At 41.8% G+C, this 72089-nt stretch overlaps 2 protein-coding genes across 2 annotated transcripts; both read left to right on the top strand.

Annotated features, from left to right (window-relative positions):
• Positions 1-4593: 4593 nt before the first annotated feature.
• On the top strand, positions 4594-7485 carry TCF21 (transcription factor 21). Its single transcript, XM_037045711.1, has 2 exons — positions 4594-5290; positions 6966-7485. The coding sequence occupies exons 1-2, from the start codon at positions 4841-4843 to the stop codon at positions 7053-7055; spliced, it is 540 nt and encodes a 179-aa protein (XP_036901606.1). The 5' UTR covers positions 4594-4840; the 3' UTR covers positions 7056-7485.
• Positions 7486-43879: 36394 nt separating this feature from the next.
• On the top strand, positions 43880-71593 carry TBPL1 (TATA-box binding protein like 1). Its single transcript, XM_037045709.1, has 7 exons — positions 43880-44148; positions 64456-64634; positions 66340-66422; positions 66581-66644; positions 68364-68467; positions 68601-68695; positions 70724-71593. Exons 2-7 carry the CDS (start codon positions 64500-64502, stop codon positions 70801-70803), a joined length of 561 nt encoding a protein of 186 aa, XP_036901604.1. The 5' UTR covers positions 43880-44148; positions 64456-64499; the 3' UTR covers positions 70804-71593.
• Positions 71594-72089: the final 496 nt, after the last annotated feature.

Below are 72089 nucleotides of genomic sequence, written 5' to 3'. Positions count from 1 at the left end.
CTGGCTTTACATTAAAAAAGGAGAAAAGTCATCTCTCAAGGAAGTTTTTCTAAAACTTCATTGTTAGGGCGGAAGTCTCAGGCACGCATGTCTGTTAGGATCTTCATATAGCAGTTTTTTCTATAGTTGTGACAACAGAAAGAACAGATTCTACACTAAGCAGGAGAATGAAGAGTTGTTCAGTTCGTTCTCCCTTCTTTCCTAATATTAAGTGGGTCTAACAAAAATATCCTGGTATTAGAAGAATTAGGAGGACACTAAAGAGGATCTGTGAAGCTTTTACCTGTCACTATCTGCTTGAGTTTCCTTCGGTCCACCCGCTCCTTCACGTAAACTTTGTCCTTCACGTGCAGAATTGCCTGCTTTCCAAGTTTTATTTTGGAGCATGTGGGAGTCAAGATTTCCTCTTGCATCTAAAGAACCATGGTGAGTCTTTCTCTAGACTTTTTTGTTGTTCAACAACTTCAAATCTTAGTGTTGTGGCATCTGACCTCCAGTTCATTGAGCTACATGTGCAAAGAAGGGGTTAGAGTACAGTGGACACCAAGAGGACTTCTGGTAACTGAACACATGCGTGACCTGTTGGTCATAAATGATATTGAGCAAAGATTACAGCAGCACCTCACATCAACAGTATGACCCCCCTCAGCACCCATTAGTGCTCTATGCACTTCGGCAGCCAATATAACAGGCTAGAACCGTCATAATTTGGCACAAGTAATGGGGTATAGTGCTCACTTTACAATCAATTTAAAATTTAATAAAATAGAGTCAGATTTCAGTGGGCTTACGAGCAGAAGATGTAAGCCAGTCAGCAGCAAGCCAAAGATGCAGTGATAAGTTAGGTGAGTAGAGAAAAAGGCACCGAGGTGTGCAGGAGGTCAGCACACTGTGGCAGTGGTGCTGATTAGCACCAAATAAAGAGCATGGTACATACCAGGAAGTGTTCTTTGGAAGTGGAGAAAAAAGAGAGAATCAGCAATTTTGCCACTTTGCAAGCCTGTGCACCCCCTGGGCAAATAACAGGAAGCATGAGCAAAAGTTAAAATTTGAATTTAAAGAGCATTTTTCTGCTCTAGGAAAGAGAATGTGACAGTTCACGAAGTCAGTTCAAAACAAGCCTGTGATGTTTTCCTTCTCATAAAAACATAAGGGAAATTATTCCATCAAAGGGCAACTGAATCAAATTTGGGCTTCCTGAAAATATATCAGTTGATAAACCAGGATTTAAGTTCAAGGATACATTCCATGCTTAATCTTCATTTTATAACTTTTGGAGATAAATTTGCCTCTGCACTGAAATCTTGCAGAGATAGCCTTTCTTGAAAAACAAATTGTCGGCAGCGTGCAACAAAGTGGCCAGATCACTCTGGGGCACCAACACTCTCTCGAAAGAAAAGTGGGAACTTTTAATACCTACTGCGGGTTTTCAAATCACTAGTTTTCTATCTGGTGCTTTGCAACAGTAACGTTCAAAGTAGTTTTCTTGTTATTGAAAGAGTTAATGCAGTTTCTCCAAAGTGCTTTTCTTCTCACAGAATATAGTTTATATTTTGGGAGAATTTGGCACAGCTTTAGTTACAGCTTCCCTGATTTTTTTAGTAGAATCCAACAATAAGTCATTTCCCTTCTCCCATTTGTCCCTTAGTGTTTATTAGCCAGCATAGGCACAAAGTGTCAGGAGGAAAAAAAAGTATTACTCATATTAATCTACTTTCTTCAAGACTTCTCAAGATACCTAAATAATAGCTTTCTTCACACCATGCTCCCAAACTGGCAACCATCCATTGGGGTGTTTTCACAAACATCCCAAAGTTCGTATCAACTCAGTTACCCTTCCCATACCAAATGTATCACTGCAGGATGAGTATATTTAATTCTTGCCTATCTAAAATAATAATAATAATAATAATAGCTAGGCAAAAAATCAGTGTGTGGCATAAAGCTGGTTTTGCCTGCGTCCAAAAATTGTTATTTTTAAGTTGCAGACCTTGGGAAAAAATAAACATCAGAAATCTATTCAGTGGTATGTGAAGCTTCGTTGCTACTTTCCCCCAAACAGCCTGACAAGCCTACCAGCTAAGGTGTAGCAGAAAGCCACACCCTCCTCCTTTCTCCAGAAAAGAGTGACTCAAGAAGCAAAATCTCAACAACTTAATGGCCTGGTGTATGGTAAGGCCATTGTTCTGATTCTTAATCATTATCCCATTCTGGAGCCCAAATAAATAAATTATCTATGATTATTTTGCATATATCTCAGTGGCTACCTCCCCACACACATACACACACAGGTTTCACAAAGTATTGGCCAAAGTCCATTTCACATACTTCTTTTAGTCTAAAAATAACTTTAACTTTCATGTTTTACCAAGACTGAGACAAGGGAGGGAAAATCAAAGAAAACTAGCTTGGGACTTAGTAGGGGAAAGTGTAGCGGGCCTGCTGGGTGTTCACTTAATGCTGCTTTGGACCTCAGATTAAATGATTGCGCTTTCTGAGTTCTAGTCCTGGGTCATTGGTGCAGGAGGACAAAGGCAACTTCAACTTGATATTTCTGTCATCCCTGCTGTGGGAAGAGTCTTTTTCCTGGTTTATAACATCAATCACTCTTGCAATAAATCTTTGTGGTGGATATGGTCATTTAAACCTCCACCTGCACAAACAACAGAAAAGAAGAGAGCCCATAAATCTCTATACTGGTGATTAACAAATTTTGAATCCTGGGCAAAGATATTATGGTGGCGAGGGGGGGGTTCACTAATTCATTAATAAAGACTGATTTGCTGACAATCTGTTTAGTTTACAGCATAGGGGGAAAGCAAACAAGACCCTGCTAACAAAACAAAACCTTAGAGGTTAGTGAATTCCCAGCTGAGCCCGGGATTAGAGATATGATATCTTAATGTACAAGAGGGGTGCAGACTCCCGGACAAAGACTCAGATGCCACTCTTACACTTTGCTTCAGCCCCTCTTCTTCGGTGCCTGATTGCAAGTAAAGAAAACCAGGCAAAAAAAAACTAGCAAGAGATCCATGTACTCAGTCTCTTCAATTTCATCTCATCAATTTCACGCCACCCCTTGGTTTCTGGTTCCCTTTGCCTTTCTACTTACTCCCCAGATTGTCTTCTTCTCTAGGAAAGATGGTCCAAGCAGCAGTCAGAAATGGAAAAGAACCTTTCCCAAAGGGATAATGCTATTTAGTGTCTTGGAATGTCAGCTTCATGTGAGGAGCCTGGCAGGCAGAGAGGACGTAACGAGAAGGAAAAGGCAGTAGCGCTGGAAGAAAACTAGAAGTCCCAGGCCAGGTGACATCTGAGAGCAACTAAGATTCTTAAGACAGTATTAAATACATTTGTAGAAAGAAATTTAGCCCTGACTGGTGTAGCTCAGTGGATTGAGCGCGGGCCTATGAACCAGAGGATCTCGGTTCGATTCCCAGTCGGGGCACACGCCTGGGTTGCGGGCCAGTTCCCAGTGGGGGACACACGGGAGGCAGCCATGCCTTGATGTTTCTCTCCCTCTCTCCTTCCCTTCCTCTCTAAAGATAAATAAATAAAATCTTTAAAAAAATACAATTCTTTAAAAAAAGAAAAATTTAGAAACCAGTTTTAATTCCATTAAGAAAAAGATTATCACCTTACAAAATACTTTCCATACATTCATGTTACTCTATCTCATCTCCCCCACTCCCGCTATGCTCAGGATTGTGTGTGGTGTGTGCATGGGGTTGTGTTTGTACACACACGGGCAGTTTCTTCCTGTCTTCAAAGTGACCGGGTGCCGGTGAATTTCTTAGTACTTGGTCTGACAGTACCCTAAAGATTCTATGAAGCACTCATTTTCTTGATGTTCACCAGTTAAGGCCGGAAGACATCTTGGTAAGATTGTAGTCTTATAGGGTGTTGGCAAGAGGTAGTTTATCTCTGCCTGGATTTTGTTTGTTTGCGTGTGTTTGTGTGTGTGTGTGTGTGTGTGTGTGTGTGTGTGTGTGTGTGTGTGAAAGAGAGAGAGAGCATCCATTTGTTGTCCCACTCACTTATTTATGCACTCATTAGTTGATTCTAGTATGTGCCCTGACAGGAGATGGACCCCCAATGTTGGTGTACCTCGATGATGCTCTAACCATCTGAACTACCCAGCCAGGGCTTCTGCCTGGATTTTAATTGATGTTTTCTTGGAGGAAAGGAGGCAAGAGGGGATGCTTTGTGGGTGAAACTCACAGAAAGAAGAAAAGATCTGGTCGTTTTCCTGAAGTTCGCTATATGCAACCATCTAGGACCTCTTAAGAGGGAACGCAGGCCTTAGGAGATGGGAGATGGGCAATGAGCCCCGAGAGGCCTGTCGCTGGGCCCTGCTCCCCCTGGGCCCACCCTGAAGTGGAAGAAGGTGACGGGTATTTAAGCGCTGCGTTTGAACTGATTTACATTACAAGTTGGAAATCAGGGCCAGTGAGGGAGAGCTTCCCTCCGGTTGTGAAAGGGGTCTAAGAGCGTTGCTGGGGCTTGGCAGGCCCCTCCCCTGGGCTGCAAGGATCCGCCTCTCTATTCCCCAGATAAATTCCTAGTGTCCACCAAATTCCTCAGCGCTCTCTCACACTCCTCTACGGCCAGGACTCCGGGGGTGGGGAACAGAGCGTCGGCTTCCTTCCCAAAGAAGCCGTGGAGGGTCCTTCTCACAACTCTGCGAAGGGGAAAGGGGTGTGAGACCCAACCAGAACCCCAACTCCAACTCCCCACGGGAGGTGGCTGCTTCACACTGCACACTAGGGGGGCCCAGTGGTCTCCGGGTCTCTTCCTCCTCGCTCCCTTCCCTCGGTCCCTTTCCTCCTCTCCCGCAATCATGTCCACCGGCTCTCTCAGCGACGTGGAGGACCTCCAAGAAGTGGAGATGCTGGACTGCGACGGGCTGAAAATGGACTCGAACAAGGAGTTTGTGACTTCCAATGAGAGCACCGAGGAGAGCTCCAACTGCGAGACTGGGTCTCCCCAGAAGGGCCGCGGCGGCCTAGGCAAGAGGAGGAAGGCGCCCACCAAGAAAAGCCCCCTGAGCGGGGTCAGCCAGGAGGGGAAGCAGGTCCAGCGCAACGCAGCCAACGCGCGCGAGCGGGCCCGCATGCGGGTGCTGAGCAAGGCCTTCTCCAGGCTCAAGACCACCCTGCCCTGGGTGCCTCCGGACACCAAGCTCTCCAAGCTGGACACGCTCCGGCTGGCGTCCAGCTACATCGCCCACCTGAGGCAGATCCTGGCTAACGACAAATACGAGAACGGTTACATCCACCCGGTCAACCTGGTAAGTCCTCCGAGGGCCCCCGCCCCACGCGGTCCGAGAGTCTGCGCTCCGGGCTGGGACTGCAGCACCGCCGCCACCACCAGCCCAGCGCCTCTAGGGACCCTTGCAGGAGATTCTCGCGCGGCTCCCGCTCTCTGCCTTACAAGCCGCCGGAGCAGGGGTGATTTATGAGATTGTTAGACGTGGCAGCCCACTTAGGAGCGTGCACGTGGACTGAGCTGGCAAAGAGGAGGGTCCCTGGTACCGGAGCCGCGAGGGCCGGAGCGGAGGGACTGGTGCGGGCAGGGAACGCCGAGGAGACGCTGCCCGCCGGGACGGCTTGTTATTAATCCCTTTATTCTTCTTTTAGCTAAAGAGTGGAACTCGATTTTCCCCTCTCATTCTTGTAAGTAAAACCACCCAACTCTTGTTTCTTTCTGAAGCATGTATAAGACCACTAGATGTGGGAACATCACGTCTCCTACAATTGTCAAGTAAGTCCCCAACTACTTGAATGTGCTGTGCTTCTCCCATAAGTTTATTAACATTTTTAAATCCCAGAAGTTCTAGCAAATATCAGCATAATCAGCACATTCTCACGAGTATTGGTGTAACGAGTAATATTGAAAAGGTCACTTTGGTTCAAAATTTAAGAACATTTTATTTTGTACCTTAAAAACTAAGCTGAATGAGCCTAATATTTTTCTCAAATGCATTTTACTGTTTAACAAATATATCTAATTCCACTTCATCTGTAAGTTTTAAAACTTACAGGCTCTAAAGAAAAACAACTTACTAGCGCCTCTGTTTATACATGATAAGAATAAGAGGTTTTCCTCTTAAGAGCGTCTTATCTGCCAGCACTAATGAGAGAGGTTTGAAGATTTGGATTGTCTTCTCACTGAGTTGGAACCAGGAGGTGCAAAGCCACATTTTGCCTCGAAAAATATTTTCCCCTCCAATTAAAAGTTTATTTTTCGCGTGAGATGAGTAAATAGCTGTTTAAAATCCGGAAGTCAAATGAAAGCACTGCCTTCATTTACAACTTGCTGCTGCCTTCATCTTTGAACAAGAAACTTAAGTGGGCTTTATTATACAACATCACGGAGAAGGGAAGAGAAGGTTATGCTTGCTCAGCCCAACAGGAAGACGATCTTAAAATAAATACGCATGTATATTCTTTCATTGATATTCTTTTTTCCCTTAAGAGACAGCAATTAATTTAGAAAAAGGGCTCGTCACAGCCCGCATCTGTGACGGAGGGAACAGAATCGGAAGGGGAAGTAGACGGAGGTAGAAGCCGGAGGTCCAGGAAGCCTGACAGCGGCCTCGCGCTGACCCGGCGCCCAGTCTGCGAGCGCTCCTTCTGGGTTTCCCCGCTCCGTCTCCAGTGCGTTCTGCCAGGGCATGAGCCACTTCGGGCTTTCTGTAGGGCCGCCTCCCTTGGGCTTCGCTGCGAACCCTAGAAGGGATCTCCCCTTTGCTCTGCCCCCCGGAGCGGTGCCTTGGCGCCCATGCTGCTTTTTGCTTTATCCGGCCACGAGGCTCAATGGGACTCCGGGTAAATCGCAGAGATAACCGGTCCGTAGGATTCACTGCCTGCCCCCACGGGGCCCTCTCCTTCCGTCAGTCTGGAAACCCACCCCACCCCTCCTCCGCGGCCACTTACCTCCTTCCACTCTCTTCTCTCCTGCAGACATGGCCCTTTATGGTGGCGGGGAAACCAGAGAGTGACCTGAAAGAAGTGGTGACCGCGAGCCGCTTATGTGGAACCACAGCGTCCTGACCTTGGAGGTGCGAGTCTGGGAAAGGCGTGCTCCCCGGGAAACCAGCCCAGGGAAGGCGACCCCTGCCCTCGCTGCTCTCTGCCTCTGCTTCCCCCTGCAAAGCCCCTCTCTCTGCCCCACCCTGCGAGAACACTTTACAGCGACGAGGAGATTCGTTTCCAAGCCAGAGGAGATCAGTTGTACTTACAAAGATTCCCGTCTATTTAACTTTAATAATTTGTACGTGAATGACTCTGCGAGCCTTGCTGGTCCAAGTGCAATATGTAATTATGAATATATGACTAGATAATAAGAGCGTATCAATCTGTATCTGTTGTACAGTATGTTGTAAAGTGTAGATCATAGAATAGCTGACTTTAATAGTCACGTTTATAAAGTAATTCACTTAAAGATATATATTTTTTCAAACAAGTTTTTGCTACTTTCAAAAATAAATCTTTCTTTATATTGCTAAAGGCCCTGACATTGGTGTGATTTAAAAAAAAATACTTGGAATAGAAAAACAGAAATCTGTGGGGAAGCTTGATAATAAAAAATGTTCTTTTGAACCTCAATCCAAACTCCTAGAGGTTGAAGAGGATTAAATATGATTTGCACTGTGAAGGTACAGATGACAATTCTCACTGAAACGAGGGCAGGGGGGAGGGTGGAAAAAAACCACTTCTGATCTCTCAGGTTTCCAGGTTACTTCTAACACAATTAAAAATAATGTAATTGTAAACAAAGAAAGGGCAGGATTAAAGTTATTAGTAGTAACACAGTTCAAGAGGTAAAAACACCAGAAAAGGAAAAGCCGGTTTTGGGTGTTCCGCAGTGTAGGTAACTGCTAACATGAGCAAGAAGGTGAACTTCGTGTTTCATAACTTTCCACAGGAGGGCATGCAACCCACAGTTACAGAACAATAAAGAAATAATGGGACTACGAAAAATATAAATTCCGTAGTCCCTAGGAAGTATTTCCCGATTTTCAAAGTGCTGCAACAAACATTATGTATTTCTTATTAATTAATTCGTTTTAACAACAGCGCCTGCCTGCCTGCCGTTCGGTTAAGGTTACCCAGTGCATACAGCTCCCCGCCACGACTTCCGGCGGACTGGGTTTTAATTTAAACATCTTCCAGGCTACGGAACAGCTCCTTGGGGAAGATTAAGTTGAGATAAACAGAGAGGCGAGGCCGAGGAGCCTGGGACCTGGTTCCCTTGCTGCCCCAGCGCAGCCCGCGGCGGCCGATGAGCCAGATGCCACCGGGGCTGTTTAATGTTCGGGGTTATGACCGCAGTGTTTACAAGACGTCTTCGGTTATTTATACTGTTATTCCTCGCAGAGGGCCTTGAAACTTCCGCTTCGTTGGCTCTTTCTTTTCGATTTTTTTTCTTTTTTTCGATTCAGTTTGGTACCTGGAGTAGGAGCTTCTCCGCTTCCCTTTTCGCACTTAACCTTCTACTAACCCCAAAGGTGGCTTAGAGGTGGAGCCCTCGGCTTGGCCCTGAAAGAATGAGCTTGTCAAGAAGAGGCAACCGATGCGCCCAGGGGTGTTCTCTGCCAGGGCTCAGTTACCACCGTACGCAGTGCGGGGTTCATTCTCCAGGGGCTGGGAACTGGGTGATTCCTCATCCACTTGCCTGTCAAACGCACCTGGGAGGACTTCTCGGGGCCTCATTCTATCCTACCACTCCCCTACCCCCACACTTGACCTTGAAGAGCCCATTTCAAGCTCTGGCCACCTCCTTATTGCCTGAATTCCCGTGCTCCTACCAGAGGACACTGCCCTCACCTCCACCCATCCAGAGTTCAAGTCAGAGATGAGTCCCAGCAAGATTCAAGTTTCTTGTTGTATTTCAGTTCAGCATATTTTCTGAGTTCCCACTCACATGTTTTGTTTTTCTTTAAAAACAAAAACAAAACAAAACCCAAAGCTCAAAATTCTGAGCATTCAATGCAGGCAGCCACATAGAGAAAAAACTTCATGCTCATTCTCTGACAACCCTAAATTTCAAATGGATTGTTTTTTAAAAGTCCTGGTGCTTCCTACCTGTAACCAGAAACGGTTGTGAATACACAACACGTGGGTTATTCCCTAGTCCTGTGTCCAGCTTTTTCCTGAAAGAGACTGGGTGCTCGGTTTTCTCCCCTCTGTAAAAGGGGGTAAAGGTGATAATGATGCTGGTGATGATGATACTTTTCCTGCTTTGCCTCACAAAGTGTGAGTGGGGCTCAAAAGAGATTATATTTGTGCAATTGATTTCTGAAGGAAGGGATCCATTCAAATATCAGTTAACTTGTATTCAGTGGTGGGTGGTAAGCTGTCTGTGTTGGACACAATGTGAAAGTGTCTCAGGCATGAAGTTCGAAAGTGTGTATGTTTGTAATGTACAGGCAATCATGGTTGTGAGTTTTATTACATAAACCAAAACACCTCCTCAGGATGCTATGTTTAACCTCACAACAATCTCTCTCTCTCCGCCCCCAGCTCCCCCTTTACCCTCCTCCAATGTTCCCTGAATTTGTCCAGAGCTCTTTACAAATGTGACTGTTTCCTAGCAATCGTGATCCAGAAAAATTCAGAGAGCAAAGATCATGCATGAGACCAGCACATAGAAGGGCTACCTGGGTGTCTGACTGCTGGGAAGCCCCACCCACAGGGGCTCAGCTCTGGGACCTGGATGCACTTGAGACTACCTGGCTGTCCACTGAAAGGAGCGGGCAACAAGGTGGGACTTACTGTGCTGTGGCCAACACTAGGCCAAAGAACAGGAAACTGTGACCACCGACACTGCGCCACACAGGCATCCAGCTAAACATCTCTCCTTTCCTATGGCCCTTCTCTTAAAAGAGATCAGCTCTCACACCCACCACAGCCTTCTTCCCCATATCTGTTGTTTTCCTGGAGTCTGTTCCCGAAGGTCTCCACCACGCCCAGCCTACCTGCCACCTGCCCCCCGGGTACTGTGTGTGTCTTGATTTCAATAGAAGGGTAGGCTGCATGAGGCAGAAAGGCGGACCAACCTGCTTTGCCACAAGCCAATACAGTTGGGGTGATGGGTGGGGAGTGTCCTGTCTGTGACCTCCCGGTTATGAAAATTATCTTAAAAGGTGCTTTCAGAAAGAACCAGGAGAACATCTGAAACAGGCCGTAGAAGCCTGGAAGAAGGAAGTGTTTCAAATTAGCGTGTGTCTGGGAGTTCTCAGGAGTGGACAGATATTGCAACTGGACTGTAGCTGGGGAAGTCCCTTCTCTCTCCCTCCCCTTCCCCAATTACTTACTTATATGACTTTCTACAAGTAACTCCTTTGGCCAGCAGGCTTTTCCAGGGTCAAATCACAGACTTTTTTCTGAAAAGAAATGCAGTAAACCAAGTCCAGTGATGGCTGGTTGTAGTCAGTGACAATTGGGAGATGCTGCCCAGACAGACTTTTTTGATGCCTCTCAGAATCACCTGGACAGCTGGTGGCAGTAAATCGTTGGGCTCCATCACCCGACGACTTCCAGATTCAGGAAACCTGGGGTGGGGCCCTAGCATTTGTATTTCTAGCAAGTTCCCAAGCAACACTCCTGGCTTCCGAACCACACACTTGGAGAGTCACTGCTTTGGGATTTGTCTCATTAGAGAAACTAAAAGAGTTACTGCAGACAGAAAGAAAATATTTGGAACTTTTTAAAGAGGCTGCATGTTCTGGACTGCAGTTTCATTTACTTTTCCATTCACTTCACAATGATACAGTGTATTCTTAATGCTTAAATGATAGTGGGGAAATCAAACCACTCATCCTGGGAAAATAAAAGGTGCGTGCGACCCTGGTGTGCGACCTGTGTGCGCTCATCCTGGGCCCTCAAAGACGGAGTTCAGTCCTCAGGTGACGAACTGAAGACTTGAGTGGATTTGGGCCTGGCTGCTGTTGCCTTCGTTTTGATCCCCAAAAGAGAGAAATCAGGACACCTGAGACTCAAGCCTCTTGAGATCCCTCGATTCCTCAGCTATGCAGAGGGTCCCTGGGTACCGGCCAGCAAAGATTTCCCTTCACTCCAGTGGGAGGTGTTTCGTTTTGTTCGGGATCTTACACTCCCAGCACCTTGGAAGTCCGACAACGGTTGGGGTACAGGGGTGCCGGAGCGAGGGCTAGCGTGGAATGAGCGCAGGGTGGAGAGGGTGGACGGGGAGGGACTCCTGCCCACAGGCAGAGTAGGGGAGGCCTCTCCGTGGCTTTTTTGCGCAGCCCCCATCCCGCCCTCTCCTGCCCCCCCCCCCCCAAGAGTTTAGGGAAGCTGGCGGGAGGAAAAGGAGGAGGGCTCGGAGTTCCGAGCCTCCGCACCCACTGCCTCTACGGTCGCCGCCCCTCTCCGGGCGCTTGTGCGGCTGCGCCACCGCCCAGCGCTCTCGGAGGTGGCCCAGGGGAGGTTGTAGGGTTACGACCCCTCACCGCTAGGAAGGGGGGGGCGCATATCTGATGCAGTTGGTCGGCCCAACTTCCTTTCTTAGCTTTTCATCCTTCCCTCCCAATACGTCCTTGGAAACTCGGGCGGTGCCTGTGGCGTGTCCGAGAGCCCTTCTGCCTGCCTTCCTCCAGGGGTCTTCCTCCACGCGCTTTTGATCCTTAGACCCGGGCGGGCTCCGCTGGTGCACCCTCTAGCCGGTTCACGGAAGCAAAACCGCCGGGGGACTGGGCTTGAGATCCCCTCCCCGGGCAGAGGGAGGAGGAAGGCGTGGAGCAAGAAGGCAGAGAGAAGAGCCGTGCAGAATGCGACCAGACTCCTGGAGAGCGGCATCACCTCGTGTCCGTACGCACCTCCCGTCGCAGCGCCGGACACCTCGGTCCCTGCCGAGTCACTAACTCAGACTCTGGTGAAGAAAGGCGATAAGATAGAGGCAGTGGGAGCTGAGAACCGGCAGTGGGGCTGTTGCTATGCTGGAACTGACACTGAACCTCTCATGTTGAAGCTCAGGTGCACATTTTAGTGTTTTTGGAAAAAAGAATACAGCAAGTACTCAATAAAAATAAGGTTTTAAAAAACAGTAAACCAAGCAGACATGATGGGACTAGATGGCATCAGCTGGAAGTGGGATGGTTGCCTTACCCGCCCCGCCCCCCATACTCAAGCGAACATTGCTCATCCCCTTTTCCGCTGAGGCTGGCATTGTTAGTTTTGATTTTGTATGGCCCTCAGATCAGACTCATTCAATTAAAAAGGTGGTTTGAAGAGAGAAAATAGTCTGAAACTCTACAAGCATAAAATGTTCACAGGTATTTATTTAAAAATTAATCTAGTTGGTGATAAGGAAGTAGTTTGTTGCCTTTTACAGAAGTAGTTTATATCGACATCTAGTGAATGGTAGGTGGAAAGAGCTTTTGACTGAGTTTTTTGAAAGGTCACGTATCTTGACCTTTCAGGACCTTGGTTCTCCCATCTATAAAATGGGTATACTGGCTACTTCAGTAAAATAATGTACTTGGGCAATGCCTGGTACATGATAGGCATTAGTGTATTATGGTTTCTTTCCCTCTTCTCCACTTGTTCTAGTCATTAAATTACCACAGTGCCTGAAAGAGTTGGCATGCATTTTTTCCAGATAGTTGTCTCATCAATAGTTGTCTCATCAATTATTACCTTCTCGCAATTATCCAGTAGAGTCAGGCATCTCCAGAGTGATTAAAATGGGTTGTGAGAACTTACCACCTTATCTGCAGGGGATCCTGCTCCTCATCATGTTTTTAGCACTTACCGCCTTCTCAGTAACAGGTCGTTATTATTTTCTTTTATTTGTGTACTGAGTTGGCATCTTTTTCCTTTTGCTCCATGAGGACAAGGACCTTGTCTGGCCAGTTACCCTTCATTTCCCCAGCACCTGCACAGGGACGGGCACGAGGCAAGTTCTCGAAGAGAAATGAACGCATGAAGCGCAATAGCCAGCTTCTTAGAGACCCTTCTGTCTGCGGGGTAAGTTTATGTTGCTTTGCTGTAACCATCGGCAGGGTCAAATATGTGACCCGATTTGATACAATAATGTGGCGATGGACACAGTCTGTAATAAGTAAGTCTGTAGTTGAAAAAAACACCATCAATTCTGTTGAAGGGAAGGAAACCTAAAACACTGAATCTCACCACATGTGGCCTCTGTGCTAGCACTGCATCCCAGGAGGGGGGCTCACAGTAACCAGTGTCCTTCAAAACAGTGCGTCCTCCCCTTCAGCGTTCTTACCGTTCCTGGGGGCAGCCATCTTTAACCTTTTCTGTGTGGTTCCTGGGGTCATTCACTAATGCATCTCATCAGAATGACTTATCTTCCTCTGCACTGTATGGGAATGCAGCATCCTCTGCTGCCCTCCAGTCTCTTACTTTCAGGCATTCGCCGCCCACTCAGTATCTCCATCTACCTTTCTTAACAAGCATTCTTCCTCTGCCCACCAGGACTCGTAAGAAATTCAAGATATCTCTAAACCCAGGGGAATTTTTCAAACCGGCAGGGGTCATTTGGCTACACAAAACAAAAATCCCTTCAAATTGCCTCAGATAAAAAGGGGAATACAGCGTTTCAACATAGTCCAAGGAGTCTGACATCTCCAGGCAGAAAACGTCACTGGGAAAAGCCTGCTGGGAAACTGAAAGTTGGGAGTGAAACTCCCTCCCTCTCGAGGGCTTTCTGGGCCCGTATCTCTAACAGTCTTCCGCATTTTGTCCTCTGTAATCTGATTTTCTATGTTGGCTTGCTTTCTGCTGCTGAACTTTTTATTTCATGTTGGGTTGGTTTTGTTAGGTTGCTGATTGTGGCCCCAATTCTGTAAGGACTCTCGGCTGCAGACTCCACTATCCAAAATTTTAGTCTCAGCATCTGAATTGGAATTCTCAAGACAAGACCAGTCTAAACTTGGTGTGGGAGGCTCTGATTAAATTCTCCAGGTAAGTGGTATGTATGCCTCTTGTTCTATCAGCTATAGTTGGTTGGGAATGTCTGGGGCAGAATTATTTGAGATGGAGACTCTGCATGTGACCAGAATTCCAAATCCATTTACTACTAATGTAATCCATTGTAATCAGGGCTGGGCTGTCTGCCTATGGGCCACCTGGTTTTATTCTGCCACACCAATGGTGAGCAACATGTGTTTGAGTAAAGGTCATGTTCAGAGGTGTTGTTGTGTCTATGATGGGGGACAGGGTCAAGATAACAACAACAAAATATATATTCATATAACCTAAGTGAACTACTTGATGAAACGGAACAATTTTATTGAGAAAAATCACCACCAATTTTCAGCCAATAAAATGAAATTATTGGGTATATTTAAGAACTACCAGCATAGATTCAGCTCATTTAATTTTCTTCTCTATTTGCACTATACAGAGCACATTCATATTTCATCTCCAAAACAACCCTTGTCGGGAGCTACAATCATCCTGACTTCTCATATAGGGTGACTGAAACTCTTGGAGAGCAAGTAAGTAAATCTTGAAAAGTTATGTAGTGAGTAAGTAGCAGAAATATGAGTACAGAATTATCACATTTTATTAAAACTGAAATGGGCTCCTGCCTTGAACATAGGGGAATCCTCAGGATAAAAGAAATTAAAGATTATTATAATTTTTAAAAGGAAAGAAATGCTTCCCCCAAGAGGATAACATGATGCTTTTTTCAAATGGATTTTTTTATTTTATACTATTTAAAGATCTCTTTTAGACTTATTTTACCTTCTACCACCATTAAAGATACAAAAAAAGAAATGATAAACAAAATAAGTTAGTTAAAATATTCCACAAACTGTTTTATATTCAGAGTTCCATCTATTCCAAGTTATTTATTCACTCTGTAATTAAACTCTGGTGATTTTCGACCATGAAGCAGCAGTTAGTTTTTGACATATAATAAACCATCCATGAATCTAATGGCTTAAAACAATAAACATTTGTTATTGCGCGCGTGCGAGTCTGAGGTCAGCTGGGCAGTTCTGCTGACGTGGGACACACTCTGCTGTTCTCGCTGGACTCAGTTGGGTATCTGTGGTTGGCTGGTGACTTGTCTGAGTGTTAGCTACTCAAGGATGGCCTCACTCACGTGTCTGGTGGCTGGATGGCTACTGACTAGTGTGACGAGGATGACTGACCCGCAAGTTTCTCCTCACACAGTCGGCTGGCTTGTACTTGTTCTCAGGGAGACTGAGGAGGGACCAGAGGTCCACAAGGCCTCTTAGACCTAGATTCAGAACTGGCATGGTATCATTTCAGCTGTGTTCTGTCGACTAAAGCCAGCCACATGGGCTTCCCATATTGGAAGAATGGGAAAATAGATTTTACCTCTTGATGGGAGAATCTGCAAAGTCATAAAGCGTGGACATGGAGAAAGGTAGAGATTCAGGGCCATATTTGTAATTAATAAACCATATTAAGGTTCCCCTCAGATTTCTTCGTATTGAGAATCTAGCCTTTCTGAATCATTTTTTCACTTCGAATTGCCAATATCTAGTGATTTACTACCCAAATTTGTTCTCTGGCTTATTGAGAACATTTCTTAGAAGAGTTCTCCTCCATTGTCATTGGTACTATTTTCCAAGCCACTGCTGCCTGTTCTACAAAGTTCAATGCTTCCCTTTCTTCATTTGGTTAGAAGTGAACAACATCAAAAAAATACCAATGTAAATTACTCACCCCCCACCTTTCACCTTTTCTTAGAAATTTGGAAGCTTTTCTAACTCCAGTTCTTTTGCTTGGCATGTGTAGTGGGCTGAATGGTGGACTCAGAGATATCAGATCTTAATCCCTGAAAACTGTAAATGTTTCCTTACTTGGAAAAATGGCCCTTGCTGGTGTGTTTATATTAAGGATGTTGAGATGGAGAGATTATCCTTGGTTACTTGTGTAGGCCTTAAATGCCATTACACGTCCTTATAAGAGAAAGGGAGAGAGACATCCAGTACACCAAAGAGGAAAAGGTGATGTGAAAACAGGGGTAGAGATTGGGAGATGCAGCCACCAGAGGCTGGAAGAAGTGAGTAATGGTCTCTCCTCCAGAACTTCCGAAAGGAGGGGGGCCATGCCTCCACCTTGATTTTGATCCAGTGAAAGTGGTGTCGAAATTCTGGTCAACCAAGAAAAAAATAGATTTCTGTTTTACCAGGGTGCCAAGTTTGTGGTCATTCATTGTGACCATCACAGGAACCTGATACAGCATGTGAGAGGCAGTCGTTTCCACATATCTCAATAACCAAATGCAACAGGGTCATCCATGCGCGTTTTCCTTCCTCTCCTAAGTTCTGTAAAGCATCTGGATATCACTTTGTAAGAAAATGCAGAGCTATAGATATTTCTTCAGGGACAAGTGTCTTTGTTCCTGCACCCTGCTTTCCCATTTCCATGCCTTTTTGTGTATAGCAGAATGACACTTCATATTTGTTATTTATATAACAAAACAACATTTTCCAATACTGAATCAGTATACTCTTTTCAAAGATATGTTTAGTGGCAATTAAATCCAGCATGGGTAATACCAACAATATAGGTAATTCAAAGAAAGAGGCCAATGTTGAGATGCATCCCAGGTTTAGAATGTGTGAATGTGGAAAATAACGCATCTCCATGTGATAATATGCAACAGTCCATTTCATCCCATGTGCCGTCACCGAGTATACACTGAATGTAGGCCCTTGTGTTCTGGAAAGGAATGAATAAGAAGATATCCTCCTGACCTTCGGCTTGGGTCTTCCTCTCCGGCAGTTGCAGAATTTCTTCTATACAAGGGCCTAGAAAGGTAGAGCAACCTTGTATTCTGAAAAGCACCAAGCATGCCAGTTTCCAGGAAAATGGGCTACCAGGACATGCTGGTTGCCCTGCCACACTCCAGCCACTAGGCACCGGCACCTCAGCCCGCCGTTCCTGAAGCTAGTCCAATACAGCATGCTCCTAGCTGCCCCAGACTGACTCATCTCCCAGGAGTGGGCAAATATGTGGAAAAGTGATTACAGAGGTTCCTTTCTACATCTAAGGAGATTGTCCTGGAGGTTTTTATTTTCCTAAGGCTAACACAGAATCTCAGGCCTTTTGGAGATGGGCTAAATATGGTGGGCTGTCATTTTGCTAGACTGATGTAGCCAGCCATTTTACAAACATGTGCTCTCAGTCCTTAAAAACATTAGAATATGATAGGTACAGAAGAAAAAATGACCTTTGCCACTGAAAAATCAACACCAAAACTATAAATGATGGAGCATCAGTCAGCCAGGCCCCGTGATAACTGAGCTTAACTTTTCATTTCTCACCTGCAGAGTGTTCTGGGTCATCTCAGGGGCCTTCCCCCCAAACAACTGATCAACTTCCCAGGTCTTTTTACCTCCAGGATCTAACATGTGCTTTTTCTTCTTTTTGGAATCTTATAAATCAACTCACAAGTAAGACACTGCTGAAGTTCACTGTCTTTCTCAATATTTCCTATCAGGTATATTCTAACTTATTAGAATGAGGGTTTTTAAAGTGATGTTTTCAAAAGCTCTTTGACAGGCCTGGGTTTCGGAGGCTCTGCCACAAGTTGTTCTGACCCTGAGCTAATCATTTAACCTTTCTGCGCCTTGGTTTCCTGGCCAGTAAGGAGATTTCTAAAGTTCCTTCTAGCACCAAAAAGAAAAGGAAAGGAAAGGAAAAGAGCCTGGACTCTAGAGAAAACTCCCTGTGGCTTTTGAGCAGGACTGCTGGTAGTTGGCCCAATAAATGCCCACCCAGGGTTGTCTGGATGTGGCTGGAAGTCCCAGAAACTGTTGGTAGCATGACAAGTTCAGGGACCTCTGCTAGCCTGTCAGAACCAAAGAGAACATGAGAGTTCTTCTAAGACTCTCTTTCATTGGAATGATGGTCTTTTCTACAAGTTACACAGCATTTAGAGAAAATTCCAAAATAAATGATATGTTCATATGTGTTTAGTTACTATTCTGACCCTGATCCAGGGCCCATGTCCACCAGCGGCTGGATGAGAACACACAGGAGGCCGGCCCAAGCACATGGCATTCTTGGAAGACTTACTAAATAAACCTTCAAGAGGTATGATATTTTATCACATTTTGTTTATTCCACCCACAGTCTAAATAATCATTCTACAATTTTCAATATTCAGATTGTGCTTGACTTTGTGCTATTTCACTTGAGACGGAGATGCCCCCCTTGAATCTTTGCCTGCATCTTCTAGAAGCAGAATTCCAGGCCAATGGGTGGCACTGATTTTAGCTTCTTCGAACATGCTGCCCAATGGCTTCTCATCTTATGCCCCACCAGCAAGTTCCCAGATCACTACTTGAGTGTAACTGTAAGTTTTCAATGTAACTGCTTTTTCTCTTACTCACATATGGAAGTCTGACTATTGAGCAGGTGAAGAGAGTAAGATGTTGAAATGAGTGAATTTCTCTCTTCTCCATTGATTCATATTATCACCCCTTTTGGATCAAACTACGATAGCTTTTACAATAATATTTGTTCATGTGCAAGGGCTGAAGGAGAACATGAAAAAACAAAAACTATTATAACTTTACAGCTGTTGAGAGAAGGAGTAAACTTGTTTGCAAAATTTCGCCTTTACGTTCCATCTGTAGGAACCTTTAAAAACAAAATCCTACCCTTTATCACTCACAGGGAAGGCTTTTATCCCCAAATGAGAAACGTCAACAATGAATTGTTGCCAAATTAAGACAAATTCTCTTAACTTTTTTTCTGACATAAAAATAATCTCTGGAGGTGGAAAGTGAAGGTTTACTTCCAGAGATAGTAACACAACAAAATACAGTCAATATTGTATATGTGGTTTATAGCTTACTTTTTGTCACTTAATCTTATAAGTAAGCTTTTTGCCATGTCATATAAGCTTTTGAAATACAATTTTTTAAAGATTGGTCAATTTTTCACTTCATGCATAGTTCATTTTTTAATTTAAGTTGTTCATAATTTTCCTGTGATAAATAATACTACATTGAGCATTCTTATATATCCTGACATGTTTGATTATCTCCCAGATCATTTTTAGGATAGACATCTAGAAGTTATTCTTTATAAATATTGTATAATTGTTTTACAGGAAGATTATACTCAAGCTCTCACCAGCAGTGTGTGGGGAGCACTGGGGGGGGGGGCGGTGTGGGCAGGGCGGGCTGGGGTTGGTAGTAATAGACAGATAACTGTACTTGAACAACAATTAAAATAAATTAAATTTTTTTTCAAAAAGGCCATTTGAATGAATCCTTATGAACACTGAATATTATTCTTATAAATCTTTATTAAAGACATCTTGTTATTTTTCCAGATTAATCTCAAACCAGGTTTTGGTCACTTTCCTTATTTATTTACACAGTTTTCATTGAGCGACAGTGAGAGTTTCTGTCCCCTGGGATTGTTTAAGGGTTGTTCTGAGAGGCAAGTTATTTTCCTTTGTAGCATTTGGGCTGGGGAGCTGCTGGGCTACGTAGTCCACTGGAGTTAGGCATCTCTCCAGGTTCCCCAAATGGTCCATCACCTTGCTTCCCAATCAACTTCACTGTTATGAAATAATGAGGTATATGTAGAACAGATACCCAGTTGTTCTCCTTGGTTTGCATGGGACTCAGAAGTCCCGTAATGAATAACTTGAACTTTCTTTACAGTTGAAGTTGAGAGATGTATAGACCTGATGATCTGCGGGTCTCCAAAGTCATCTGGGGTGGAGGGAAGACTGGGAACGTTAAAAGAAAATGATCACCGTCAGTGAGAAAGAGTGGAGTGGAGTGGGCTGAACTGTGCAGCAACAGGGCATGGACACTGAAACGATCATCTGCTCTATGGAGAATGAGGGACTGGACCCAACCACCTTCTAAACTAGCCACCAAGGCCTGAGGGAACAGTACCCTAGGAGAGCAAATTACTTCACTGTGAGAACCCTGAGAATTCTGTTTTTAAGAGCAAGTCACCCGAAGTAGGAGATTTCCTACAGTTGGTGTGAAAAAAAAACACAACCCACTAGAAAACTGCCCAAGATCAACAGAAGCCCGTGGGAGGAGAAGGAGTCGCTGTCTCAAAGGTGTTTCAAGTAGGAGAGTGACAGCTGTCCACTGATCAGGAAGGAGGGAGGAGCCAACACTAGCTTGAGGGCCCAGCAGCCACAGCCCTGGTTACCTGGAGAGGACAGTCCCCATGCTTCAACCCAGCTCCTGCCCTGCCCAGCCAGTCCTCCAGAGATTCTGGCACCAATCATGGTCCTAGACAGGGTCATACCCTAGGAATTCACTGAGCCGGTGACCACAGCTTGCTAATCGAGACACTGGGGGCTCCGAGCACTGCGGTATGTGGGGTACAAACATGAAATACTGATTCTCAAGAGGGAAGCCTTTTTCACCTGTATGAAAGTTATGGACATATCTTTATCCAGCTGGAACTACATCAGTATTTCTAAAGGAAACTTCTTTATTTCCTAAATTAAAAAAGGTGTTGATTAGCCCTGGCTGGTGTAGCTCAGTGGATTGAGTGCGGGCCTGCGAACCACACGATCGCGGTTCAATTCCCAGTCAGGGCACATGCCTGAGTTGCAGGCCAGTTCCTGGCAGGGGATGAATGAGAGGCAACATACATTGATATTTCTCTCTCTCTCTCTCTCTCCTTCCCTTCCCCTCTAAGATTAAAGATAAATAAATAAAATCTTTAAAAAAAAAGGTGTTGATGCTTATAAATTCCATCTTCATATATACCAGTTTATGATCACTGTTAATAATGAAGAACAGATCATTCCAAACAGCTTTCTTTGCTTAGAGAAAATATACACATATTGTACATACACATGCATGTATAGATACATACTGTGCTACGCGGAATCTCCTTTTCCTAGTGGGGAACAGATCCCTAATGATATCTCAGGCAGATACAGCATTGCCAATGCTTTGTTATTAGGAGACGAATTCATTACTGTCCAGTTTACAACTCAAACCTCATAGCTGATGTAAAGCTCACCTCCCCCACTAGCCGTGGCCCACAGCTTCAGGGACCTGCCATGGGTTTGCTCTATGTGTCCTCTGCCAAGTCACTGACACGGGTTGGAGTGACAGGAAGAGGTCTGGATTATCTACTCCTCCACCTTATTCAAGAACGTATTTCTCTGGTGCTCGAGCTTGAAAGGGAGGATGAGAGAGGATGCTTCTCTATTAACTGCCCCCTGTTGTGGTCTTCTATTTGTTGTTGCTTCTCACTTGCCCTGCCTGGCTCGCCTCTATGTTTGGCAAGGGCCCAAGTATGTCCTCTCACGTGGGCTCAAGAGTAGGTTCTTCTGCAGGCTCTTTTCTGGAGGGGGATGCATGGGGGGTGGGGGGAGAGGATGATGTGAAGCTACCCTTCTGCACAGTGGCCTGCAGTGCAGTTTGTGTCTATATCTATCTTCAAGTCTAACTTTCCCAACCCCTTCGGTCTCTGCCTCTTGCCACTGACATCCCCTCACTCTGTGGTCTGCTCTCATCTGTCTGCCTTCTGCCTCCAATTCTGTTTTTCCATGTTCACACAGGTACATGGGCAAATTGATGAATCAACTGCTTAAGCTAAAAATCCTCAAAATTCCTCTAGGGAACAAGATGCAATTCTCATCGTTTCTAAGGCACTCTCAATGTCTGTAAGCAGTTACTCCAACCCCTCTCTCCCTTACCTGATTTTCTGTGGGAAGTCAGTGGAAAATACGCAGAGCACTCGCATAAGCCAAAAGTATCTGACTCCAAAGACTCTTCCTTGCCCTACCACAATGTCCAGGTCTTCTGTGAATAGGACTGTGAGGGAGCGCTGTGGTGAGAGTTGGAGTTGGGGGAAGGCAGGATTCTCTGGGATAATGATTGGAGACAGCGGAGCTAATCCAGCCAATTATTCATAAGCCCTAATAGAAATGTCATTCTCCAAACATTTAAGCTTCCTGGAGGATGTCACTAGAATATAGTTAATGCCCCTTTGTTCACACGTATTGCCTGAATGCCTAATTCTAAGCAACAGGAAAAGCCTCACTCAACAATGTTATACTTAAAAAATAGAATATATTATAAAAGTTATTTTTTCAGCTTGCTTTTAAAAAAATCATGGCTACATATAATTTCAGTACTTGCCAGGGATTGTCTTGTCTGGCCAGTACTTGCCAGACCATTTCGGGAGGTAGGTCACAGAAGGATGAATAGGTGGAGCACGGAGGATTTTTAGGGTGGTGAAAACACTCTGTATGGTGCTACAATGATGGATACATGTCATTGCACATTTCTCCAAACCCTCAGAGTGTGTAACACCAAGAAGAAACTCTAATGTTAACTATGGACTCTGGATGGTTAAGATGTAGGTTCACCACTTATATCACTCTGGTGTCAGGCATTGATAATGGATGTGCAAAGTGCGGGGAGAGGGTACGTAGGAACTCTGTGCTTTCCTCTCAGTTTAGATTCCCACAAATTTATAACTGCTCTAAAACAACAAAACATTTAAAGACAGTATAATCAATAGATGCCAATACTAAGGCAACAGAGATGTTAGAAATACTGCTTCAACAAGTACTTGCAAACGTACTTGAAACAAATGTCAAAATATAAAGCCTCAGAAAATAAATAGAAAGTCTCAGCCAAGGATTATAAGGAGAAGGAAAAAATAAGAGGAAGAAGGAGAGCAATAAAAGAAAGAGAAGGAAGGCATAAAAAAACTAAATCAAAATTTTAGAACTAAAAAATGCAATAACCAAAATAACAAGCTCCATGGATAGACCCAATGGCAGAATGAAGGGCACAAAGGAAACAATTGGTGAACTGAAATACAGGACAATAGAAATTACTTAAACTGAACAACAAAAAAGAAAATACACTGAAAAAAATGTATTAGATGCTTTGGTCCTTTGGGAATATAACAAAAAGATGTGATATTTGTATAATCAGAGTCCTGGAAGGAAATAAAAAAGAGAACAGGACTGGAAAAGTACTAAAGATATAATCACTTAAAATTTCTCAAATTTGGCAAGAGAACTTAAACCTACAGATTCAGGAAGGTATGTGAACTGCAAACAGAAAAAGGAAAGAAAAGAAATCCAGAACAAGGTTTGACTAGGGACAAAACACCAAAAGTTTTCAAAACATAAAACAAAAAAAGAAGTCTTGAAAGCAGCCAGAGAAATGTGGTACCTTAGCAATATGGATAAAACAGTATGAATGGCTGTGGATTTCTCATCAGAAACAATAGAGGTCAAATAGAGGCAACCTAGTATTTTTTAGGTTCTGATAGGTAAAATTGCCAAGGCAGAATGCCTTACCCAGAAAAAAAAATTCTTTCAGGAATAAAGGAACCTCAGATGAAGGAAAACTAAGAGAATTTGTCATAATCAGACTTACCTAAAAATGGCTAAAGAAACTTTCTAAACAGAAAAAAATGATAAAAGAGGGAACCCTGGAACATCAAGGAGAAAGTGAAAACAAAGGAAGTAAAAATGTCAGTAAATACAATAGACTTTCATTCTCCTTTTGAGTTTTCTAAATGATGTTTGACAGTTGAAGCAAAAATTACTAAAACGTTGTCAGATGTGGTTTGAACTGGTAAATGATGGCACACGTAGACTGTGATGTGTTATGTATATATAAGGTAATGCATAGGAAACCACTGATATCTCTATACAAAAAAATGCACTGAAAACACTGTAGGTAATAAAAGTCTAAAAATTTGCAAGCATCCCACAGGAAGGCATAAGAAAAAAATAAAAACAGAGTGAACAAACAAAAACTAAAATAGCAGACTTATAAGTCCTAACATATTAATAATTGTATCAAGTGTAAATGCTCTAAATATACCAATGAAAAGATAGAGGTGGCCACAGTGAACTTAAGAATGTAACCCAACTATAAGTTGTCTACATAAATCCACTTCAAAATTATAACAACGATAGATAGGTTAAAAGTAAAAGAATGAGAAAGGATAAATTATGCAAACTAACCAGGAGTGACTACATTAATAACATAAAAATAGATTTCAGAGCATGAAAAATTATCAGAGATGGACATTAATATAATGATAAAGAAATCCATCAAGAGAATATAAAAATCTCCCTGGCTGGTGTAGCCCAGTGGATTGAGCACAGGCTTTGAACCAAAGGGTCGCCAGTTCAATTCCCAGTCAGGGCACATGCCTGGGTTGCAGGCCAGGTCCCCAGTGGGGGCCACATAAGAGGCAACCACACATTGATGTTTCTCTCTTTCTTCCTCCCTTCGCCTCTTTCTAAAACTAAATAAATAAATAATTAAAATAAAATAAAATTGTTTAAAAATAAGAGAATATAAAAATCTTAAATGTGTATATACCAAACAGCTGAAGCAAAAATTGATAGAACGAAAAGGGAAAATTCACAATGATAGAATATTTGACACCACTTACTCGACATTTCTAGAGCAACTAGACACAAAATAAGTAAGGATATACCATAATTTCCAACATGTTATCAAGAAAGCTTTACTCTCTATAGGATTATCATTAAGATATTATCTAAAATTTTTCCATTACATTTATAGCTCTTTATGTTAAAATGTTGGTTCCACCTGGCTGGTGTAGCTCAGTGGATCGAGCGTGGGCCTGTGAAGCAAAGGGTCACCGGTTTGATTCCCAGTCAGGGCCCATGCCTGGGTTGCAGGCCAGGTCCCCAGCAGGGGATACGTGAGAGGCAACCACACATTGATGTTTCTCTCCCACTTTCTCCTTCCCCTCCCCTCTCTCTGAAAATAAATAAATAAAATATTTTAAAAAAATATTGGTTCCACTTGGAATTTATTTCTAAATATTCTATAAAGAAAAGATTTAACTGCCCTGGCTGGTGTAGCTCAGTGGATTGAGCATGGGCCTGAGAACCAAAGGATCATGGTTCGATTCCCAGTCAGGGCACACGCCTGGGTTGCAGGCCAGTTCCCAGTATGGAACACATGAGAGGCAACCATACCTCGATATTTCTCCCATCTCTCCTTCCCTTTCCCTCTAAAGATAAATAAATAAATAAATATATTTTTTTAAAGATTTAACTTATTTTTTCTAAGTGGATATTTGTCCCAAATTATTTATTAAGTAATTATTCCTAAAATATTATTAGTATTGCTTAGTACTTTAATTGAAATGTCTTTTTTTATTACATACACAATCCCCATGTACTTGTACCTGTTTCTGGACTGTCTATCACTTGTTTCACAGAGTGGGATGGTTTCTATCTAGTAATGTATTCATATCCAACTTCTTATTCATGACAATGTGTTCTCCTTTTCCCCCCATTTCAGCTGACTGTTAAAGCAAATTTGTGTTACTTAAATGACAACACAAAGTATGTATTAAATGTAAATTTAAGTTGAGATAATTGGTAGATGTGGAGAATAGCCAAAAGCATACACAATCCATCCTAACGGTCAAATACTCTAAAACCTGCCCTTGTTTACACAGGGGAGCAGCAAAGAGTGAGCTGTGGACCCATCAGTTTGTCCGTCGATAGGACTTTATTTACTCAACTGTGCTCGTTACATACAAAATATGCAAAATGGTGTTTTGTCTGTTGCTACTGTGTTTATTGTAAGGGTGTTGTTGAGAACCTAACAAGGTATGCTTGCCAATTTCACTAACGTTCTAGAAAGCCAGACATGGTTGTGCTTCTCCTGCCAACTGGTTTGTTTCTCATCTTGATACCTTGTGAAGGAGGTAATGTGTCCCTTTGCACAGATGCTTGAGAGACCATAAGCAAATCATAAAGAGAAAGCTCATAGCAAATACTCAGAGTCACGTAGCCAGTTCGGTGTACTGGCTCCACCACAGGACTCATCTTAGCTTTTCCACTTCCATTATCCATATTTTATATTCTCCTTTTACTGAGTTTTCAGTTTTTTAAAGATTTTATTTCCTTATTTTTAGGCAGAAGGGAAGAGGGGGAGAAAGAGAAAGAAACATCAATGTGTGGCTGCCTCTCATATGCCCCTTGCTGGGGTTCTGGCCTGCACCCAAGGCATGTGCCCTCATTGGAAATTGAACCAAGGACCCTTTGGTTTTCAGGCCTGCGCTCAATCCACTAAGCCACACAGACCAGGGCATATTTTTCATTTTTATCTTGCCTTGTACTATCTATATGCAGCAGGCAGAACAATGACCTCCCAAAGATGTCCATCTTCGAATCCCTGGGACCTATGAATACATTATGTTACGTCATGTGATGGTCTTTCTGGAATGTGAACTTGGCTAGCCTAAAGTCCCCAGTTATTCAATCAGTTACTAATATAGATGTTGCCGTCAAGGTATTTTATGGATATAATTAAAATCCATATTCAGTTAACTGTAAGTAAAACAAGATTGTGTGGATAAACTGGATGGGTCTCATCCAATCACTTAAAAGGCCTTAAAAGCAGAGCTGAAGTTTTTTAAATGAAGAAAAAATTCCACCAGTGTACAGAAGATACAGTCTGTGTCCAAGAGCAGACATAGACATAAGGAATGCCTTATCCTCTGTCACGGGATTCCACACAGTATTGCCTCTGACTGAGAAACTCACTGCACAGCTAACGAAGTGCATCAGCGGGCCTGTGTTCACAGACATCACTGGTCTTACCATATTTCTCACCACCCTGAAGCAGCCAGTTGGATGCAATGGTGGAACCATGTTTGGAAGAGTCAGTTACCATACTCACCAAGTGGCAAGCCTTGGCAGGCTAGGGAAATGTTTTCCGAGAGGCTGTCTACGTTCTAAAACAGCATTCACTGCATGCCGTGCATCCAACAGCCAGGATCTGCAGGTCCAGGAATCAGAGGCTGGAAATGGGAATGGTCCCACATAGAATTACTCCTCGTGATTCACCATCAAAATGTTGCTACCGGTCCACATGACCTTAAACTTTGTTGGTCCAGAGGTCTTAGTCCCAAAGGGAGGAATGATTCCACCTGGAGACACAACCATGAAACTGGAAGTTGTGACTGTCATCCAGCCACTGTGGGGTCCCTGTGCCTCTGAATCAACAGACAAAGAAATGGTTACTCTATTGGCTGGAGTGATTTTTCCTGGTTAATAAGAAAAGTGGGTTGCTACTACACAATGGAATTTTAAAAGGATATACAAGAGATACTCTAGGGCATCCGTTAGTACATTCAAGTCTCCTTATTTGTGCTAGTTATGTCCTATAAAGCCATTGTAAACACTGAGCTAAGAAATATTGAACCACTGCTCCTAGGGGAGAAGGTATCGTATGTAGTATGGGGCTAAGGTATGAGCTCCATCCTACATTAATCCCAAGGCAGAAAGAAGCAGCCTGCCACCTCACGGGGTTGTAGAGATTCCCTGGAGCTACTTCCAGAGCTTTGTGTGTTCTTTGGGGATGGAGGGGAGGCTCCCTCCTGTGGTCATGGAGGTTAACTTCTTTTGTGGTACAGCCAGGACTGGGATGTTGTGCTGGGAGCTGTATACACAGAGCTTGCCCCCCATAGGAGAGAAAATGCCAGACATGAAGTCATCATAAGCCTGGTCCAAGCAGACCACCTGGAGAGGCAGAGGGACCCAAGGAGTCAAGTAAAATCCACAGAAAGCGTCAAGGGGCCTCCAGAAGTGGAGATGCACCTGCCTGGGACAAAGGACAGGGTCCGTAAGAGAAAACTTGGCTCCAAATATCTGCCACATTGAGAGCACATTAGAATGGTACCCTCTTTTTAAAGATATTTTATGAGTCTCTGAACCCACTCCTTCCTGTTTCAAATTTTGGGAGTCAGAAACTGGCAGTGCTACAGACAGAGGAAGAGGAAAGGGAGGAGGGAGAGTGAGAGGAGGCCAACTGTAGTTTCCTTTTCCACTGCTGGCTTCAGGTAGGTCTGCTCTGGGTAGCTAAAGTTCAACAGATAATATGGCTCAGGATTTCTATTAATGGGTTGGTTGGACGTTCAAATTCCTGAATTGTGATTCCATGACATTTAGAACTGTGTACTATCTAAGAACTAGCAAAAAAGTTATAAGACTTGCCAAATTTTCATTCAGAAGAATAAGAAAGAGCTCCCCCACTGAACACTTTTAAAAGAGCAATAGGAGAATAGATAAATAAATAAGTAAATAAGTGTTTGGAAAACATCAGCATATCTGTTACATTTATTATAAGGACTTCCTTTTCCTCACAGTGTATTCCAGCTACGTTGAAAAATTAACACTAACTCTTTCTCCCTGAGACCCATTGTTTCTCTGCCGTACGGAAATGGAGAGCCTAGCCTAGACCCAACAAGATTTCCTCTCTTACTATCTACTAAATCGTGCGTTCTTCCTTTACAAAGTTTTTATACATCTCTTCCTTCCTTTCCATTTCCCCTACCTTCCATTGCTCTATCATAGGCCCAGATTGCCTCATATCTTGGTTAATATAATAGTTTCTTTATGTCAATAGACATTAATGTCTTTCATTCAGTCTCAGAATCGCGTTCCAATGGAATCAATACTACATTGAAACCAACTCTTCCTGGAAATACAGTATCTCCCCCAATTTCCTTGCCTGGCTTGCAAGGCAGTTCATCATCTGACTTGACCTTCATCCCCGCTCAATCCTCCATCTTCCCTACCTGATGTATTGGTTCCAGAGCTTCTGCCTCTTCTTTCTGTCTGAAATATCTCACGATTGTGGCTGCATTTCGGTTCTGTGAAGTCCTATCCTTCCTTCCAAATCCAACTCAAATGCCACCTCCTCCAGGAAGCCTTTCCCAAACACCTCAGCTTGAAAATATTAGCTGCAGTGTAAGGGAGATTGTAAAATGGCACAAAACCGCCTAGTTAAGTCAAATACAACATTTGCAGGTTCCCACCAATACGGATTTGACTGTTGAGTAAAGTGAGCCAAGAATGGATTGACAAAAGGGACACGAGCGAAATAAAGGAGCAAAATCTCTATTCTATATTCATAATTTCCCAGTAAAATAGGTGGGACAGAAGAAATTTTGTCATCAGAAAGGTACTTTTTTAAAATAAAATAGTTTGGTTTTCATGGACGCTGGATGAAGGACCCAGCTTAACAGTCCACGTCCAATTACAGGGCGGAAACGATATGGTAATCTGGACAAGGAAAGGTTAATTTAAAAAGTTACTAACTACAGCAGAGAGAGGTTAACTACAAAGGAGAACCCTGGGGCTGAGGGAGCTTACCCCCAGAGGGAGCAAACTTGGAAGAGAAGCCCCCATACAAAGCTAGGATCCAGGCCTTACTGGAGAAGTCCACTGGACAGAGAAGATCCCTAGGTTGTTCTGGGCCAGGCTGGTCCACAGTGGGTCTCCGCAAAGGCTGGCACGCAAGGAATTGGAGAGGGGACTAGCATACAGGGAACACTCTTCTGAGATCCAGGCAAGCAGAGACCGGCAAACTGGGAACCCTGGCTAGGAATTTCGCAAGGCAAAGCCATCCACAAGACGTACCGCCAGAGATCTCGTGTTTTATCAGCCTGCAGACCCTGCTGGCTGCCACCCGAGCTATAGTGCAGCCTGGCCCGCAGAAGCTGGCCCTCGGAAAGACACTGCCGGGAGGAGCGGCACGGGCTAACCAGAAAGAGTAGCCCTTTCCTCTTATGGTGTTCCTCCAGCGCCCTCTACTGACAAAGCAGAACACCGTGCCAGCTGCAAAGAACGGCTTAGAAAAGGGAACTCAGGGCAGTGGATTTGCAGCTGAGAGCAATACTTCCTGTGTTTTTATTGTCTTATTCAGCAGACTAAATTCATTTGTAAGTCAACTTCCTAGGTACCTAAATCCCAGGATTTCTCTAGACACCTCCAACATCAAAGAATCCAAGGGGAACAAAAAACTTTATTGACACTTGCTCTAAAATCAATATTTACATATATTATTCCCCTGATGTAAGATAAAGTAATATGCACTACATTAGATATTAAGCAATATGTAAATGCATGATACTTCTTTTTATTTTAACATATGAGGAAACTGAGGCTTAAGAACACACAGTGGTATAAAAATCTGAACCTGGGAAAATAAGTGTTATGTTCACCTGACCTTCTTGCCAAAAGACTAATGTGTGTGTGTGAAGTGTGCTAGGAAATTTCAGGTTCTAGGCTTCACTCAAACACGGTGCCTCAACAAGAGCCCATGAGAAATCCTGCAGGCAGTCAGCTGCTGCCGTATGGATGGCACGTTTAGATGAATGCCTTTGAAATGCAACAGAAGTTACAATTTCCTCTGTGACATCTGGTAGCTTCACTGTGAGCACACCTAAAGTCTAGTTGCACACGTATCTCCACTTCAGGGGAAATTCTCTCAGTCGACTGAGAGAATGTATGGAGCCCTGAGCTAGTGCTAGGCATTGTGCTAAGGGCTCTACATGCCTTTTTCTGTGGAGTCCTGCCCACAACCCAGGGGCAGGTGTTACTAGCCCATTTTTCAGATGAAGAAACTGAAGACTGGAGAGAGAGGTTAAATACCTTGACCAAAGTCATCGCCTAAGTGGTGGCACTGAAATTTGAATCTAAATCGGTCTGATTCAGAGCTCAAATTCATGACCACACCCACCATGAGGACATCCAGACGCCATCTGTTGTAGCCCTTCTTTCTTTCAAGTGTCCTAGAATTTTAAGTTTTAAAAATATAAAATGAAGTTAATATACTTCTCAGATTGCTTTGCCTAGTAAATGAGATTGCTCCTTTGAATTATTAGGCTCCTTGAAGAATGTTAAACTGTCAAACATGGTGCAGCTTATTTTTAATCCTAAGAGATTAACAGGGGAAGCATTACGGACACAGCACCCCTTGCCCATTCTCACTAAGTCCAGGTGTGGTACCACAGACCTGGGGGAACCTGATGTGAGCAAGTTGCAATCGTCTCGGATGAGGATGGTGGCTAATATAGTAAATATTTTTGGAGGATTTAATTTTCATGGTCTTGCTTCTTACCCTTAGTGTGCTGGCTGGAAGCATGACATCCACAGAGGGAGGTCTCTCTGGAACCCAAGGAGTGTGTCGCCTTGAGCATCCCCTATGTTTAACTAAAAATAGATCTCTGCGTGTATTTCTTCGAGACTCGAACTAGAGCAGAACTTACATAACTATGAAAAGAAAACCTCCTTACTATTTAAACATTTGCTTCACTTACCACTCATTAAATTCTGTTTCATGTCATTTCTAGAATATGACTATCACACCAGAGGTATCTATCTAATTGTGAAAGCAGGGACAAAGAGAATTTTAAGAATTTAATATTATATAATGTATTGCTTTACTTAATTCTGTTTTCTAAAATAAAAATGTGTGCATCTAGACCTATTTTTAAGATTATATTCCGAAGGGCGGTTTACAGACTGCTCAATCCTGGACGTCTGCCAGTTTTATCCCCCTGAAAGGAGAGGCAGCTCCAGGGCTGGGTTTGAAGGCTGTGCGGGGACCTCCTGGCGTCGTCTACAGAGGGTACCACTATTGACAATGACACGAGTTGGTGATCGCTGTTCTAATTCATGGAGAATCACCTTGCATGCCTTCCCCAGTTCTCACACTTCTTTGTGTAATCCCCTCCTTTCCGTTCCTTTATCACGCCACAGGGTGGCAGCCTTGCCTCTCGGTTCCCCTTCTGTCTTTTCAGGGCAGAGATTCTCCTTAGTGCCAGGGGTTGGGTTTCAAAAGAAACCTGCGGAGGCAGAATCACCGTCTGGAGGAAACTAGCAGGAAAAGGAGTGCGGGCCTTTGTCTCCTTATTTAGAAAACTGATTTGATCTCCAAAGTCCTTCCTAGCTCCAACTTACGATTCTGAAACAGACTTGACACTGAACCCGAATGTACTAAAACTGGGGGAAGAGGGTAGCAGGACAAAGCCTTGAGGAGCAAGCTGAACAAGTGCAGGCGGAGGAGGGAAGTAGTGAGGAGGGGCTAGAAGTGAGGTTTCCCGGCATTTTCCAAGCGAAAGGCGGGACAGCAAACCCAGCACCTCCGGAAGGGCCGAGGGTCTCCAGGACAGTTAATTAAGGAAGATGGTGGCGGAAGTTATAAATGGGCAAGAAAAGACTTGTGATCAGCGTTTAATTGCCATAACCTAGAAAATGTGCTAAAATCAATCCTTATACATAAAGTTACCATCTCAGAGGAAAACTAGAAAAAAACATCTAATGAATGTAGCTCTAACAGCTGTCTGGAGGAGAGATGCAAAACCACACAATCCAATCCAGGCATGGTTTCAGTAAGGGGAAAAAACAATACCTGATCTTTTCTTTAGAGGATATTGTAACTCCTCTAAAGAAAAAATAATTTAACAGAGCCAGCAGCCGGCCACCTGCTTTTATCTTCAGTGTCTGAAAAAGAAGACACAGAGAATCCAAAATGTGTTCTCCAACACTGTTCAGGAGACACTGTTCAACACTGTCTTGATCATATCGCATGTATATTTGGTCTATTTGAAGTGAATGCACTTTTAAGTAAGAAATCTTAGTTTGATAACACTTGTCACTTAAAGTATATAAGGATTTTTTTCAAACAAATTCTCTGATCACCTGCTATCTCTGTTATAGAAGAAATATCTTATTTTAAATATTTATTTGGAAACCATGTAACAAAGGGCTTCAAAGTACAAGCTTTGAAATCAGATGAAGCCAACTGAAACCATCCCGCCACTGGAGCCAGCTACGCAGACCCACCATTTTCCTCATTATTGCAGAGATACACCAACACACCTCCGGGTTGCTTCTGAGGGTTAGCGGGTGTAATGAATGTAACAAGTTGAGCAGTTTCCGGCACATGCTAGATGCCCCACAAATGGCCAATAATTCTCACCCCTCTACCTCATCCCTAGGGATCCACTGATCGGGTTTCTATCACTGTACATCCGTTGTATTGCCTGGAATTTCATATAAATAAAATCCTACAGTATGCCCTCAGTTTTGCCTTTTTCCCTGTAGCGTAACTATGCGATGATTCATCGGCGTTGTTATTGCCCATGTCAACAGTCCGTTCCTTTTCATTTTTGAGTACTGCGTTTTATGGAGGTACCACCCTCTGTTTACCCTTCCTTCTGTTGGTGGGCATTTATTTGCCTTGCTTCTTGTTTTGGGCTGTTAGAAGCAAAGCTGCCATGAACATATGTGTTCAAGTCTCTGTATAAACATACACTTTCCTATCAGCAGTAGAAGGGCTGAATCACAGAGATTAAACTTTTAACGTACTGCCAAATGTTTTTCTGAAGTGGATTTACCCATTTTTCTCTCTGCTCTACTTTCTGGACGCTGATTAAATATACACTCATCCTTTCTCCTGTGTTATTTATGTCTCTTACCCTCTCTTCCATATTTTCTTTTTGTATCTGTTTCATTTTTAAAATAATTTTCAGGCTTATGGTTTACCAATTCCTTTTTCAGCCATGTCTACTCTGCTGTTAAAGCCATCAATGAAAATAATTTATTATGTTTTTCATTTCTAGACATTCCATCTTGTCCTTTTTAACATCTGCTATGTAGTTTCTTTTCCTATAGATATTTCAAATGTATCTTTTATTTGATTAAATCGCAAGCACACTCGTTTTGTTACCTGTACAGTAACTTTCTGAATTCAGATATTAAGTACCTGCAGCTCTGTTTCTGTTCTGTTGGTTCTTGCTCATGTTGCCACCTTTCCTTACGTGTCTGTTTAAGTCTATATATGCACTGGTAATAGTATTTGAAAACTTATTTTGTAGAAATAATTCGAAACCTGATAGAAATCTGTCTCCTTTCTGACTTCTGTGCTTCTTCTAGGCAACCTAGAGACACTATTACTCTGAAATCATTTTGATATAAATTCGGAGCTTAAAGTTCCCTAGACTACTGAGGTGATGGAAATAACCACAGGAGAACTTGTTTAGTTCAGGTGCATTCTTGCCCTCAGGATAGAGTCCTCTGTGTCCCCCCACAGTGTCAGGAGACTCTTCTCTTCAACCTACTACTACTCTGTGCAGCCCCTGGGCTGTTGCTGCACGTTTCCCCTAGCGAGGACGTCCAAAGGCAAAGTTCCCGTTCTCAAGGTTGGCCACTGCTCACAGAGCAAAAACACCTTCTAACACTCACTTACCTGTCTTGGTCCCTCTTTGTTGTTAAATTTGATCCTATCGTTTCTTATTCTCTTTTCTGTATTTGCTTTGTAGAAAGGATTTCTTTTTCTAGATTTTTTTTCTCCCAGAATTTTTAGTTTTCAGCGAGAGAATTGGCCAATTACCAGATCCCAATGTCTACATTTTTCTTCCTGAGTCCTTTTTCCTGTTATTTTTAAAATAAGCTCTGCATTTATTCGAAATGTTCAAACTCATTGACACAAAGTTGCCCGTAGTGTTCTCTTTTTATTTTTTTTTTTTGGTCTTTGCCATATCTGAAATTAAAAGTGCCTTTTTCATTCCTGAGTATTTATATTTGGGCTTTATCTCTTGTTTTTCTGGTCAGAGTCCTGCAAGGGTTATCTACTCTTTTGAAAAATCAATAGAATCCTCTTATTTTCTCTGTGCTTTCTATTTCATTAATTCTTGTCTTTATGTTCATCATTTATTTTTCTACTTTCTTGGAATTTCTCCTGATATTCTTTCTCTAGCCTCACAAATTGGATGACCTTATGAATTTTCAGGGTTTTTTTCTTTAAAGTAAATATAAAGCTTATCAATTGTGTTAGTTAAATCTTCTGTATCTACACTAATTTTTATTTGCTTTATCTACCAATAATTCAGAAGATTTATTGGGATGTCTATTCTGATAATAATATGGTCAATGTCTTATATATTAATTTTTGCTTTTATTTTCCTGATGTTAATACAGCTACTAGAGTTGATGTTAATATTCTCTGGAAACTTTTGAACTTTCTTTACGTTCATGCTTTCTGTTCTTTAAATATAAGAAATCTTTTGGAGATAATTTATGTTTTATTTGTTTATTCTTCTAATTTATCAGAATAATCTTTTTTGAAAACTAGTGAACTCAATATATTTATACACAGAGTAAAGTTAAATTATTTTTTAATATTTATTTATTTATCTTCAGAGGGGAAGGGAAGGATAGAGGAAGAGAAACATCAATGTATGGTTGCTTCTCATGCATCCCCTGCTGGGAACTGGCCCCTGCCAGGATCTGGCCTGCAACCCAGGCCTGTGCCCTGACTGGGAATCGAACCGTGATCATCTGGTTCCGCAGGCCCGTGCTCAATCCACTGAGCTACACCAGCCAGGGCCAAATTATTTTTAATCATTATTATAGGTTCTGGGGGATTTTTTTGCATAGGGACTTAATCTATTTACATATATTATGTTTACTTGAAATTTAGAAGTTGTTTCCACTATCTTACTTTGTGCTTTTTATTGTTGTTCTGCTTTTTCTGTTCATTTTCCCTTTCTTAGCTTTCTTTACATTTGTTTATTTGTTTTCTTATTTAATTTATGCCTTCTGCCAGGTGGGAATTTATATGCTCTTTTATATTCTCTTCATAATTGTAGTAGTCTTTTAGTACTCTTATCTAACAACTTAGCAAGATCTAAAATTAATCGCCTTAACTCTTTCAAACAATACAAGTCTAAGAACACTCTTTTTGCATCACCTGCCTCCCCTCTCCCCAACTTAACTGAGTTGCCAGGTATACATGATAAAACTGAATAAGGTCCCTGCCACTAAAGAATGCGATATGCTTTCAAAATAATTTTTATTGTATAAATTTCCCCAAAATATTATAAATCTTAGCCATGAATTGACTTATTTATCAAATGACTGGTTGAACTTTTGTTTTAAGAAGGTAACCTAAAAAACACACATTTCTTTAACTTTTCAAAATTCAATTAACAGAAGACATGCAAACATAAAAATTAATTCACTGCAGCACTAACAACAAATTAGGGTGCTACCAGCGTACCATAACAGTGGAGAATTTCTGAACCACAAAACCTAGATGTCCTCTACAGTGTTAATTCTGAGGAAGGTAGTGGGACGCACAAGCCAGAGGATTAAAAGAAAACTGCATTTTGTGTTGCCCGAGGTCCTGCAGAAAGTGTGCTCATGCATTATTTGTGTAGGAAAAACTTACACTGTACAGATAGAGATGATATGGCCTAACGGATCTGAGGACTTTTGAAACCCATGTATGTGACAAATCATAAGGTCTGTTCCAAAATGGGACTAAAATAAGAGACAGTAGAGATCTTTAACCTGTGTGGGATTTATTTTTGTTCTGAAATGAAGATCTGAATATGTATATATGTATATTTCTCAAGTGGATAGCAAACCATCTCAATACCATGTACTGATTGATTACCCTCTTCCAACAGAGTTGAAATGCCACCTTTATCATTGACTGGATTCTTTTAACTACAAGGTCTATATTTTCTGTTCTTTTCCACTCATATTTTTGTCTATTTCTCCCTAATTCTATACTGTATTAATTATTACTGATTTTTAATGATTATATGTGGCAGTTTAATATTCTTCTTTTGCAAAATTGTCTTTGTTTGTGCTTGCATTTTCTTTCTCAGATGAAATTTAGAATCAGATTAGTTTCATTAAAATTTCCATTAGCTACTGATTGGTTAACATTTTCTGAGAACTGACTTATATATACACCGCTGATCCTTTCCTCCAAGCAGTTCTGCACCTGCTTCTCTTTCCTCTCCATCTCCTGTTTCTGCGGTTATCTCTTGGTGAGTATCGTCCTCTCCCCTCACAGACCAGGATCAAGTCACACCTTCCCAGCCTCACTAACAGAGAGGGAAATTGTTTTTCTGAGATGCAAGTCACTGAATCCAGGGGTGGGACACTCTTTGAGCTGCTTGGTCACACACCTTCTTCCCAACCAACCACAGGAGCCAAGGAAGTGGAGGTAGTGAGTCCAATCGGAAGAGACATACCACACAGTAATTTGAGCAGAGACTGTACAATATAAATTTTTAAAAGCATAACAGGGGATTGGAATATTGAGGGATTGGCTAGAAAGAAACAAAGAAAACTCCTAAAAATCTAGAAATGGTACATATTATAAGGAGCGGCCGGGGAGATCCCACCCCTCTAACATGGCTGAGCTCCAGACCTTGTTGGAGAGGTCACGGCCAGCACTCTAAGTAATAATGAATGTGCATGACATTTGACAGAATTCACTGGGAACCTGTCCTCTGGGTGTGGGGAAAGCAGTTAACAGGGTGGTGTCTCACTGGAGGCACACTCCTGCAAATGGGAAGGCTTGGGGGATGGGCTGCGGGAGTGTTGCCAGAGGCAGACATTTGAGTAGCTGCTCGTGCTGCTCATTGCTCGCCATTGTAGGAGTTCCATGTGTTACAGGAAACTGCCTGACTGCTGAGTCTCCCTGTGTACCTTTCTACAACAAAACAATGCTGTATCTCTACATTGTAAGATGTGCTTATCATCTTACAAGTGAAGCTCTCACCTTTTCCCCAAAACAAAGAGATACAGAGTCCCAGGAATCATTGTATCCATTGCTGGCTATATTCATTAATCCTCAAATTCAGTTGCAGTTCTAAATATTCTGTTGCCTAAAGATTAATTGTAAAGTTAACTTCTGTAGTGCATTGCACTGTGACCTCAGAGTACATGTCTAAGTCCTAGCCCCCAGTATGTGTGAATGTGACCTTATTGGGAAATAGGGTCTTTGCAGATGTTATTAAATTAAGGATCTTGGGATAAGATGACCTTGGATTTAAAGTAAGCCCTTAATCAACATCTGGTGTCCTTTTATGAGAAAGAAGATAGGAATTTGCAAGACAGAGACACACAGAGAAGATGACATGAGGATGGAGGAAGAGATTGGGATGATGTGTTGTAAGCCAAGGAATGCCAAAGATTACTAGGAGCCAGCAGAAACTATGTGAAAGACACGGAACACATTCTCCCCCAGAGATCCCCAAAGCAGCCAATGCTGGCAACACCTTGATTTCTGAGGCCTGGCTTGCAGAACTGTGAGAGAACACATTTCTGTTATTTCAAGCCACCCAGTTTATGGTTCTTTGTTACAGCAGCTCAAACAAGCTAATAGAATTTTCAACAACTTGCATGTAAAATAAAAATGGGAGGAGAGAAAGGAAGAAAATCATATAAACCAAGAGAAAATATGCACCGATGCTAAAGTTCCCATTTTTGTGATTAATATTAATAATCAAAACTGTAATTAACATCTATGGTTTTCCTGTTCCTCTACCCAATCTGCACTCCCCCACCCTCAGCCAGATCCTCAGCTTGCTGCTTTCATTAGTGGAGTGACCCACACCTTCATTTCCAAAGGGTCTGAGTCCTCAAGCCCCCTACATTTTATTTCTGGTTACTGTAATTTTTCATCAAGAGGATCCCCAGGGAATCTCCTAGGTTCTGGTCTGTTCTCCTTTCCTGCACGTGTACAAGCAAGCCAATTTCCCTGTCAGTTACACCATTGGAGTACAGCAGTTCACTAAAAGTTTACACCTTTGGGTGGGGGTTTTATCTGTTGTTATTAATGTAGTAAGTATGAGAGAGTTGAAACTTGCTATACTTTGCTTGTGTGTAATTTTCTGAATACTTTCACTTGTATAAATAAATACATTTATGGTTCCTTCATTAATTTGTATGAGTTACTTATGCAATAAATACTTGTAGAAGAAAAAATAGCTCCAGCCAGTAGATTACCCCTTGTTTTTGCTTTTTGTTTCATGGGTGTAAGGAGCCCCAAATGGCCAAGTGGTGGCCTCATCTTCCCATTTAGTGAGACCATCCTTGCGTCTCCTGAGAAAGCAGCATTCTCTCCATGAGGACTGCAGTTTCCATGGCGGCAGCCATCCAGGTTTCCAGGTAAGGAAGGAAAAGTTCTGAAAGTGGATTATTAAGTGAAATTGTGAGAAGAGCCACTCCCACGGCCAGACCTTGATCCAAATGTATTCTGGCTATGGAAGGAGAGTCCCACATAATAGTCTCTGATCAAAATATATCCTATAAGAAAGAAACCTATGTTTCCAGGTCATGGCCTCCAAACGGGGCCATAACTGAGTCTTCAGTAAGTCATTTCACTGTTCGGTTAAGCCAGCTGCTTCCAAGTGATGTTGTGTGTGGTAAGATCAGCTAATTCCATGGACATAAACTCACCGCCGCCCTCCTTTTGCTGTGAAGTGAGTTCCGTGATCAGGTGCAGTGTGTGTGGAATCCCCGGTGGTGGATAAACCACATTCTGTGAGATCACAGATAGTGAGTGGGTGCTGGCAGAAACATGAACGGCAAAGGCTGACCCATTTCCAGAATATGTGATTATTTTAATGAGGATGAATCTTTGCCCCCCCCCCCAGTGATGAAAGAGGCTCCTCACTTTGGGGAAAGGGCCATGTCAGGGATTCCACGCTGTTCTCTGCCCTAGACAAGTCAGGCCTTTGGCAATAGTGTCAGCAAAGTGAGCCTTGGGAAGGAGAAATCCAGGCTGCTGAGTGAATTCCTAGTGGGCATCTCTACTAGCATGGTCACTTTCTTCATGGGACCGCTGAACAAGAACTGGGGGGTCTGGGGGAAGAGGCCGGCTGACATCCACAGAGTATGCCATTTTGTCTGCCCGAGCATTAACGTCCTCTTCTGCACTGGATACCTTTAGTTTACATTCAAATAGGTCAGAATTACCTTCACAGTTTGTGCTCATTCAGACAAATCCACCTGTCCATATACCTCTTCCTCACACTTTCTCATCACCAATCTTCCAATCCTGTTCCTTCCAAGTCCCTGTCCATCTAGAAAAACCATTAGCAACTGTCCCCTCTGGTCATCTCCCACTCTGGACACGGTAGACAAAGAAACATACTATTTGAATCATGCCCCCTTGGAAGAGGTTTCTTCACCCCAAATGGGGCTGGGGAAGCCACCTGTGCTGCAGGAGGTGGAATCTAAAGAAGCCCTTCAAGCTCCAGGAGCCTGAAACCGAGAGGCAAAACTCCACCTGACATTAATGTCTCTCTAGTACTTTTAACTGATAAAGTTTAACATTGTGATACCAGCTAAAGAGGCATATTTAAAGGGTCAAGATTCGCCTTCACAGAGCAGGCATAAAGAGTGAGTTTGGGATTCGCAGCAGTAATTCCATTCCAGTGCAAGTGCTATATGGTTGTCCCAGCTTAGCTCAGAAACACACCGCTCTGTCCGTCACTTCCCGTTTGGACCCACATGATATTGGAGGTAGGCAAAGAGGAGAAGTATTTCCCCTAAAAAAGAGGGAAGATTACTCTTCCCAAAAGAAAAGCTCTAGGGTAATAATACAATAAATATTCCCTACACATCACTCTTCTGCTGTTCAGGATGTGTGTGCTTGCCATTATCTACAGTTTCTCTTAACACAAAGCAATCTCACATATATAATTAAACTGTACTCAATCCATACCCAGTAGGAAGAAAAACTCAATGTCACATCCAGCCCAAATCCAGATCTTTGAGTGTAGTCACTCTCAACTAGGTCCAGATATAGCTAAATAATGACTAATGAGATTTTCTCCAATGCACAAATATGTAATGGGGGGTGAAATAATGAAAACTAATGAGAAAGGGCAAAAAGAGGTTCAGTGTGCAATGCTTGTGAGCATACACCATACCCTGTTGGACAAGAGTAATAAGGTAAGGACATCTATTCTCCAGCAGAAAAATGAGGTTTTTGGTCAAAAAGTGCCAAGACTTTTTTTTCCCTCAAAGACCCTGCCATAGAGGAGCAGTGAGGACTCTCCTGGGACTGCCCTGACCACTGCATTCAACTTTCTACAGATACAGAGTCTGGGATATTGTCTTTAAGACATCAGCAGATGCCTTTTGCCAGGCTGAGGACTCTGACAATACCTTAAAACTTATGCTTGGCTGCCAGGCAATGTCATTTAGGGAAAATCAATTAGCTTGTTATCAGAAATCTCACAGTGACATAAGCTTTGAATTTGGACTCTGCCCTTCTAATTTCTATCTCTTAAAACTGGCCCGGCAACCCTGTCGATCTCCCTAGATCTTGGTGCACGATCGTTGCCATAGACTTTATCTGAGAACAAAGGGAGGGAACAGAATGGGGTCACTGAGGCGGTTACAGCATCAGACTCCATGCCGTAAGCCATATGGCAATCAACCAATCAACTGGCATACGGGTGAGGGGCCACGGAAGAAGCTATTTGAGGAGTCCTGAGGAATGAGGCATTCCTGACTCTGCTTTCTCTGCTGGATCTTCACATTCCTAGTGCACTAACTTTATGTGGGGCAGAAATTTCAACTGACAGAGTAGATACCCATCCGATCCCTATCAATCAGTATTGGATAACCAAACCACTGGCAGGAAAGACTCCTGACAATGTTGTGTGAATACCACCACACCATTGTCTATCTCTCTCATAAAGGCCACGATGAACAAGTTTGTCCCTCTCCTAGCACTGAGAGGCAAACAATAGCTAACATATTCCAACAGACTGATTTTTTTTTAAAAAAACCAAGTTCACTAAAGCCAGAGCCTTTGTGGGCATAACTATCTGTGGTGAAGGATCGATTTTTTGTTTTTAGTTACCAACCAAACAGACATAAGTGAAAGCATATGAAACTTCATGCTTAGTAATCACAGCAATACCAAATTATTAAAGGTTTTGGAACGTCTGTCTCAACTTCTATACCTATTTTCTTGCTGATTGATACACATTTAAGACTGGCATTGGTCTCAACACCACATTTTAAGTAGCACTGATCTAACTGATGAAGCTCACTATTTGCCCAGACCATGTCAATTTTTTGCATTGAGAGTCGTGATTCAAAACATCGCTGTATATTTTAATCTTACCTGGAACCTGAATAATGGAACACGTTGTGCCTGCAGTGGAGCCCGTGGCCGTTATCTCACTCTTACTTCTTTCATTGTGAATTCCTTGGTCAGAGAGAGGGTGTATGGGCTAATGTATAAGCATTCCATACGTCTATGGAGGATGGTGCTTTCCGCAAAACCAAATCCAATTCTAAAACAACTTCAGTGAGACAAATTGTCAACTTATCTATGAGTTCAAAGTAATTGACTTGCTTGACGCCAGGTAACTTGCTGGTCCTCTGGAGGGAGAGTGCCTCATAAAAACCTGAAACTGGGTCACTGCTGCTGTAGAATTGATTTTTCAGCAGCAGCAGCAGTAATCACCGGAACAGAGCCTTCGCCCTGACGTTCCTCGGTAAATCAGACCATGTTACCATACAGCGCCCAGCCCTTCAGCCCCCTAGCACTTAGAACAAAATCCAAACGCCCTGTTATGGTCTACGAAGCACTGAAGGCTCAAGACCATAGCTTCTCCCCAACTTCATCTCATGTTGTTCTCCTTGCTCTGATCACGATGCCCGGTCTACGATAAAACTACATACAGCACAGCAAATTCTTAGCGTACCCTGCTCCCTTTGGCTGGAATGCTGAGCACAGCCCTCCCCCTCCCACCCCTTCTGGGAGAAATGTTGCCTCCTAAAAGTTGTCTCCCCACTACCACACAGACATTACTTTCTAACCCAGCCTCTTGTACATTTTCTTCACTCTCCCTAAAATAAATTGTAATTTTTTATTTGAAAAATAATTTAGTACAGAAATGGAAACAAAATATATGTTCCATAATTCTATAGCGCTTTTCACTGCTACTTTTTCTGAACAGAGTGGAAAGCAAAACATCAAGAAGCATTCTCCGAGACTCCGCAAGTAATGAAATGTCCAAATAGTTTTTGTATACCCAAGTGTTCCAGAAGTCAGCCTCTGTCTTCTCTTTTTCAAAATGAAAGTGGCATTATCATTTTTCATTTATGATTCCCATCAATTCCAGGCCAGGAACCCATGCGGCCGCCTTGTGGCCTTTTATTAAATCAGAGCTGCCCATCGACTTCATCCAGGGACAGAGACTTTTGACCGCCGAGCTCTGCAGCACAGGCCCGCGCCGGCCGGCCGCGGGGAAGCTCTGGGTTCTGCGTTGCCCGCTGCTCCCGGGCTGGTAGTCGAGTCTCGCTCCTGCAGGCAGCTCTGAGGGGTCCCCGGGGTGCACCCTGACCGCTGTGCGGCCGTTCGAACTGGCATGTATGCTCCCCGGGCTCCCTGGGTCGTTTCTGGGCTCCTTGTGCGCAGAGCCGTGGGAGGGGTCTCAGTCCCCGGGCGCGCAGCTTCCGTGTGAGCGCCCTTCCGTGGCGCCAGTGAGCCCTGACTGCCGCTTCTCCCGCCCAGCACCCCAGTCCCAGCCTGCAGCCGCCCCTCCCCACCGCCCTCCTTTCCGCATCTGGTCAGGGGGCGTCTAAGCCTCCCAAGAGCCTCCCGACCGACCCCCGAGGCGCAGTCCTGACCGCAAATCCAGATTAAGTAAGGAAATCTCGAAGAGATGGGCAACAGAAGTGTGACCTAAGATCCCTGTTTATCTCTCTCCATCCACCCATGATTAACCAACCCCTGTGCTCTAACTGAAGACTAGGATTAGAATTCTTCAACGAAAGCTTTACCGCGACGTCGTCATTGAACGCGTTTAACTGAAAAAGCAAAGTAGGACAGAAAATGCCTTAGAAAATAAATTTAGTTGCTAAGGTCTAGCTTTGCTAATTATGACAAACGGCGGGGCTTCTCTATAAATTGAGGTAACGAGAAAGTTCCAAGGTTTCGACAAAAATAAATTATGGCCATTTATATTATACTTTACGCTAGGAATTACGTACTCATAATAAGGTATCGGCTAAAAAAGTGCATAGCACACAGGGGTTTTTTTCAAAATCTTTTTCGCCGGCTCAAGCAAAAGTCTATAGCCCCAGTACCGCTTTCGCAGCCCTCCCCCCGTTAACCGTCCCGTCAATCTCTCGGGCCCGAGGGGCCTGAGTTCGTGACTAGGAAGGAGAAAGCGGAAGTGGGGAAAGTTACGAGAGCAGTGAGAAACGGAAGTGAGTGGCTGGCGAGGCACTCAATGAGCTGATGCTCTAGCCTCCGCGCGCAGTCTCTATGCTCCCCCGCGTCTAGTCTATTTATTGTCGCGGGGAAGCAGCAGTTGCCTGTACCCGGAACAACAAAGCGCGGAAGACGGAGCCCGAGCCTCGGGGGCTCCTAGCAACGGGCCGGGGCGGGAGTTCCATGGAGACTGGGGAGCGCGCCCGCCTCATCATCATCCTTGTCCTCCAGCTTCTCTTTCGCGTCCGACGCAACCGGCATCAACGCTGCAGCCGCGTCCTCTGCCGCCGCCCCCTCTTCCCACGGTAACCCCTTAGGCGACCCTGGGCAGGGTGGGAGCGCGGGCGAGTAGGCGGCCTGAGTGCCGGGTGCGGGGCGTCTGGGCGCTGGGCGGGCGTGTGCAGAGCAGCGGCTGTGCTGCGGCTGGGTTGTGCGGGGGCAGATGAGTGGAGGAGAGGTGCTCAGGTTGGGGAAATTGGTCTGCGAGCCTAGGGAGGGTCCAGTTCTTGGAACTGGGTGGCATTTGGGGATCTGGTTAGGGATAACGAGGTGGGGGTGGGGCGTCACTGCCTGGGAGCGTTATCCAACGGGGGTATAGGATAAAAAAAGAGGGGTTTTGTTTTTCATGTTAGCGGCCACTGGGAAAGACGGGAGAAGGGAGCTGCCCCGTCTGTCTCTGTAGATCCCTTACCCAAGAGAAGAGGGATCGCGCAGAGATGCTAGGGGTCTCGTTGTTTCCCCTAAAACTTGAGCAGCCTCTGCCGGAACGGGAGGGCTTCCAAATATCACGTTCGCTGAAAGTCCCTGTCTTCTTATTTTTTATTAACCAAGAATATGAAGAAGGATCTAGAAACTAAGGAAGATAAAATGAATTGTGGGTGGGACTGAGCAGGGGCAAGAGTACGGAGAAGAGCTTAACGATATTAGCCAGTAAGCATCCTAAAAGTAAATTTAATTCGGAATGATGGTTTTTAAAACTCTATTCTGCAGAGATATGCATCTGCGAGCTGGAACTGCGAGCTGTGTCAGTATGCTCTTTGCAGTGAGGTTCAAACTGCAGCCACATCTGTGAGCTCTCTGGCTGCATCTGTCACCTGTAGTTCCAAGGCGACACTGGCAGTTAACCAGCATGGGCTTGTGTATTTAGGGTTGAGAACGGTACCTTAAAATTGGTTCAAGTAAAGGAAACGGGCTTGGTGTGATTTTTGAGTGAAGAAACAATGGCAGATTCCCTAGGGAAATTGAAAAGAAAGAAATACAAGGAGAAGGTTCAGCTATAATCTGCAGTCTCTTTGAAAGTTTTTGAAAATGCCAGTTCATTCAGATGGAGAAGAGGCTTTTATCACTATCTTGTTCAAAGAATTACTCAGTTCTATATGTCCAATTAAATACTTACCAGTTTATGATACCTCTTTAAGCTTTACATCACTAACTACTTAAAGCTTTTATACTTTTCAAAACTATTCTAGGTCAGTATATGAGGCTTTCCTGTGGCAGGCATGCTGAAAAGGCCACAAAAACGTACTGCAATAATGCCATTTTGTGTTCAGTGGAAACAGCTTTTTATATAAACTTGATGATTACAGATGAAAATAAGACTGATAAATCACAGAGGCAATTATGTCAGGCACCGCTTCTATGTGTCCCCTTTTTTTGCTAAGCCTGGCTTCTCTTAAATAGAAAGATGTCATCCTTATTCCCAGCCTTCTCTTTTTGTACTCTCTGCCCTCAAAAATCAGGCTCAGAAACTATAATGATCTACTGTGTGTTCTTGAATTTTTATGATGCTAGAGTACAGTTTTTAACTCAGGCTTTTTCATGGGAGATTCAGTGTCTCTTGTTAAAGGAATTTCATGTGCAAAGAGGTGGGCAGTTTCTTTTTAAAAAGATGGGAAGTATAAAACACTGGGAAGTTTAAAATTGCATTTTAATACTATAAGAAGAAAACCCCAATGTTGCTATCTAGGTTAATGAAGGAAGGATATAGCTGTTCTGTGAAGGACATGCTAGCAGATGGCCACACTTGAGGCTGTTGGATGTTGAGCCCCAGGATTTTCGTGGTGCATATGAGACACAGTGAATTTAATCCTCAGTGTCAAGGCTACCATCATGCTCCGTTCACCTAGACCTTATTTGCTGTCGCCTCTATTCCTCCCATGTTTGTGCGGAGGGGGTGGAGGGCTAGGAGTCAAGCTGTACCTTCCCTCTTCATTAACAATCCATCCAATTTCTGCTCTCCCTGCTGTCTGCCACAACATTCCCAACATTTCGTGTGACTTATTTCCTCTCCTTACTTAATCGTGTCCTAATCAAAAATGACTTTTTATGCTAGTTTTATTGTTTTTGTTTCTTAGGGAGTTTTCATTGTGTGTGCTGGGCCTGTATTTCCCTTTCCTTAACATTACTTTGTCTGTCTGTTGCATTTTCTCTCTGTCCCCCTCCCCTTCATTTGGAGAATCAGAGTGGTCATGTCAGGTATTCTGTGTTCGTTCTGAGTGACTTGGTTGTACATTACAACAGGTAAGAGCCCTATGCTGATTGAAATAGGCACGTAAGAACATTTGAACTTGTAGAATAGAAAGTACTTTAGAAGTTCAGAAGTAACACTGCCATTGTAGACCCAGTCACGTTTTTAAAGATAACAGAGTCCTAGAGCCTGCTATGGGTTTTTAATTGAACCTTAGACTTGCATAATTTTTAGTCTAAAAAACTTTTAACATTAGCCTTTTCTGATCATTTTGCCAGATTTAGGGGAACAAGTGAAGTGATTCTCACACATTTTTCTTCATCTGGGGAATTTTTGTGGATGTATACAAATACAGAATTTGTTATAAAGTAGAATGAATACGTATGAAATACACAGCTGAGTGTTTTTGTAGAGTGTCATTTCTTACGGGCATGCACATTATTTATAAATCAGCAAATATGGTATAATACAGTTGAGTGGGGGCATCAGTGCTGTTTTTAGGTGAAGGAGACCTGTAATAACCTGGGGATTTCCTTCTGTTGCATCATAGACCTTGTGATGAAATTATTATCGCTATGAAAAATAAAGTTCACATTGATTTTAGAAGAGTGTATAGTAAAATATTTCCACAATGTCTCTTAGTCAAAACACTACAGTCAAAACCTGTAGTGTTTTGAAAATTTAACTGTATTGTGACATTTGAATTACAAATAAAGGTTGCCTACAATTGACGCCCGTATATGTTGTACCTTTTATATGCCTAATACCACGTGAGGTGTGCCAAGACTGGATGAGAAATGGTTTTCCTCTGGTGCTTTTTGTGTGTGTACTTGCAGATAGCAGAGAAACGACATACATGGATACCAAAATATGACAGGCACAAATTTGACTTGCAAGTCCTTTCTTACATATTGCTTGGTGCTGTGGCTCCTGGTATGTGGATTTCCTTGTGTCTGGTGCCTGCTGAGCTAGAAGGCTCTTGAGGTTCTGGACTGGGCGTCACTCCTGAGCTGTGTGTTCATGTCGTGTGTGTGTTTGTGTGTGTGTGTACTTCAAAGATTAATGTTAATAGAAGGATACATGTTTTTATTTTACTTCAGGGAGTTAATCTAGTGGATGAGGGGAAATTTTAGGCATCTAATCTACTAGTGTCTAGTATTTTATTCCTACAATTTCAACTTTTTATACTGGCTGCTAGTTATAAGCAGCAAAAGTTTCCTAAATGTGGTTAGGGCATTTTTTTAACCAATTCAAACAATAAAAATCGTGGCTTACCGTGAAGACGCAGTGTTTGCTCTTGTCACGTGACTCCCAGTTTGGGAAATTTCAGAAGGGCAAATGTGTACATGTATCTGACATCCTTCGGCCACACAGATGCGATCAACCTTTAATGGTAGAAGAGGGATGGTGTGTGCGAGTGAGTGTGAAAAAGCAAGATTCCAGAAGTGTGTCATTAGTCAAGGAATCGGATCACGTCAGAAATTGTACAAACCTGGTTTTATCTTGGGGCTAAAGGATGATAAAATGTAGAATTTGCTTCCAATACCTAGTTTTACACTGGAAGCGTGCTCCTGGGGATCGTATAAAAGGTTTTAAGAAAACACACTAAGGTGAATTCTGGGACAGTCCAAATCAGCCTTCATGTGGGAGTTAATAATGAAACTAAAATTTCACCAAAAGAAAAAAAAAATGGAGCACAAAGGTTTGCGTGGCCCCCGGGCCATGCAGTACTCATCCATCAAGAACGTGAAAATCACCCTGTATGTTGAAAGGCCAGAGTGTTCTCAGGACGTGTGTGGATGAAATCAGGACCTTGTGTGTAGCACCTTTTACATCTGTCTGGAGACGCTGGTCCGTAACATGCTTTTGTTTCTTAATTCACAACTTTAGAAGAAATAATGTTTCAAATTAATTAAATGCTGTTAAACTTCCTCCTTCTGATAAATTAGAAGTATTTTCACTGAGACAGAATGGTTTTGATGGAGATTAATTACCCCTTCTTAGGATTCGGGTTAGCATAGGGTGGAAGAGCACGGACTCTGTATGCATCCTGCCCGTGCTCACTCAGTACGGTGGCTGGGCTGCTTCCTGCGGCCGTGAGCAAGCACTGGGTGTGAAGCCCTGAGGACAGTGCTCAGCAGAGTTAGATGGAAGACTGTTGGGTGGTGCTAGTAGCAGTGGTACTTGGTAGTGCAGTGTAGGTGCACTTGAACCATTAGACCACTTGAATGCTTTGTTTCTTTCATTTGGAGGCTTTTTGTTAAAGCATTGAAATTCTTTGTGATCACTGACTATTGGACTCATCTCACGCTGTGAAGTTTGGAAGGGGGAGAAGCACTTTTGTTTTAATTTTGAATTGTCACAAAGGCATCTGGTTATCACTTATGGCAGATGGACTAAGTAAAAAGAGACATCTCCGTTTCTTGGAAAGGGAAGGCCAACAAAGCCTTGTCTGGCACTGTGTTGAAGCCATTGAAATGCTATTTCCCTGTGGACTTGACCGCTTGTTTAGCTGTATGGTACTTCTGAATAAATGCAACAGACTCCAATGGTTTCATTTAGCAGAATTAGTCTTTCTTTAGAAGGCAGTACTTTTTTTACTTGTATAACCTTAAATGATGGTGAACTTGAAACTTACTGGTATCATTGTGAAGCCATTTAACTTGAGTTTTCTGTGTCACTATAAATGTTCTAGATAGTAGCTACCTTGTAATTTTACCAGTAGCTGACACTGCTTCTGTGCTCCGGCAATTCAAGTGGCTCTAGAATGACCGTAAAATTGCAGAATCACTTGTTTATGGTAAAAGGCGAACACCAAATACTGAGGCTACCTAGTCAGGGGAGTAACTTGATGATTATAGCTTTTTTAGGTACTACTGAAGGGGCTAACTTTAAAGTCAAGCCCAAATGTTATAGTTTAGTTTTAACATCTACATTTGAAACTGCTGACTAGAAAATAAATATTTATGCTTAAACACTGAATTGGAAACTGTTTTTCCTATTTGGCTCCTATCCAAGCTTTCGTGTTTTTTTTTGTTGTTGAAATATTTTTATTAAATACGTATTGGGTTGTCCAAAAAGTTTGGAAAACTTTAATATTGAAGATGGAAGAAAATAAGTGACATTTTCAGCACACTATGCTTTATTACTTCAAGAAAGGCAAAAACACAACTGAAACACACACACAGAAAAGATTTGTGCAGTGTCTGCGAAGGCGCTGTGGCCGGTGAAACATGTCAGATGTGGTTTGTGAAGTTTCATGCTGGAGGATGCTCCGCAGTTGGTAGGCCAGTCGAGTCGATAGCAATCAAATTAAGACAATAGCTGAGAACAATCGACATTATACCATGTGGGAAACAGTGAACATATTCAAAATATCCAAATCAATAAAGTTATTGGTGAATATTGAAAAATGCGTCTTTTATTTTATGGAAAAAACTTAAATGGGTTTATTGGCCAATCCAATAGAAGTTTATGTAAAATATATTATTAAGAGTATATTTTGCTTTAAATGTACAGGAGTGAAGTTTTATAATTCCTCTTTTGTGTTAATGCTGTTTTTGTTTTAGTTGGTTTTTATACCCCTTGCAAAAGAAGATTGGCAAATATGCCTGTGTTTAGGGGAGTGGGTTTTATTTTTCTGTTTAAAGAGAGTAAAGTCTAGTTGATACTGCTGATTTGAATAGCTACAATGACCAGAGTAGATTTAGTATTGATATAATGTTGTTAATATTATCCATAATTATCATGGATTCTGGATCTAAAAAAGACTGAGATAAGCAAGGAAATGCCCGTGGCTATTTCTCTCTCCCGCTCGCTCTTTCGCACACACAGCGTGTTAGGGGTTTTTTAGGAAAACATGATACCGTTGTCCATAATGAAGCCTGCTTGTTTTGAGATAAAGAGCTAACACATTGTTGATGTTTCCCTTGGTTCCTTCCAACAAAGGGAACAGATGTCACTGTCCTTGAGATATGAAGCTAATAAAGCAGATGTGTAACCTAAAAGAGCAAACATGAATGAAGAGGCATATTTGGTTTTTGAGTGTGCTCAACATTTATAGAAGCTGTTGCTTACACCAACTCAGCTAAGATTTGTGGTGAACCTGAAACTTTTGTGAAACAAGAATTAGCTTACTTTTCTTAGTTTACCAGAGACTTTTATTGAGCCACAAAGCCTTTTTTTTTAACCTGCTTATGGCCACAATGACCTTCTTGGGTTATTCGTGTGCATGTGCAACCTAGTGAGCACCCTGTGTTTGCTCATGGGTTGACCACACCCCCAGTGTCTCCACTGGCAGCAGGTTGGGTGGTTGTAGGAGGCATAGCCACGTTGAGGACACAGTCCCCAGTTCATCATCATTAGACCATCCTCGACACAAACTCCGTGTGTACATCTCAGAGACACATTAGATTTCTTAACTCAATTCTGTGTTCTTTTTTGGTGGGGGGGGGGCCTGAGGGTAAGGGATGTGACATATCTTAATAGTTCACAACTGATAAAAAACTATATTAATAATACTTTTATTTTCTTAGCAGGGTATGCTATTGTAAATCTTTAGGTCAGTATAGCACAGAAGACTCTTAGTTGGCCACTAACCCTGAAAATTCTGTTTCAATGCATAGTGTAAATTTACTTGGATAATTGTTAATTCGTATGTACATTAAGAATATGTGCCTTTTAATTTACTCTTTCTGGGCTTTTTGTTTGGGGCCTGTTAAATTGGAAGATTTTCGGAGTCTTAAATTATATTCGTAACTTAATGTGTCTTGGGTTGCATCCTCACCCTCACTCTGTAAAGAAAGGAAAAGTGGCTTAATCAGCAAACCCTGTTTCATGGGTGGTTGCTGGGCCTGAAGCGACTGTCAGGGTAGCTGGTCTATAAGCAGCTGTCACGGAATGAACTTAGCGTGTGGATGAATTAGGGCCTTGGGGTGAAGGGGAGATCAAAACTCTTAGGGGAGGGAAAAGGAAGTGTATGTATCAGGAGTGCTGAGGGCCTGTAGATGTGTTCTAATTAAAGTAATTCTTTCCTTACACCAGAGATGTATTATGTTTCTGTATTTGTGGAAGCTCCTGGAACACAGCTGCCCTTCAGGATTGGGGGGTCTGAACTAAGATAACATGTTATGTGCAGGAGCACTGAGTGCAGCATAACAAAGGGAAATGAGGAAGGAACCAGGGCACTGTTGGAGCACGTGAGTGCTTTGGGCTCCTGAGATTCTTACTGTCACAGGGAAAGATGTCTATTCTCCACACTTTTTCCACCTTCATAGTTCTTTCTTTTAATTGTTCTTAAAGTATTCATTGAATTCACAATTATTGATTTGGTGACCAAGTGCCAGTTACCCAAACTTTAAAAGACACATCTACAGGAAACAGTTCTCTTCGAGGACCATGGCGCCCTCAGTCTAACAGGCAGTCGTGGTACAACAGTACCTTTGTATCTGCCGTGCCCTCCACCTGGGTCTTTCCTCCCAGTCTTTTGTGTGGCTGGCTCCTTATTCTTCAAGATCTTGTGTTAAGAATTTCTCATTTTTTGAGGAAATTAAGAGGTCTTCCTACATCATTCCTCCTATAGTTTCTCTTGAGTCATCTTATTTCCTTTATAACATCCAGCATGTTCTCTATTTAAATTTGTGTCTCCATTTGTTGTCTGTTTCTTCCACTGGAATACAGCTACCACGAGGGTTCCTTACTTTACTGTTTTGTTCTGAGCTTAGTTCCCAGTGTCTAGCCATAGTGCTGGCTTCACATGAGTTGCATGCTGAATGAATTCAGTTAGGAGTAATAGTTGAAGGAATGGGGAAGGGCATCCTAAATCAGGAAAGGTCTGCTATTGAATACAAGAGGATTGGTAAGAAGTTGAGACTGCTAAAATGTATTGGAAGTAGAAGAGGTTACAAAAAGTACCTTATTTTCAGACTATAAGATGCATCCCCCAGTTTGGAAGGAAATGGGGGTGCGTCTTATAGTCCGAATGCAGCTTGCCTGGCTGTGGGGGGAGCAGTGGAGCAGGGTCGCTGCTGCATTTTCCTCCCAAATTGGGGGTGGGGTGCATCTTATAGTCCAAAAATATGTACATAATACATAAAATACGGTACATTGGAAAGGCGAAGCCTGCCATTCCAAGCAAAACAAGTTAGATTCTACTTTGTCCGTATAAGAGAGCCAAGACGTGTTTCTCTTAAGCGGTGTGCGGCACTGTTAGGAAAATAGTTCTGGTTGCCTATTTGGTAGATGGACCAGATTGTGGAGATTGCAGGGAGAGCGTTCCATTGGAAGGCTGTAGCCGCAGTGACATGTGAAAGCCTAAAATAAAACATTGGTGCTTTGGATGCAGAAAAGAAGCTAGATCGTTAGATCGGAAGTTAACTGGTTATAGGAGACGAGAGGAAGAATGACTGAAATTTCTGATTCGTGTGTGTGGGTGTTGGATGGTGGCTCCATTAACTCAAATTAAGACAGCGAGTATTTTTGAGGGGATTAGTTAATTTTGGATGTGTTGGTTTAATTTAATGAATATGCCAAACAGGAATAGGGTTTCAGATCTCTGATAGGTCAGGATTGATTGTAGGAGCCACAAACTTATGTATAGCAATTGAAGCCGGAAAGCTTAATGAAGAAAGGGATTTAAGGCCGTGATCTTCAGATGCAGGGATCTTAAACTCATTTGAGAAAATGAAGAAAACAATGGCCTCCTCGGTATACACCCGAATTTGTGTATACGTATATAATTGCAGAGGGTTCCTCAGCTGTGGAACCTGCCATTGTGCTGAACCAGGCCTGTCATGGAATTCAGTTAAGAACTTCTGACTTAAGGAGCAGATGGAAAAGCATTTGAGATGGGAGGAGAACCAGGAAAGGTGCCTCAGAAGCCAGAGGGAGGCTTTTGAGAATTGGGTTCCCAGTGCTGTGTGCCCTAGAGAGGCCCAGAGAGGGAGTTTCAGCCGCGACACTGGATTCAGCAAGGAGCCGTTCATTCAATACGCTGTACACCCTGTGGAGGCAGAAGGCAGGTTGTGATGACTTGGCGCATGAATCCCAAACAATGTGTGGTAACCAGAGTACAGAAATCTTGATGTGCTCCGTGCCCAACAGTCTGATACGAGAATATAGCCCCTTTAAAGGACCTACGTACTGAAAGGGAGATTCCATTATTTTGATGACCTATTGTGGCACAGTGTTTCAGCCCAGTGGTTCTTATTAACCAGGGCCCATTAGAAACAACTTGGAAATTTTTAAAAATGAGGACCCTACAACGGTTAGTCTTTGGGGGTTGAGCCTCAGAGGTTTCTGTCTGTTTTGTCGTCATCCAGTTCAGAACCAATGTTCCCGTCGTAACACTTCCTTATTACTCTTGTTGTGTGTTCTATGTCAGAATCCTTTCGTTTGCTTGTATGTTATTTAGTTACTCAGTTTACTGTTGTAATTAAAGCCTTGCCCTTTAATTTTTCTCATACACCTTAGTTTCCGGTTTTAAAAAATGTATGGCTTTCCTCTGATCTTCAGGCAAGTTCTTCGTGTCATTTATCATTTTTTGAGTGACACAGCCCTCAATCAGTTAAAATCTTACCAGTTCTGAGTGAAACCAGAAATTCTTAATCATGCTTCTATGTGGAAAGGTATTTATTGTGTAATCCTGTTCGCTTTTATGTTATATTTTTTTACTAAATAGTAAAAACTTTTTACCTAGAATGGTGTGAGCTCTGTGCACTGTAATTCTAAGATGCATTTCATAGCCTTGCCTCCCCTTTCCTCACATGGCAGTCACGCATGACGCAGACCCCTGGCAGCTTTCTGCATTGGCAGGCACTTTACATGAAGGGTAATCCTATGAAAGCAGTAGAAAGGAGACTATCAAAATAGGAAATTTTGCCTGTTGTGTTTTCACCGTGCCCTGCTTTCTTTCGATGCAATTCTTGATGCGCAGTCAGCAGTTCGGGTTTGAACCCTGCGTTCACACTCGTGAAATAAGCCAGAATAAAGGGAAGTCTGAACTTTGTACATGCCAGCCGTGACACCAGACAGAAGCGGAGAGAGGGTTTATTTGGTTTGCTAGCTGCCTGGTGAATTAACATTTATACCTGCAAAGAAAATAATAACCTTTACAAAATTATGCTGTTTCTTTAGCATCAGGGTCATGGCTAAGTTAGTTTCATGAATTGTAGGTACATTATTGATAACTTCGGGCAGATTTCAGGGTTCTCTCTAGAAGAAGAGGAACTCCCTAGCTTTTTTAAGTAATCACCCATAATGTGAGAAAATGGGGACACATGGAAGAAACTGATGTCTTATATTTGAAATGAAATGAACATGGTAAATTTACATGTTAAATGAAAAGAACGTGATAAACAAGTTCATTACATTTTAAAACCCAAACCAACAACTATTTGTTTTTGTTTGAAATGGTTTTGTTGTTACTGGGGACTTTTTAAAAATTCACTGTTAAATTTAGTTTGAATAACTGGAAATCCTTTTTATTTTTGAACATTTCTCTAACTGTGGATGAAGGAAGAAAGGAGAATGATAACAGTAACAGTGGGAATCGTTAAATTTGAATGCTTTGTACCATGTGTAAGTACTGAGCTCCATGCTTTGCACAAAATTTTGATTTTCACAACTCTCTGTGGTAGGTAGTGTTATTTGCCTTATTTTACCTGTGAGGACATTGAGGCACAGACGTGTTAAGTAACTTACTCAAGGTCACATGACTGATAAATGGTGGAGTTTAGATTTGACCCAAGTAAGCTTCCCCAGAGTCTGAGTTCTTGAACCTGTGTATGTGTGTGTGTGTGCGTGTGTGTGCACGTTGCTTTCTCAGCTCAGGCTGACAGTTAAGCTTTACAGCCACTGTATTGAATGTGTTTAGTACCTTGGGAACTATGCCAAGGCTAGGGCACAGAAATCAGTAATTTTCACTAAAGATTTTACTTATTTATTTTTAGAGAGAAGGGGGAAGGGAAGGAGAAGGAGAGGGAGAGAAACATCAATGTATGGTTGCCTCTCACATGCCCCCAACTGGAGACCTGGCCTGCAACCCAGGCACGTGCCCTAGACTGGGAATCAAACCAGCGACCATTTGGTTCGCAGGCCCGCATTCTATCCACTGAGCTACGCCAGCCAGGGCAGAAATCAGTCATTTTTGATCATGCATCTGAGAAGCTTATTGTCTCCCAAGAAAACATATATAAGTAAGAAATTTCACGAGGCTGCAGAAAAATGCAGTGATAGTGGTGTATGCATAGTAACGTGGTAATAGAACTCAGAGCAGGGCTGCTCTGTCTCAGTCTTGGGGATCAGGTGTCTTAGTCCCTTTGATTTCTTATTTTACCCATAGTGATTTTAGTTGCCTTCCATACTAGGCTTCCCAAATGTTCGCCTCCAGTCTGGACCTTGTCCTGTCCTGAGCAGTGGACTCTTATCTGATTTCTGTGTCTCCTCTTGGATGCCTCACAGGCTTCCTCAAGCCAGCCTGTCTGAAACAGGTCGCTAACCCCTCCTCCTTTTACTGTCTCCCTTGCAAACCTGCGCTCCCCTCCCCCTGTGTTTCTGTTTTGGTAAATAGTATCTCAGGCCGCAAACCTGGAGTCTTCCTTTGTCCCCCTCTCCCTCCTCCCCGGATCAGTCACAAAGCTCTGTTCACTCGTCTCCTCTCTACTTCTTCCCACCTTCCTTCGCCCTGTCCTTGCCCCACCGCTGCCATCTCTCCCCGGCGTGGCTGCACTGAGGACCCTGACTGAGTTTCCTGCTCATTCCTGCTTTCCAGCCCATTCTCCTATTCCAGAAGTGATAGGGGGTTTTTTGTTGTTGTTTTTTTAATTGTTCAAGTACAGTTTTCTGCCTTTTACCCCCATCCCAGCCCACCCCCTGTCCTCCCTCCCTCCCATTTCCAGCCCCCCCCCTTGTTATTGTCCATGTGTCCTTTCGAGAGAAGCGATAGGTTTTTTAAAAACAAGTACATCGTGTCATCTTTTGCTTCTGTTTTAGCTCACTGTGCTCTCAAGATAAATATGGAAAGTTTTAACATGGCCTATAAGGTACGATTTGACCCTTGCCCGCATCTCCAGCCTGGTGTGCCCACCTCCCGCTCACCCTTCACACCCCAGCCGTGCTGGCCCTCCTGCGGGCCCCAGCAGCCCAACTCCCCTCCAGGCTGAGACACTGGCTGTTCCTTCTGCCGGGTCATGTTTACTGCTGAATCCCCATCCCCTCTCATGAGACTGAATGCTTGGATTGCCAGTCCATTGTTAGAGAATTGATTGGATGAAGGTGGTGCTGAGCTATAGAACAAACAGGAGGAGCCACAGTGGGGATGGATCATTTTTAGCAGAAGAAATAGCATAAGCAGGCAAAACATTAATATCCTTTACATGTAAGAGCCTATGTAAATTAGTAAGAAATCTCAGAAGGAAAATGACAAAGGACATGAGACAGTTAACACAATAAATACCAGTTAGTAGTATTTGAAAAGTTCGCCCTCTTTAGCATGCAAGAAAAGTCAGGTCAGCATTGCTGTTTTTCATTTATATCAGGTTGTCAAAGATTTGTACAAAGGTCCTTGTTGACCAGATGTGACAGTATATTCATATGACCACAGTCTTGTTTGTATGCACAGATGAATGTATGGATTCAGTAGCCTCAAAACGTATTGGTATAAGCATAGAAAAAATTTAGTGATTGTCACTGTGTCAGGGTTATGGGTGAATTTCTTCCTTTGAGTATTTCTTATATAATCACAAAATGACACGTTCACCTTTTGTAAAAGCCATACAGTAAGACATCAATTTGAGATACTAAATTTATACAAAAGTTTGCTTTCCCATAAGGAATTGACATGCTAAAATTCACGTCTCTGAGTTTGAATCTTCAAATTTGAGACTATATTCTGTAAGTGGACTTTTTGACTTGTTATCTGTAATTAGATGTTAATTTAATATTAATGTTAGCACTGACTCATACATTATTTTAATAGGGCATATTTAATTTGTGAGGTGCTCATTAATCCCTCAAGACAGCCATGTGGTGTGTACATAAAGGGCGGGGTTTGCACCCGACCATAAGGGTGCGAATGGCTCAGAGCTGTCACGTGTCTTTCCTGAGAATCCACGTCTTGGACGCCCAAATTTTCTTCCCTTCCCTTCCTTTCCCTTTCCTTCGGAATTGTAGTACATCCCGAAATAGTGAGATTCTTTTTTTTTTAAATTGATTGATTTTTAGAGAATGAGAAACATCAATCTGCTGTTCCACTTATTTACACGTTCATTGGCTGATTCTTGTATGTGCCCTGACCCGGGATTAAACTTCAACCTTGGCCTGTTAGGATGACACTCCGACCAACCGAGCTACCTGGCCAGGGCCATAAAATTCTTAGGTAGGCTACTGCTTGAACATTTTAATATGGGGTGGGTATTAGATTATATGTTCTTAAATTGCCAAACATTTTTTTTTGTAGCTGGAACTTTCATGAGAGTCTCAACCACTGACTTATTTTTTCTTAAACAGTCGTTCAGAAAACCAGCATCATTTAAATTTTTCTTCACTACTTTTTAGGTACCATTACAAATATTTTTATAGACTGAAGCATAAAATGCACTCCTCTTTACTATTTTTTAAGTAAAAATAGTAACTGCGGGTTGCTGGCGACCCACAGTTATTATTAACTAATTTCCAATAAAACTTTTTGTAGTTTTTTAATACAGGTTTTTTAAAATTATAACAATTTATTTTGGTGCAAGTTATTCACATGAATGCTATCCACTTACCAGTCTTCAGGATTAGTATTTAGATTGAGCAGAGGTATAGTAGTTGGAGACATGCAGTAAACATAATTTAACTTTCTGTTTAACTTAATATAGTGATTTTTTGGTACATCAAAATCTTTTGCTTTTACTTAAACATCTGTTAAGTCTTAAATTGTATGTTGGTATGATATGTGATCCTTCCCTTGGGAAATACGAGGATTTTTGTGACCAGGCATATTATTAATAACTTTTTCTCCATGTGGTTAGAATACAAAAATGCCAGCCTGGTTCCTAGAGTATAAGCCTGGTTCCTAGAGTATAAGCCTGCAGGCCATGCCCGAGAATAGGTCCCAGGGCAGAATCCCACCCTGCCCACCAGGGAGAGAGGGGGCGGTTCTGCTCATTGTCTGTGCCCTGGGTTAGCCCTCAGTGCATCTGATTTGCCTGTTCCACTGTCCCTGGGACATCGAGAAGTGGGACGTTCAGAATTGGGGTGTTAATTTAACTAAACTAACATGCTAGCTCTAGAATTGAAATAGAAATTTAGTATATAATTCCTCAATTTGTCTATAGTGTGTCTTCATCTAAGAGTTAGAATCAGGAATTTGGGAATTAGGTGGGATCTTAGAAACCATCTGGTCTCATCTCCTACCCAACTGAAGACTTGTTCTGTAACTTTCTTAGCTGTTGATTAATTATCTAGCCTTCCCTGTCCTTTTGTTTTTCTTTTTCTTCTTTTTTTTCATATACTTCTGGGGATCCCACTACTTTGCAAGTATTTGTTTTTTGATGTGGCTTCATGAAATCTACTTCTGTGTGATCTCTGAAAATAAAAAAATTTCCCCTTTTTCCCAGATACTTGAGAACAACTGCTGTTTTTCCTTTCTTGTGCTAAGTGTCCTGAGACTTTTCTTAAACAACTGTTTTTATATCCCATGTCACTCTGCTTTCCTCTAAACATTGGTACCCTCTTTAAAAATAAGGGCAGGATGTTCTAGATGTTTCAAGAGGCTGTTTCTTCCTTTTGCCTGGATATTCCCATCTGACCTTGAGTTTGTTTTTTTGTTTGTTTGTTTGTTTGTTTTGTTTTGTTTTCTTAAAAGTAATATAATTAAAACTTCATGTTTTAATGTGACCTATTGTGAAGAAAAATCTTTGTCTTAAACAGCTTTTTATTTGGTAAAATTGTGGAAATTTTCAGACAGATATGTAGGGAGAGGAGTGTAACGAATATTCGTGTTATCTGTCTCCTCCATTTAACTGTCATTAAGCATTGAAGCAGTAACAGGGCATTTTTTGTTATAAAATACAATTACACCTTAACTAGGCAAATCTGTCCTGAATAATTGGTTATCTCAAGTTTGTGTGTTTGCTGTGGTAAGATTCCAGATTCTAAGGGAGTCACCTGAAGCTGTATCCAAATCTATTTGTTACTAAGGTCAGATTGTGAGAAAAATAACTGTATTTTAAAGTAAGTTACAGACATGACATTCCCCCTTGAATTATGTCTGAAAAATAAGCGTATTTGTCTCCATAACCACTCTGTCTCTAGCAGAAATAACAGGAATTCCCTAATACCTTTTATCATTCAGGATCCGTATCCCTTAGAGCTGTTCACTTCAAACTGGGGTTCTGATGAAGGACCATGATATACAGAAGTTCTGGTCATTTTAATAAAAATGTGAACTTTACATTAATCAATGTTAAATTTTATTTTATTTATATTGACTTATTAGGCCCAGGAAACAGCAAACTTTTTCTTAAAAGTCCAGATAGTAAGTAGTTTAGGCTGTGGGTCATTTGGTCTCTGTCAGGGCTGCTCAGCTGTGCGAGCATTCTTACATAGACCTGGGAACGCGGTGATTTCACTAAAACCTTTGGACAGAACAGGAGTTCGCCCTTTGGCTGTGGTGTGCTGGCTCCTGTCTGACCTATTAAGGTCTTGGTTTTCTCTGTCTGTTAGTGTGACTTTTCTCAAGCTTTGTATCAATTCGTTACATACTATTTAGTTACAGTATTCAACCATGTGAATCTACCAGACAGTAATGGCTGCCTTTTGACAAACATGTTGTATGGTATGTACTTGACTTAGATGATTAAATTGAATCCTTAGAGGCGCCCTGGGAGGTACAGTGATACTATTACCAATTTCCAGAAAAGTAAGGTATATTCTATACTATTAGGCAGGTGTGAAAGAACGCCCTCTGTCTAAAGGCTGACCTTTGGTTGTCTCTGTCTTGGCCACAGGCCAAGAGACTGTTGAGAGACTGTTGAGAGACTGTCAAGTGTGGCAGTGGGTCAGAATCAGTGTGCAAACGTCGGTTTCCTAGTCTGCTATTTGGGGAGCTTCGTAAAGAGTCGGTTTAAATGGCATGTCTTACTTTTAGAAAAGAATGATCCCTGGGAGGCCATGTGGGTTCACGTTGTGTTTGCAAATTGGTCTCTTCCCAGTCGGTCCCTTCCACCACCTGAGTCATGGATGGTAATGTTGTGAAACCTTTTAGGCCCCTCCCTCAGTATCTTCATATGCAATTTGAATACACTTTAGCTGGAGTCATCTTTTCTGTGTTCTAAGGTTTATTTGGGGGTGTTTTTTGCCTTTTGTTAGATTTTGGAGTAACTTTTGCTTTTTTTTTTGAGATTGATTATTGTGGCCTTTCAGTTTAATATCCTGGTGTGGAAATTTTTAAATGTGGTAGCCTTGGGTGCAATTTGTCTTAAAAGCCGGGAGGTGGCAGTGTTTTCCAGGTGATGCTTTAAGGTTGCAGGTTGCTGAAGTAATGTTTTTAAGTATCACTAAAGAACACAGTATGTTCTTGTATGTAAAATCATGGATCGAGGAAGAAGTTTGCTTCAACTTCTACACTGTATTTTAAAAGGAATTAGAAATGTTACATTTCCTGAAGTTAGGAAGGTGCAATTTTAAATTTTGCTTTTTATTATCAGAAGGATATATTTAAACTCACACTAGGTATTTACTTCAGAAACTGGAAAAAACACCTGATTAAACCACATCTTAATATTAGGCCCTGGGCAGTGGGAAAGTAACTGATAATTTAAATTTAAGTCAAAATGGAACTAAATTTATTTTTCTTTCAGTAAACCTAGTATTTGTTGGTTTTTTTTTTTAAGAGAAAAATCTAGACTACAAAACAAGAGAAGAAAAAAAGGTTTAAGTCACTCAGATGCCAACTCTGAAAAGAATAATTGTTAACATCTTGGCTGTATAAGTATGTAAACCAAAATGAACTCTAATCAAACATAATTTTTTTCCACATTTTGGACCTCTGTCCACATTCATGTAGTTTTATAATTTGTAAAATCTATTTAGTAACCTGTTATATAAAACTGCTATACCTTTATTTAACCAGTCCCTTCAAGTTAGACACATAGGTTATTCTGTTATTAACAAAATTGCAATGTATAATCTTATTTATACTTTGCTCAGTTTAATTATTTCTCAAGATGCATTCTTTTTTTTTAAGATTTTATTTATTTTTTGAGAGAGGGAGAAAGAAAGGGAAAGAAACATCAATGTGTGGTTGCCTCTCACATGCCCCCTATTGGGGACCTGGCCCTCAATCCAGGCATGTGCCTTGGCTGGGAATCAAACCAGTGACCTTTCGGTTCACAGTAGCCTGGCACTCAATCCACGAGCCACACCAGACAGGGCAGTACTTTTTTGGAAAGGCATCCTATGCGAAAGACTATGCCTGGGATTGCCTACATGAAAGACAATGCACATGCCTGGTGCCCAAGTGGGGACATGCGAGAGACAACCCCATCAATGTTTCTCTCCCTCTCTTCCCCTCTTCCTAAAAATAAATAAATAAATAAATAAAGTCTTTGAAAAAAGTGTTGACTTCATAAACCCTGTTAAAGCAATAGTATTTCCTGAGGCTGCTTGCCACATTACTAGTCTAGAATATAAACACTACTCATGATGAGCTATGTCCATGACCTCATTTTTAGAATATAAACTGCTGAGCTACAAAAATAATCATCGATTTTGAATTAATTTCAAGGCTTCTTTGCATTCACAAAGATTTGCTTTATCCCCCCACCCCCCGACATACTTTTATTCTACATATTGCCCTTGAATTCTCCCCTCGGTTCACTAGTTTAATGATACTCAGACAGGTGGGTTTGCCTCTCTTTGTTTTAGCCTGTTTGATGTAAAAAATCTTTGTGAAGCAGTGTATTTGCCATAGTTTGGGGGGGTTTTAAATGTAATTTCTCTTTAAGGAGTATTTTTTGTAGTTTATTCTCACGGGATGTGTGTCAGTTAGGATTAGGTTTAGCTGCGTGCAGCAGAAATTCAACCTGAAGGCCTTAAGGTGGAAACTGGTTTTTAGCTCATACTCATGAAATCTGGAGTTAGGAAGCACAGGGATAAGGAGTTTTCATAGTATCAGGAACTCAGGCTTCTTCTCCTTAACTGTTTGTGCTCTACCACCCTTTCCTCATAGTCTCAAGATTCCAGGGCTCCTTGAGCTCCAGCTGTCACATCCTGACCCCGGGCAGCAAGAAGGAAGAAGGGCAGAAAGGCCAAAGGGGGTTTGCTGGCTCAGTTCAGCCCTTGTAACTGACTTTCCAAAAGACAGAAAACTGTTTCATTTTACATTTCATTGACAAGACAGAGTCACGTGGCTTTTTGGCTGTACCTGTTGCCCAAGAACTGAAAGGGGTAGCACTTCATTTCTGCCATGGTACTTAGCTAGGCATCTGGGTTCTGTTGCTTGTGAAGGAAGGGCAGAGTGGATGCTGGGGTGAGCAGCTAGGAGCCTCTGCTTCGCAGTTACAGTATCATCGTGGGAAGTGATGCTCAGAGATCTCTGTTCTGCCTGTTGACTTGAACCTACTGTGTCCATGCTCACTGTCATGTTTGTGTTATTATTTTCCAGATATATGTGCTAAGTACTTTTCACACATTTCATGTAATCCCCACAACACCATCTATTATTACATACCACAAATGAGAAAACCAAGACACAGACGGATTGCATAACTTGCCCAAGTTCTCCTAACTAGTGAATCCTGAGTCAGACATTGAGCCTGTTGCCTAACATCAGTGCCGATGATGGCCTCTGTCCTCTGTTTATTAATCTACTTACATATCTATTAATCAGGGCCACTGCCACCCCTGCCTCACACCTTATAGATAAAAATCACTTGAGGTTACTTAAACACAAAACAGAAACAAAAAAAATAAGCAAGTTGAAAGGAGCATTAAAGTGAGAAAATGCAATGAACTTGAGGTACAGTTGATACACAGAATTAGATGCAGTGCAGTCCTATGTAGGTTTGAGAAGTCTTGGGGTCTGGCTTGTCACTGTGTTCTAGGACACTGACAGGCAGAAAAGCAAATTGAATTTTCTTTATATGGACTCTTGGCATCTTCATTGTTTTGGTCACATAAATAATTTGGATCCTTACAAAAGACATTAGTTCTTTCTTTTGTGGCTGCAAGGAATCTTAAAGATCGTAATACTATTTTCTGGTTTTCTCTGTAGGTTAGGGAAGCTAAATTATTATTAATAATTTATTTTAAGATGTAGAAACCCAGTCAAAGAGATTTTTTTGCTGGAATATGGGTTTTATGCTTAGTACAAATTAGGGCTCATTGTGTTTGTTTATGGAAATTCTTCTGTCAGTATTTTTGGAAAGAGATATTTTGGAAGATTGTGATCTCAATGAAAATGGTGTTGTGCTGTTTGTTAGAGCTGCCCCCCCACCACCCCGCACCCCACTCCTCACACACACACGCACACACAGATCTGTGAGCTCCTTGGGGACAAAGTCTGGGCCTTATTATAATTTTTTTCTCCAGTTTCCTTACTAGATGATGTAAGGAATTAAATGTAATTTAATTTCTTAATTATTTCACTTCAGTAAGTGAAATAATGAATGAATGACTAGTAAATGAGGAAAGTTTGTTTATAAATGTTATAAATAATATTCCTGCTTCCTTTAAACTTAAGTCAACTACTCTAGTTGAAATAGAAGAAAAATAGGTCATCCTTTTTATAGCTCTAGCAAGCGTGAGATAGGTTGTAGTGCCATTAATGGTTAGACATTGGAACCACCACCCCTTGAATGTGGTGTGTTTGGAAAATTACCTGTGATACACCTAAAACACAGTGGCTGTAAAGGCAAGTAGCAAGAGAAAAACTGGCAGCCTCCTGGCATATAAAAAGTTAATTATTAAATTTAAGCAGTGAAAGCTGAATGTTATGTGACATGTTATCTTTTTTAAGATGGCATTTTTAGTGGGGAAAGGAAGTGATTTGATTTAATGTTGAAAAATAATACAGGTTTATTGTTTTCATTTTAGTGTTCAAGACTATTTGTAAAAACTTCAGAAAACATTTACATTTAATTTATTTTGTTTTATTTCTCAGGATGTGATCTTCGTGGTGGGAAGCTAAGTTTTTAAACTACCCCAATGGATGCAGACAGTGATGTTGCATTGGACATTCTAATTACAAATGTAGTCTGTGTTTTTAGAACAAGATGCCATTTGAACTTAAGGAAGATTGCTTTGGAGGGAGCAAATGTAATTTATAAGCGTGATGTTGGAGTAAGTATCTGAATTTTGATATGTGTGCTACAGAGCCTAATTGTAAGGTGCTGCGAATGATGTACTAAAATGTATTCATTCTCCAGATAGTTTATGAGCATCTTACCATGTTCTGGTTGCACTGACTGCAACAGTGAGCCCTGAAGAAGTGGCCCCTGCTCTGATGAAAGAGCAGCTTTTCGAGATGCTTGTCACCGAGTCTTAACCAAAGAAGTTTATACTGTTCTCTCAGTTTCTTTTGACTGAAGAAGAGGGCTTTACTTACGTGTATACTTACTTACTCAAATATAATTATGTTTGAATGAATGGTGCCTTAAGATACGTAGATGGATGGATGGATGGATGGTAGTAAATTTTATGTTGTCATAGACCTCTTTAATTAACCAAGATAGTTGCTGTTCTTTAGTAACAGATAGCTAAAAGTATGGCTTATATCCTAATATGTGCATTCTAAATGTTAAACCTATAATCTTTGAAATGAAAGCTGGTAACTTGCTTTCACCCTTAGTGTTTTGAGATTAACATTGCAAATGACAGTGTGGGTAAACCAAAGAATGATGAGATATATATCATATTTTTATGAAAGTTAAGAATATATATGAAGGCTTTAAGTTCTAAAAATTAGATGCCAGTATACCTAGGTAAATTATTGTTAGTCCTCAGTACTAGAAACTAAGTAAAGATGAATTAAGTTCAATTAAAACTTTCAGTGACGCACAAAGATTTTCAAGTTCATCAGCAATTCCATCTTCATTTTCAAAGGAAGAAACATATGTGCTAAAAAGTTTAGAGACAAAACTGCCTAATGCTACTTGAGAACTTCTAACATACCTTATGGCAGAGAACTCATCTGTCCTAGGAAGGCTAACTGAACGGCTGAGTTGATGGGCAAGTTGCTGGTAAAAGACAATTAAATGTAGTGTTGTGTCTTGCGGTTACTTGTGTTTGGAATTTTGTAATTTACTTTAGCTCAAATTTTATTTTGGATCTTTGTTAAACTTTGTAGCCCCAGACTTAATAGCTTTCTAGTTTGATGCTGTGGCACCTGACAGAGAAAGAGAAGACCTCAGAATGTAACCAGTGTTTTAAGGAGACTGAAATTACATTTAGCTCCAGCTTTTCTCCTGCACTCAAAGTGTGTGTATAGAACTCAAATATGTAGTAGATAGTTCAACTCTGAGATGCTGTAAAGTAGTGACGGATACCACAAAGCAGGTGAAGCAGGTTAGAACTTAACGGGGTGAATGGGTGCGAGTTTGGTGGCACAGTGGGGGGATGCGCATCTGCCGCAGTGACATCCGGTGAGAGACTCGGGTGAGATGAATAAGAAGGAACAATATTTCAGATGCTGCGGAACTCCTGAGCTGTGAACACATTTGCCATATTTGAGAGTCCGTGCAAACCATACATTCCAGTTAATGGAACTGGAGTGGACTGAGAGGTGGCATATGCACACATTTTGTAGTCCATCGCTTTCAGGTATTAGTGGGAGATTTATACAAACCGTGTATCTTTAACTAATTAAATGTCTTTTTGAATTAATGCATTTTTTGTTCAATGTGGTATTTGATTTCAGAATGGGTGGATAATTTAGAGAATAGTTATTTTGCTCTTGGGTAAGATTGGAGTAGTATTTAAACATTAAAATAGCCACGTAGAGCAGAGCCATATATAAAAATTAATCCTTCCTATGTTTTTTCCCCAGAAAGTATTAATGAAGCTTAGAAAACCTAGAATTACAGCTACAATTTGGTCCTCAGGAAAAATTATTTGCACTGGAGCAACAAGGTAAATTTTACTTGGGTTTTTAGTTTTAATTTTCCTTCATGGAAGGGACATTTATAGACATAGAAACAAAATTATATGTATAGTTTGTCATGCTCCTCAGTATAAAATCGACTTCCTGTATAATCGTCTTTTTTTTTTTTTCCTCCTTAAAACTGTAGTGAAGAAGAAGCTAAATTTGGTGCCAGACGTTTAGCCCGCTGTCTGCAGAAACTAGGTTTTCAGGTAACATTTTCAAAAAATATCCAAAGTGCAGATACTCAAGAATTTATTTTTGTAAAGTTAAAATTTTGAGTTTAGTAGACTAAAGAAATCTATACAGAAACCACTCTCATGATTGACCATTTTCTAGGTTTTTTTATATTGTTCTTCAGTGTAAAAATTTAGTAGCAAAACTTGCCCATCTGGGTATTGTTAGTGGATCCTGGCTTTTTTCAGATTGTTTCTTACCGAGAAACACCAACTTTTCAACTCTTTTCTCACTTTCAAACAATTGTGACCCACCCCCCCCTTCAAAAAAACATGTTTCTTTTTTTTTAATATGTTTGTGCAGGTTTATCTTTTTTTTTTAGATTTTTACTTATTAATTTATTCAAGGGGAAGGGAAGGAGAAAGAAAGGGAGAGAAACATCAGTGTGTAGCTGCTGCTCACGTGGCCCCCACTGGGGACCTGGCCTGCAGCCGAGGCATGTGCCCTGACTAGGAGTCGAATCAGCGACCCTTTGGTTTGCAGGCCTGTGTTCAATCCACTGAGCTGTACCAGCTAAGGCAAAACAACAACAACAACAAAAAAGCATGTTTCTAATCGTGTTTAGAGTGGTATAAGTACGAGGATGAACAGAGAGCCGCAGGACCTGTTGGTATGTACACATTAGCTGGCTGGCTCTCCCACTTGTACAGTGACCGTTGCTGGTAGATTAACCTCATTGGATATTTTAAAGAGGCATAAATTTGAGTAAAATTAATACATATTATGAACCTGCTAGGTCACTTGCAAGTAATGCATAAATGAAAGAAAGGTAAAGATGAGCCATAGTCCCTAAAGAGGTGAGCCTAGGCTGTTTGCAGTTTGGTTGGGAAGTGATGGGAAGGTGAGGTTCCCTCTGATGACGTCAGTCTCCTAAGGTGGGAGGTGAGAGGAGGCACTGCGGGGCCTGTGAGCGGCAGGTCCGGGTGCCCCAGGGCGGGCCTCCTGATTAACAGCGGGGCCACTTTGCATGGTCTTGCAGCTTTCTATAACTGTCTTGTGCCGGTGCTGACTTGGAGAATGGCTACTTATCCAGAATTGTGGTTTTACTAGGAGTATTTGAATAGGTGATCAAATAAATCTATTCAAGATACTGTTAGGAGTTGCTGAAGTTATTAACTTGAGAGGCCATTGTTTTTAGCCTTGGAGCCTCTTGTCTTAGCATAAAATTAGAAATGTTGAGAGAAATCGAAATGAATCACTTTATCTTTCACTCTGTTCCCTTAAAGAAAACAAACATCTAACTAAACTCACAGAAAGGCTGTTTTTACCTGACTGCGTGTAAGACGGAGTCTGATCTTTGAGGTTCAGTGTGCACTCAGCTATTTATTTATTGACTTTTAAAGTGACACGTTTTCATTTTGACTCTTGAGAGGACTGTGCTTTGATTTTTCTGTTTGCTCTCCTATCTCATTAGACTAAATATCCCACTTAAAAAATTAAACTGAAGACTCAGAAGACAGCAGATGAGCTGCTGTAGTCAGATTTCGTTTGCTTTCCTGGTGACACTTTTGTGTCTCATAATTACAGCGTTTCACATGTTACCGATGAAATCCTGGGGCCGAGCTTAAGATATTTGTTTTATATAATTTGGTTATATTTTTAAGGATTGAAACTTAATCATTAAGAATTTCCTTGATGAGCAGAATTTTTGTTTGTTTCAAAATAATTTATTGAGCTTTACTTCTCTCCTAAAGGTAATATTTACAGATTTTAAGGTTGTTAACGTTTTAGCAGTATGTAACATGCCATTTGAAATCCGTTTGCCAGAATTCACAAAGAACAACAGACCTCATGCCAGGTAGGTCTTTAAAAAATCCAGGTGACTCGCCAAATTTGAAATTACTTATCATGCTGTAAATATTTATAAACTTATATGTTATATATAAATTATTGTAATTTGTGTAAATTATATTGTGGCTTTTTTTGTATAGTTATGAACCTGAACTTCATCCTGCTGTGTGCTACCGGATAAAATCTCTACGAGCTACATTACAGATTTTTTCAACAGGAAGTATTACAGTAACAGGTATTTTATGATATTGGAACCACGATTGTCATTTATGTATCGAATAAAAGGTACCCGTGGAGAAGTAGCACCGATGTCTGATTTGTCCCTTTCAGTAACTTGTGCCCTTCAGAGGGAGCCGGTCCTCTGATTTTTAGCACTGCAGATTAGTTTTACTCGCTTTTATATACTATTTTAAAATCTAATAACATACTGTTTTGTGTTTGTGACTTTCCCTCGTCACCGTCCCAGGAAGGTCCGCCCTCCTTGTTCCAAGTGTCTGTAGATCATTCCTTCGCGTGGCTGTCCCGTGTCCAGTGTGTAATGCGCTGTGCTCAGGCACTCGGATACTGGCCACTTTGTACTGTTAAGAATATTCTAGTATATATTTTCATAATATTATTTTTTTAGTTTATGATATTTCATTTGAAATACTCAGGAGAAACCCATTTTTATGAACTTGATAAAGGTTTTAGATAAGAAAAATACTTAAATACAATCAGTACCTATTTGTATATATTAATGTGTACTTTGTTTTATCTTTGAAATCAGGTGTTTGGAAGGGGTCTTTTCAAAACGACCTGCTAGGCCTAGATGTTAGAAGGTAGCATTGGCCATGCAGGGTAGTTTTTAAAGCTGCTACGGTTATAAATTGTATGGAGACATCACTTGGGAATCAGGCCCAGCTCTTGGCAGTATTGAATTAAGGGACATTTCTTTTGTGCCTGGAGTTTTTCTTTTTATTCCCTCAGCCCTTAAAGGAGAATAAAAATTATTCACACTATTAAATGCTCAGCAAGTAAGTTTTAGTTTTGACTCATCCCGTGGGTTTTCACAACTACCTCAGAGACTTTTACAGCCAGGGCTGTGCCTGAATCTTAAAGACAGAGTGGTGAGGAACAACAGGTCTGATGGTTCTCTTCTTTCACCTCTTTCTGCACTTAGGAAGGAACCCAGACCTTGAGGGGCTCCGAAGTGCACTGATAAATCTCTGCTGAGTGCAGAATAAAATGATGCATTTGTAAAGTCTGTCTTTATTGAGTTAATAGATAACTAGACAACACAATAATGAACTAAAGACAATTGACCTGGTTAATTAGTGTGCATTATATATTTACATCGGAATATTTTATGAAATGTTATAACAATTCAGTCTTACTCAGTGGTTTCCATGGGCAAAGCACTATACTATTTGGAGAGGGTAAACTGAGTCAGGAAGGAATGGACCAGCCTAAGACGTGGTCAGTACCGGCAGATTACACAGTGGGTACGTGTATGTTCTTAGGATCCTTCTAGTAAGGAGGTATGTGTAGTTAATGAAGGCATTTTTATTCAAAGTAAATTCTATGAAAATACTTTTTATTGTCTACTTTTATGTTTCTTTTAAGGTATCTAAATGAAAGATTACATTTTTGAAAAGTTATTCCTAGCATTATATAGATTAATTAATGTGTAGCATCGCCCCATTTCCTTGCGCTTGTTTTGTTTTCTGTTGATGGAGTGAGCTGTGAGGGTGGGGTCAGATTAGCAGGAACTCTGCAAGTTACTGCTCATTTTCAGACCACGTGGTTTGTAACGGCCTCACCTATGTTGCAAGCAGCTTTGTTGTACTCTGCTGAGTTTCTCAGTGCCCCTGCAAGCTTCAGATGTAGCCTAACCAGACTACAGGGACCAAAAGGACACTAGTTTTCTAGTTCTCTAGGCCCATTTGTCATTTCTTCCTTTAAATAAGCGTGTTATAGAATAAGCTTTTTATTCTCCTTCAGGTGCACACTCCTTGTCTGCAGTTTTTTATGTACACACTTCTCACACTGGTGCCCCAAAACAAGATGAAGAACGTTTTATTTCAGATTCCCTTTAATTGTCTAGAAAAAATTATTCTCTTGATTTTTATTATGACTCTGTGTATAATTATGTGTATAGATTTTTTTTAAAACCATAACCCCAAAACTGCTTGGATACTTTTAGTTCTGAGAAATGAACTTTTTCCTAGTGCCTCCTCTCTTTGCCTCCTCTCACCCACCCCATCTTCCGCTGTGTTTGTTACAGGGCCCAATGTCAAGGCTGTTGCTACTGCTGTGGAACAGATTTACCCATTCGTGTTTGAAAGCAGGAAAGAAATTTTATAATTCTTCACTTAACTGGTTAGAATCCCTAACTGAGCACCTTTGAAAACCTGCTGCACATTGGACTCAAAAGGAAAACTGGACCAACAGTAACTGAGGAAATAGACTCTTTTATTCCTTCACGGCTACAGTGTAAGCTCCAGTCCCTTTGGATTTTATTTCAAACTTTGCTGTAATAGAAAAAGGAAGTTTACAAGACATGACATTGCTGCTTTTACAGAAGGACATTCTATTTATTTTCGCAGTAATTCTCATGTCCCCACAGGCAGAGCTGTCATGGCGTGCACTGCCTTGAATTGTTTTGTTGTTATTTTTTTCCAGTTTGAGCTAATGTGTTTTATTTGTGACTAGTCTTTTACATTTTTGTATGCTGAATATGGGCACCAAAGAACCTGTAAAAGTTATCTTTTTCAATTGAATGTGCACAAATAAAAGTTTGGAAAAGGTCTCTCTTCATATCCATTCTGTAACTTTTATTCCCCATTTTCTATTTTAATAAAAATTGTATTCCTAGTTCTTTTTTTTTAATCTATGCAAGCTCAGACTTTTGCTAAAGTGTGTTGGCTTCTTTTTGAAGTGTATTTTGTAAATATATATGCCACGTGTACATAGGACCTTTTAATGCTCTGTTACCAAATATCAAATAGGATTTTTTTCTTGCAGGTTAGAAATAAAAACATGTATATAAGTTTTAGGGAGCCAGAGTAGAACTTTACAGATTAAGCATAGTATTTTATGTTGCTAATTTAATATGCTAGAAAATGTTAAATATCTTTTAAAAGTTACAAAACTATAGTTTTAAAAAAAGAAGCCTCTTACCTACAAGGTGCGTATGAGAAGCTGTGATGGGGTGGACCTCATATGTATGGACCTCGGCGTTCTGGGAAGACTCGGCCCTGGTTGTGGGAAATAACCTTAGGCTGGTACTTAAGGCTCTACAAAGTCTTGTCAGAAGCTGGTATGTTTGTGCTGTTTCAACAAGAAATGTTCACAAGACCCCTCTGTGCCACACTGTCATTATAATCTAGTTCAACTTGACCTTGAAAGCCATTTGCAAGATACATACTTCCCTTTGCTGTGTCATATTTAATGGAGCTAAAGAAGGGCTGGCTATTCGTTATATAGGATGGCTACTCATAAAGTTACAGAAACAGCATTTGTGAAACTGTGAGGCTCCTGCCTCACCCAGGAGCCTGCCAGCAGCGACTCGGAACCAAGCTGCCCATGTGCCCTGCGGCGGCACGTTTGTGCATCTGTGGTAAACGTGCAGCCAGCGGTGGTTCCCCCCA

The sequence above is a fragment of the Sturnira hondurensis genome, unplaced genomic scaffold (genome assembly GCF_014824575.4).
Source record: "Sturnira hondurensis isolate 20B ecotype Veracruz unplaced genomic scaffold, ASM1482457v3 Scaffold0004474, whole genome shotgun sequence".
Classification (NCBI taxonomy): domain Eukaryota; kingdom Metazoa; phylum Chordata; class Mammalia; order Chiroptera; family Phyllostomidae; genus Sturnira; species Sturnira hondurensis.
This window is presented reverse-complemented; position numbering and strand designations above follow the sequence as displayed.

Excerpts from the sequence above, each read along its gene's own strand:
- TCF21 (XM_037045711.1), top strand. The coding sequence starts at position 4,841 with ATGTCCACCGGCTCTCTCAGCGACGTGGAGGACCTCCAAGAAGTGGAG. Across the intron at positions 5,291-6,965 it reads ACATCCACCCGGTCAACCTG|ACATGGCCCTTTATGGTGGC; the intron begins GTAAGTCCTCCG and ends TCTCTCCTGCAG.
- TBPL1 (XM_037045709.1), top strand. The coding sequence starts at position 64,500 with ATGGATGCAGACAGTGATGTTGCATTGGACATTCTAATTACAAATGTA. Across the intron at positions 66,645-68,363 it reads TGCAGAAACTAGGTTTTCAG|GTAATATTTACAGATTTTAA; the intron begins GTAACATTTTCA and ends TCTCTCCTAAAG. Across the intron at positions 68,696-70,723 it reads AGGAAGTATTACAGTAACAG|GGCCCAATGTCAAGGCTGTT; the intron begins GTATTTTATGAT and ends TGTTTGTTACAG.